We start from the raw sequence: 71,262 nt of genomic DNA, 5'->3' as shown, positions 1-71,262 counted from the left end.
TTTGAGAGACGTTTCGAAGACAAGGATCAATCTTTCAAGGGGTGAGATTGTTTTAGATCATGTGTGTGAATAGGGAAGAAAAATAGGGGTCTACGTGAAATATTTTGTTTCAAATAAGAAGATGGGAGACAAGACTATTGTTATAGGGGGGTGTCATAAGCAGCCCAAGCCATGAAGTATTGCGTTGGAATTTGGTTCACATTCAAAGGTACGTCTATAGTTTGGCCGGGAGATATAACATTTAACTACCTGTAAATGTTTTTACGTAACTACCATTTGACCCAACAATGATTAAATTATGGTTGTTATTCTAAAGAAGGAGATTTATTTGTTGCATCATTGAGTTTATTATACAAAGTAGATATTAAAGTTTTCCTTAACCAATTGAAAAACAAACAGGTATTAATGAACAAAATGTACAAATTCTCAGTCCCAAGTATCATATATATAAACTTTATATTGGTTTTATTTTCCTAAAAAACAACATTGTCGAGAGCAAGGGTTAGTTTCCATTGGATAGTGGATTTTTCTAGAAGTAGGGGTTTAGTTTTTCACTTGGTTGGATAAATTTGATATAAGTTTCGGAGACAAGGATCGATCTTTTAAGGGATGAGATTATTTTAGATCATGTGTGTGAATAAGGAAAAAAAATGGGGGTTTGCGTGAAGGATTTTGTTTCAAATGAGAAGATGAGGGGCAAGACTATTGTTATAGGTGGTGTCATAAGCAGCCCAAGCCATGAAGTATTGCGTTGGAATTTGGTTCACATTCACGCGTACTTCTATAGTTTGACCGGGAGACATAACATTCTTACTACCTCTAAATGTTTTTACATAATTAGAACTTGATCCAGCAATGATTAAATTATGGTTGTTATTCGAAAGAAGGAGATTTGTTGCATCATTGAGTAGATTATGCAGAGTAGATATTATTGTTTTCCTTGACCAATTGAAAAACAAACGGGTATTAATGAACAAATTAAATTCTAAAAACTATCAGTCCAAATATCATATATATAAACTTCATATTGGTTTTATTTTCCTAAAAAAAAGTATTTTATTAATCAAACACTCTTTTATTCTTATGTCAATATTATGTTAACGAGAATTATTTGTTAGTCATGCGGCATACATAAATCTTAGACATGAACGATGTACTTTATGTCTATATTCCATTTTATTGTAAAATTTATCATACATTATTTTAATATTCGTTCAACGCACGGGCAAGAAAACTAGTCATGTAGCAATTGACGCATACATGCATGGAGTAAGCTCCAAGGACGACTCGCACCATACACAGACCCGTCTTCCTTTGTTCTTTGATTCGTTTCTTCCTCTCGCCTTTAGGTTAGTCCGGCTTCGACACAAATTTAAGGTATAAATTCTTAACAATCTCCACCTTGACTTGAATTATACAAACATGAAACATACCAAAGAAGGGCTAACCAAATAAGCTTCAACTGATGAGTCGATTATTAAGTCACTATTTGTCTCGATAGTCTCCACCCTGACTCGAACATAACTCTCAAAATGGACAAATGTGACCAATATACGAAGTAACAAATGTAGCAAGCTGCAACTACCAAACGTACTAAGTACCCAACATATCATCATATCAAGAGGAAGGCCAAACGTAGCAACACTCCGAAGAGGACAAAAGTTACCAAATACCAGCACAAATATATGAGATACCAAACGTCATTAATGATGGAACGGTGTACCAAAAATAACACACACAAGATTTCAAAACAAAATCTCCTCCAAACATACATCATGACCAAATGTACCGTCATACGAAATTGTCCTAAAAGGGCGCAAACGCCGTGAACAAAACAGATGTCTCACCTTGGTAAAAAATATCACCAACTCCTTCCCTTCTGGCTCCTCCTGTGGACTGTTTTCAATGGGCCTTTTTCGCTGTTTTTCCAGCCCGGGGGCAGATCGAATCAGAGTTTCCTACTTACTCTCCTATTAGATCGGTAAGGTAAAATCACCGCCGGTCGAAAGGACCTCTACTCTAGATAGATAGTTCTTGAGGCAACATAGAGAAAGAGGCATCCAACAGGTGGGCCTTTCGATACAATAAAATAGAAAGCTCCAGGGGGGAAGAAGCACCTGTCGCAGCATTTGCTGGCTCACCAAAAGATAGTGTCACGAACACCACCAACATGCCTACACCAAGGCAACAACAACCCAAGTCGAAACCAAAGACAACATTCTAAGCGAGCACAAATCACCCCCATCAAAGGTGCAAATGTTAGACTAGATTGTCCAACCCAAAAGCTCCATAGAATAAACTTCCATCGAAGTTTCAAATGACCCCTTACGAGATCCCAACGGCTCTTTTTCAAGAACATAAATAGCTTCACCTAGAGCCCATACTGCCTCACTGAGACGCAAAAAACGGATGTAAGTTTGTCTTGAGGATCCATTAGCTTGACGTGTATAGTAGCAAACTCCACCACTAGTACACAAAATGACATTAGGCAACAAGAAAAGGCTACTTGGTCAAAAATAAAATAACCGTAGCTTTATTAGAAAAAAGCATTGTTGTTGGCCTCAACCGTAGCCAAATATATAGAAGAAAAAAAGCGCTACTTTCACTTAAAACCGTAGCCAAAAAAGATTTTTATAAAAGAATCGGTTCTTTATGGACCGTAGCCATTTATCAAAATGAATTGGCGCAAAATTAAAGCATGTGAATTTTTGGACTCCGCGCTTACAACTCATCAATATATTTCTTTAAAAAAAAAACTCGGTAACTCCACTCCCAACCCATACCTAATTTTTAGCCTCCCCTCTTTCACAACAGCAAGCACCCTCGCCATCATCCCATCACCACCGACGACGCAAGGCCAACCCCAACCTCCTGATGCTCACGACGCCACCATCTGCATCACGACATCAAGTCGCCTTCATCACCACCGCCAACCCTAATTCTGGGCAATAAATTCTGGTATTTTTCCTGGGTAATCAATTCTTTGATATATTTATTTAATTTTTGCTTAATTTGATTTAGGGTAAGCTTAATTTGGGTTATATGTAATCGATTTAGGTTTCTCTTTTGGATTTTGATGGGGTATATGCAATCGATCGATCTTTAGTGTTATTCTTTTGGATTTAGGGTAAGCATATTTCGATGTGTATTGTCAGTATATTCCGGTGTTATACTGAAAATTATTATAATTTAGTTTTTTTTTAAATCGTGTTGAGGATCAGAGTTGGGGTTTTTTTAACAATATTCGGATACTTGTTGTCGAATTTGGTGTCGTATTTTTTATTTGATTTCGCTCGGACAATGTCTTCATTATATAGGGAGCTTAGTATAGTATTGGTTCAGTTTCATTGCGAATTTCTGTGCAATTGTTTGTTCACTTTGTTGCAACCACTGTTATGCGCATTGAGATATCGATTAAATTGCTGCGTAGTTTGCACTAGTAGTGTAAGGCTACATCAAGTGATAGGAAATATCATGCATAAGTCAGATTGTGCGATTGTGTATAATGTTGGATGGGCAAATGGGCAATTATTCGCTGTTGAGCATGGCAAATATATGCTAGAAAATGTTGCAGTTTGGTTTTGTGTATAATCTTTTTGCTAGCATTATTCACTTCTTAATTTTACAAATGTCACGTTCCATATAAACCGGTTAAGCTAATATACTAATTATTCGAGTCTCAAATGGGTTCATTTTAATTATTGTATGTCAATTTGTTTCTTAAGGTCCGTCATACACTCAAATGCTAACTTCAGACGTCTCACAACCTCTTTTCATTTTCACTTTTATTATAATTCATTATAAAAGTCGTTTGAAATTAAAATCGTCTTAAAAAGAATGGTTGGTAATTCTGTGTATCATTGTGAATTACTGGTAAGACTAAACCAATGCTTTGAATGATACAATGTATGGGTTTGAAAAGCAAAGAGGCTTTAGAAGTTGTGCAGTATACATTGCATGCAGGCATGATTTGCATTCTTACGACTTTTATCTGTTATTAATTCCGACACATTCTTTCTTTTCTTAAGGCATATCATAATAATTCACCTTATTATCCACCCGAATGTTTGACTTGTGCTGCCACATTTTATCTCAATTGCATTCCGTAAGAGCATGTCTAATGAATAAGAAGCACAATATGATTGAATTGATGATTGCTTTTAATCATAATGAATTTATTTTATACACAAGCTACTAGATTTCTACCATACAAATTCTAAATTATTTTTATGATATATAAAGGTTAAGATAAGAAAATATTCCTTTTTTGACTGTGCAACTGCGCAAAAATGGACTATCAAACAGAGAAGGAGTAATAATGTTGTAGACTAGATGTTAAATTTGCATTTTCCTATGATTGAACGACCATACTGAAGTAACCTGACAAAGCTATCATTTTTCTGTTTTTGTTTCTTTGTTGGACAGAAATCACTAGATGCTTACAATTATTTGTCCGTTGATTCATGAGACCTATTTTGTGATCCAAATTCTAATTTTCTTATCCTAAGACCTAAGTAGCGGGACTAAGTCATATCGACATCGGGTCTGGTATAGTAGCCTTAGTATAGGACCATCTTAGTTCGAAGGTTTATATATGTTGTTTCTGAATGTCAGACAAATTTTTTGTTCTTTAACTCTGGACTGGTGTCAAAGCAAGGAAGTTGATTCATATAGCCTTTACATGTATATTAGTGCTACTTATGACTGGATAATGGAGGGTCTTTCATGCAGTGAATATAGAGGATTCAATTACTAGCATTCAACCACCCTTTTTCAGTTCAACTTTAATTTTCTTTTATTATAGATTATTGGGGGATAAAGACTCCTGAGGAAATGCTTTCTATACTGCAGAGAGCTCTGGCATACACATGTACTTGCCTCAGCTAGGCGTGAAGCCAAGGAGAGGAGAAACTATATGCGTTTGAGGGTGGAACAAGATGCTGCTTATATGGCTACACTAGAAGCTGATCAGGTACTTGACGGGTTTCCCTTCTCGTTCTGTATGGCCTAAGTGAGCTTGGTTGGGTTCCTATGTACTACTGTATGAACACATAGGCTAATTTAAGCAGACATTTTGTAGTGGTATTTGTGTATCTATATAAATATTGCCTCATTTTTTGTAGTCTTATTCATTTGTATGTTGAGCATGCCACAGTACAGCATTACAAATGTAACTTTAGAAGTAAACTGTCACAACTCAATGCTGAATTTTCTTGGAGAGAAGTACAACAACTGGCTTAAGACTGAAATAGGGCATCATGACGTGAATTTTTTTTTCTGCCTGACTTATCCATTCCTATTTCTTTATTGCTCGGGCCAGGGAGAGGCAGAGCCACATAGGAGAGAAGAGCGGGAGAGGAAGAAGAAGCTCGTGAAAGAGACCATGCGAGAGCATATGTATTTTGACACAGAACCCAAACACAACCACCTCGGTTAAATTTCAGGTGAGATGCTGAGTCTGTGTGTATGTGTTTGATTACTAAGTGTTGTGAGTGAATGGATAAAGAAGCATAACATTTACTGATATCACTTGCTGGGTATCCTGCTTTGTATTTCTTAAAGTTTCAGGCGGTAGTTCTAACATCGTGTTTACCTCTTCAATTGGAAGGTTATTAACTCCTCCGGAGCCCCCTCTTTTTTCATCATTGGATGACAAGCCAGCCGCTGCCTTTGTCCTCTTTATTGCGTTCGCTGAACGCTGATTGGATGATGGTTGTCATTAATTTGAACTATCGTCTATCGAAATCAATTTAACACGGTTTAATTAATGACATTTTTTGTATTTGGTTGGTTTAGAATATTTTCTTTTGTTCATCTGGAAGCTAATTTTTGGTGTGTTTGTCACACACGTGCTGGCTGTTGCATTAGAATGTTGATGCAGGTTCGTTGTAACTGGCTTAAGACTGAAATAGGGTCATCATGTTACATGAAATTGTTTTTCTGCCTGACTTATCCATTCCCATTTCTTTGTTGCTCAGGGGAGGGAGAGGCAGCGGCAGAGGACAGAAGAGCGGGAGAGGATTGAAAGAGAACATGCAGAGGAAGAGAGAAAATGCAAAGAGGAGAAGAAGCTCGGGAAAGAGAAGCACAAGAAGGAAGCTGCTTAGTTGTGAGGTAGAATATTATGAGAACTTGATACTGATGTTGATTTGTAATGGTAGTTATATGTTAAACATTGGTATTGTAATTAATTATTATTATCTTAATTAAAGAATTTACATTTATAATAAATCATATTTTTGTAAATAATTTTTTTTTAAAATTTTAATTGAGAATCGGCTACGGTTGTTAACAGAGAACCGTAGCCTAAAGTGACTTATGGCTACGGTTTAATCTTAATAACCGTAGCCATAAGTCACTTTAGGCTACGGTTCCTATTAATAACCGTAGCCATAAGTCACTTTTGGCTACGGTTCTTAACCGTAGCCATAACTACTTGAACTAAGGCAACGCCCCGATTTACTACGGTCGAGGAACCGTAGCCAAATGTCATTTTTAACCGTAGCCAAAAGCCATTTCTGTACTAGTGCACCTTACCGTCAACACTAACATCCTTGCAAAAGCTCACCAAACCCAAAAGTATGTCAACTTTCAACCAAACTCAAAAGTATGTCAACTTTCAATATATTCGCTGCCAACATCTTTTCAACCATAATACAACAATTTTAAATAACACCTAAAATACAACTAACACGGAAGCAGATCCCAAATCAGAACCTTAGCTCTGGTACCAATTGTTGTGCAGAAGAGTAAGAAATGCTTAAAGGTCATGTTCAATACTTTCAATCAAATTCTAGCTCCGCTACTCGAATGTACTCGAAGAGATGAGCGCGTCCGACCTGTGACTCATCAATATACTTTAGTCATATTCCCTCAGATTCTTTTTAAAATGTTTTGTTTACTTTTTGCAGAAAGATTAAAATTGTAAGGGTGGTGGTGAATCTGACCCATACAACAAAGTGATTTTACTAACAAAAATATATAATCAAAATGGAAATAAGACAATGGAAATTCTATACATAAGCCGAATATGGAAAACGGGTAATTCTTACGAATTAAGAGGAGCTAGCAGCCTAGCAATCATCTTAATTGCTATAATAAAAAGTTGAAACTTCCAATATTGAGACAATATGCTTAGCAACATCAACGAAGTTGGCTCATTTCAATAAGCATAGCATTCTGTCCTGATGCTTCCCCTGTACTTGGATTGTTATCACTTGAGTAAATGGGATAAAGATCCTGATGGCCGAGTAGGCTCGTTGAATCGTCGTAGCTCTGACCCGCCCATGGATGATTTATTCGATTCTTCAAACCCTCTAATCGAGCGGCCACTTCGCTCATACAAGGCCTGTCTTCGCCTTTGAGACTAAGACAATGCTTCACCAGCTTAGCTACATCAAAGAGCTGTTCTTCATCACTTGCCTCGCTCACTAACTGAGGATCGAGGACTTCCAACAACCGATCCTCTTTCATTGCTTGGAGAAAATACGCGGCCAAATTTCTCTCTTCGATTTTTCTCTCTAGGCTCAAAGGCAGTTGTTTGGTAAGTAGCTCAGCCAGAAGAACTCCAAAGCTATAGACATCACTCTTTTCTGTTAGCACACTTGTCTGAAAGTACTCTGGATCCAAGTAGCCTCGTGTCCCTAGCACCAATGTTGTTACTTCAGTTTGCTCAATGGATATTAATCTTGAGGCCCCAAAATCAGATATCTTAGCTTTGAAGCTATCATCGATCAAAATGTTGGACGACTTGACATCTCTGTGTATAATTGGAGGCGATGCTGCTGAGTGTAGGTAAGATAGAGCATTAGCTGCCTCCATGGCGAGCCTTATGCAATTTCTCCAGGTAAGCCAATAAGCGCCCCCTTTTCTATGGATATGCTCGAACAATGTTCCATTGGAGATGTACTCGTAGACTAGGACCGGAACTTCAGTCTCCAAGCAGCATCCTTTGAGCCTCACCACATTTCGATGGTTGATCTGAGTGAGAATAGCGACTTCGTTGATAAATTGCTCAATTTGAGTTTGATCAACGAATTTTGACATTTTCACTGCAACTACACTACCATCCTTTAAAATGCCTTTGTATACAATTCCGTAACCTCCCTTGCCTAAAATACGAGCTTCACTATAATTATCGGTTATTGATCTTAGTTCATCTGAGGAGTATATTTTGAATGACCCGTTGCTCTTGTCCTTCCCTTCGTAAGGAGCAAGTTGTTGTTTCAATAACATTCCTCCATTATTCTCGAAGAATTTCTCTCTCATTTTGATAAGCTTTTTCCTCCTAATGGAAAAATATATCAAGGCGATAAATGACATGCAGATTAAGAATCCAAAGCTCATTCCTGCAAACAGTAATTTCCGGCACAAAGTTAGTCCCAATGAGCAACACTCAGTTATATGAAATGCTAATGCAATTGCCACACTGTGAGAAACTGCATGTAACTCACCCATGCTGAATCTCATAACAAATTGCGTATTGGTTCTAATACAACCGCTTCCGGGTCTCATAGCATCACCCTGATATCCTTTAGGACAGGAGCAACTGAAACTTCCTCCATTGTTGGAACATATATTCGAGCAGTTGTTCAGTTCTGGATTCGCACATTCATCAATATCTGCAGAAGCTACCTCAGTCAGGTCCAACATCAAGCAGTAATCTTAAAACACACGTAAAACTCGAAGTTTGAAGAATTAGTGACAAATATACGAACCTGTGCATCCAGCAGGGCCAAGATATGGATTACCGTGATAACCAGGGAGGCAACTACAAAGGTATCCTTTTGAACTGCCACTCACAAAGTCACTGCAATTAGTATTAGCTTGACAGGCATAACTAGACTTGTTACTCTGAGCTACTGCGCATGTCTGTCCTTCACCAATGTACCATTCGAGGACAACCGGGACACTGTCCCGAGTTCTATTTTTAAACCCGATGTCGTTTAGATCCGTAACATTGAAGATGAATGTCTTATACTCGGCTAAAAAGCCATAACTACAAGGATTATAGTTGAAAACATCAGTATCATTAGATAGCTCAGCTATGCTAATTCTATAACTTTTGACACCCTTAGGAATATCGGTTTGGCAGCAACCAATACCTGAGCATGACCCGTCATTCACCACGTCGGCCAAGTCGGAGCAGGTTGCAACGCATACGCTTGTGAAGTTCTGGCCTCTTGTACCGTCGATTAAAGCCAAAGTGTTACATCCAACGCCTGTAAACTTGTTCTCAATATCAGAGAATACAATCGGGTAGCTCTGAAGGTCGATCCCTGTGTTTCCGAATACGTACAGTGCACTATTGTTGCACCTTTGGTCCACCCAGTTCTTAATTCGCATTTTGGTGTCAATTATATCGGTTATCTCAAGGTCGCCGGTACCAATGAAGGGCTTTGCTGGGCTAAATGTTGTGTTGCACCTGACGTTGTAGTAACTCGCAAGGGCACACAGTGACCCGTCTTGCCCAACCCCAATGCCAAATGGGTAGGGAACAGTCACGTTCCCACATTTGGTTTCACAACCCGGTTTTGAAATAGGCGGGTCACTGGAAAGCGTGGTTTTCGCCACGCTAAAGCATAAGAGGAGAAGAAGCAAGTCATGGAGCTTGCACATATTTGATCAATGTGGTATGTAATTAAGCTAATTTGTTTTTGCGTAAATACAAGACGAAATTTACACATTTAAGGACTTCAGTCAAGTTGTAGTCGACGTTGACGTCTCAAGTTGTGAAGCTTTTGCACCATAAAACGATCTTGATGCGGTCATTTAAACATTGATAATGATACAAGGCCTAAATACCATGTGCAAATTTATTTCATGCAAGAGTAGTACGAAGTGTTCATTAATGGTCTTCACTACTCTTTGTTAAGAATAATTCCAAGTCTATATGCATGCTGAAAAGGTCAATGATTGAATGAATAAATGCAAGGACAGTTTTGTTAATGAGTTTGAGAAAATTCAATGTTAAAAACATGAACACGAAAGTTACACCAAAGCATGTTAGAGGACGAATGTGAACCAAGTTTTGCTAACGAGGTTATATGTGCTCAGAATTTTCTAATCTTAATAAAAAAAAAAATCTGATTATCTTTACGGTCGTTGGTACTAAATACACAATGAAAATAAAAATTGGAACAAAGAAAAACATAATCGCATACATTTGTTGCTAAAGCATAGCAGGAGAAGAAGTAAGTCATGGAGCTTGCACATATTAGCATGGAGCATGTTAGTATGTGACTCGTATGTCGCTTACAGAGATATGTCGGAGTAAGATTAAAGATGGGAAATAAACTAAGTAAGGTAAAGAGCCGAAAGACGGACGAGTAACTCTTGTTAATCTACGGATCGCAGGCGTCTCTGGAATATGGCGTTGCATGACCGAATGCTACAGGAATTTGGTTTTTGGAATTAGGAAAGTTGGTGGACCCCATTCACACTTTCTAATTCTTTGGCCAACGTCACTTTTGATGTTTTGGTTAGTCTTTGCGCAAGACTTTAGGTCTTAGTTTATTTACGTATTTTTGTCTTTTTTTTTTTTTTTTAATTAGAATAATCTTTATTAGGGTAGCTTAATATATAAACTCTACCCTAATTTAGTTATTCTTTAAGGACAGATTTGTGAGGCAAACACATTGAGAGTTTTAAGGGGCAGATCTAGAAAAACTCTGTGCTCATCTTTTGTAATCTGTAATTCTCCCGACATAGTGAATTATTCTCCCTCGCCCTGGTGGATGTAGCTATCGCATTGATAGTGAACCACGTTAAATCTTTGTGTCTTTTATTTTTTGCATCTACTCCGTATCGCTTCCGCACAACATAGCATAATCGTTAGTATTGACAAATTTGACTTGACCGGACTAACTGGACTGACCCGCCACCCCGCCCGAAACCCGATCGGACAGCAACTGGAAAACTAACAACCCATAATAGAACCGACCTGTTTTTAACCCGAAACGACCAGATGATATGTGACCTGAATCTAAACCCGCCTCAATATGAATCCCGGCCAATATTTACCCGATTGGATTGATGACTTCATAATTTGTTATTGATCAAAATGAAAGCGATATACGCCGTAGTATTTAGTTTGATAAGCTTAAGTTAATACTCCCTCTGTTTTTTTTAATTGTCATTCTCACTTTTCGAGACACTCACTTCTCTCTTCAATATCTCTCAAAATATATGACTAAATATGTTGAAATGTATACTCATATTAAAGCTCTATTCGTAAGGAATTTTATGGTGTAATTTTTATAATTTTCCGACCAATATATTTTTGTATAAATTGAATTTAAAGGCTCACCTCGTAAACTGAACGGAGGAAGTAATAAAGTAACTAAACCAAAAAAATGATCAAAAACTAAACTTAATGGAAAAAATTGGAGTAATAAAGTAAGGTAACATGGAATGCATTGCTCAAATAATAGTTTGTTGAAATCATTAAATTAGTTGAAGGTACCATTCTAAACTAAAGTAGGATTATGTTGGTAAAATGACCATTATACCTAAATGAAATGTTGAAATTGTTTTTACCTTGCCATGTAAGAATTGATTGTGGACCAATGTCGTTCGTTTTGCTTAAATTTCAATTATAGGTAGCCTTGATTAAGCTGACCAGGCTCAAATGACTCCGACCGAGACCCAGAAGTGATTTGAAACCCAAATAGACCCAACTCATCTCAAACCCGAACAAAGCCTTGTCTGACCTAATGTTAACCCGACCTGAGGTGGCCTGTCCCAAAATCCGAATAAAGCGTCTTGCTTGTGACGGGCTAATCCCGTCACAAGCTGAAGACCTCTCACAAAATGGGAGAGGGGACAAGGTGGGGTACCCACATGTGCTCCCCACTCACCTCTCATGGGTATTTTGTGAGAGGAAATGGTATCCGTCACAAGCTTGTGACGGATATCGCCGTCTTCAATGAGATTTTGTGAAATCTGAATAGGCCTAACTGATAGATGAACCATCTCAACCAAAATCTTAAGGTGATGGTTGAGACCCAACTATTATAAATATTCCTATTACGCTCCCTCACTCAAATGCCCGTTGGGCTTGAAGAGTGGTTAGTTGTGCACCGGCTCCCCCGTACCGTGTGCTGGGTTTCCACTTTGAAGAGTGGTTAGTTGTGCACCGGCTCCCCCGTACCGTGTGCTGGGTTTCCACTTCGAGTTTTTGAGGAGTTTTGAGGTTGCCAGGATTTGAACCCGTGACCTTCAGTCACACTGGCTCTGATACCATTATAGAAAAGGGTATTAGCTTAACCATCACCTTAAGGTTTTGGTTGAGATGGTTCATCTATCATGGTATCAGAGCCAGTGTGACCGAAGGTCACGGGTTCAAATCCTGACAACCTCAAAACTCCTCAAAACTCGAGTGGAAACCCAAAGACACTGTATGGGGAGCCGTGCAGACAACTAACCACTCTTCAAGCCCAACGGGCATTTGAGTGAGGGAGCGTAATAGGAATATTTATAATAGTTGGGCCTCAACTATAACCTTAAGGTTTTGGTTGAGATGGTCCATCTATCACTAACTGCCATGGCCAAATTTATTTTATGCAAGTGTATGGCTTGAGTGTGTATCAATTATCAGTAGTCTTTGTCAAGAACAGTACTCCGTACATAATATACTAAGGGCAATAACAATGCTTATAGTTTCATACTATATTTTTTCATTGACACATCAAAATAAATTTTTAATTATAGAACTTCTTATTTTTCCTCAATGGTAAAAGTTTCATACTTTTTATGTGGTCCCCCTTTTTTCTCACCTTTTTCTAACATGAAACCGGTTTCCTAGTTTAGAAACCGGTTTCATATAAGGAGCTCCTTATTTTGTAGCTCAATGGTTAAAGAGCTCCTTTTATGGTATGAAACTCATTATAATTCCTCATTGCTATTGCCTAGGATATTCAAGCATCAAACTGGCAGTGAAGGGATACAGAAATACAATAAGTTGTTTTTATATAGCACTGTTGGGTTTGTGCCTTGATTTTGTTAACCGCCGCTTCGAACGACTATGCGGGGGTCTCGCTAAGCCTCTACCTAGCAGTCATACCGTCTGAATCTTTAATCTGAAAACTCCTCACATATCAATAAAACTCTCTCCCTTCTGCCATGTGGACGTAGCTAACACACCGTTAGTGAACCACGTAAATCTGTGCGTTTGTCTCTTTATTATTCTTTTATCAGTTTTTTCTTGCTTCTGTTATAACAAGCACAAAAATAATGTTCATCCCACTGGTTTGAAACTCATGTAATTATTTATATCACTTGTCAAATTGAATAACAAGAAAATTCTAATATGAGTAAATGAAATGCTTAGAGGTCATGTGTTGCATACGTTTTATCAAATTCTAGCTCCGCTAGTAGAATGTAGACTTCTACACGATGAGCAGGAACGAGAAGATCGTGGTGTGGTGCGAGCAGATGAGGGTGGTCCACCTCTGATTCATCAATGTCCTCTAGTCAGATCATATAGTGGTAGCTATCAATCCAATTACTATAGTAAAGTAATTTTTATTCTTGAGACACATAGCTAAGTGACATCAACGAGGTTGGCTCATTTCAATGAGCATTGATTTCTGTTCTGAAGCTTCCCCTGTATTTGGATTGTAATCACTTGAGCAATTGGGATAAAGATCCTCATGGCCGAGTAGGCTCGTTGAATCATCGTAGCTCTGGCCCGCCCATGGATGATTTATTCGATTCTTCAAACCCTCTAAACGAGCGGCCACTTCGCTCATACTAGGCCTGTCTTCGCCTTTGACACTAAGACAATTCTTCACCAGCTTAGCCACATCAAAGAGCTGCTCTTCATCACTTGCTTCGCTCACTAACTGAGGATCGAGGACTTGTAACAATCGATCCTCTCTTATTGCCTTGAGAAAATACCCGGCCAAATTTCTCTCTTCGACTTTTCTCTCTAGGCATAGAGGCAGTTGTTTGGTTAGTAGCTCAGCCAAAAGAACCCCAAAGCTATAGACATCACTCTTTTCTGTTAGCACGCTTGTCTGAAAGTACTCTGGATCCAAGTAGCCTCGTGTACCTAGCACCAATGTTGTTACTTCAGTTTGATCAATGGATATTAATCTCGAGGCCCCAAAATCAGATATCTTAGCTTTGAAGCTATCATCGATCAAAATGTTGGACGACTTCACATCTCTGTGTATAATTGGAGGCGATGCTGCTGAGTGTAGATAAGATAGAGCATTAGCTGCCTCCATGGCGAGCCTTATGCAATTTCTCCAGGTAAGCCAATAAGCGCCTCCTTTTCTATGGATATGCTCGAACAATGTTCCATTAGAGATGTACTCATAGACTAGGACCGGAACTTCAGTCTCCAAGCAACATCCTTTGAGCCTCACCACATTCCGATGGTTGATCTGAGTGAGAATAGTGACCTCGTTGATGAATTGCTCAATTTGAGTCTTTTCAACGAATTTTGACATTTTGACTGCAACTGCACTACCATCTTTTAAAATGCCTTTGTATACAATGCCGTAACCTCCCCTGCCTAAAATACGAGCTTCACTATAATTATCAGTTATTGATCTTAGTTCGTGTGAGGAGTATATTTTGAATGACCCGTTGCTCTTCTCCCTCCCTTCGTAAGGAGCAAGTTGTTGTTTCAATAACATTCCTCCATTATTCTCGAAGAATTTCTCTCTCAGTTTGATAAGCTTCTTCTTCCTGATGGAAAAATATGTCAAGGCCATAAATGACATGCAGATTAAGACTCCGAAGCTCATTCCTGTAAGCAATAATTTCCGGCTCAAAGTTAGTTCAATGAGAAATACTCAGTTATACTCCGTATATGAAATGCAAATACTCATGGTAATGCTAATGGATGGGTCAGAAAATGCAATTGCCACGTAACGGATGGCAAGTACTCACCGAGGCTGAATTTGATAGCAAATTGGGAATTGTTACGAGAATCTGTTAGCATTCTGCAACCACTTCCTTTGGTCATACCATCGCCAGAATATCCTTTAGGGCAGGAGCAATTGAAACCTCCACCGGTATTAAGACAAATATTTGAGCAGTTGTTCAATTTTGGATTCGCAGCACATTCATCAATATCTGCAAAAGCTACCACACTCAGGTCTAACATCAAGCTGTAAATCTGTAATCTAAAGTTACGCAATACATTAGCAGTACATCGACTCATCAGTTAGATGATTTATGGACCTCGAACTAATCTCTGCATTCTGCAGGGCCCAGATGGGAATTTTTTTCTAAAATGGAGTTTAATCTCACATGTATTCTTAGTTGAAGGGGTCCCACTCATTTCATGTGAGAGGTGGCGCCCAAATTGAGTGCCACCCGGTGACGTCCTTTTATTTTCCTTAAGGTAATGGGGGTGGATTTGAAAGTATTTATCAAAAATAGGTCAATGTCATCAGATGAACAATATTTTTTCTTCCTTTCCCAAAATACCCTTATTAAAAAACTCTCCATTTAAAAATAAAACTCAAAGATCATTTCTTAGTTTATCCAAACTAACGATCCCAATATAAATTAGTTGTGAAAATCTCACAAGACCCCTCTACTAAAATTAGCTAGGATATGACGTGAACAACCCTCCTCCCTCGTAAGGAACTCGAAACTGAACACGAATGGCACTCAACCTCGCAAAATTGACTCACACTCAAATCTCTCCCTCGCAAGAAAGAAATAAAAAACTTATAATAAGACTCGATTTAGGGAAGTAAACAGTTCGTCACAGTTCATCAACCATCTGCTAGCATGATAGAAGAACCATCTAAACCAAAACCTTAAGGTGATGGTCGAGGTCCAATTATTATATTTATTCCTATTAGCTCTCACACCTCCTCAAAATGAAGGTGGGGCCACCTATTCCACCATTTGCTCGGTGGAGCGACCACCAGGAACCTCTCCACAGAGCAAAAAATCCGGCTGATTTCACTACCTCTTCCTCCGAGCAGCACCGATGCAACCACAAATGTCAGTCATCAGTTGTTATACCTTCATTTGACTCGGTGGCGAACCCAACACCTTAACAAATTGGCACAACATTGAGGCGCTCATCACTATCAGCAAGCCACCATGGCTCGATGCTGCCCTAATCTCATAGCCACTAATGCGCCGTACCACCACTCGTTAATGAATGAATTGTGAGATACAGGCCAGGGATTGATTAATAATTCCAGTTGGGATATAAAGCTCATCTTAATGGAACGAACATGGATGCTTTTGACTTTGATTAATATCAGGGGGTATATAATTATGGTGATACAAGTACAACTACTTAGATGACATAAATATGGAGAATGAATCAGTCTAGAATAAACGAAATATGATTGGGTTCTCTAATTATCCTTATCAGCCAAGATCCTATTTTTTTTTTTTTTTTTTTTTTAATGGAGGAGGATGAAGAGGGTTGGAGATACTAGGAGAACTAACTACAGAGGGCGGAGACTGGAGAGGGTAGGGGTATTTTAGGGAAGAAAGTCAAAATGTTGCTCATATGATGATATGGACCCATTTTTGATAAATACTTTCAAATTCGGGAAAGTGGTGATTTAGCCCCATAACTTTTTAAAATTGTGAAATTAAGTCCCATAACTCTCAATTGGAGTAATTTAGCTCCAATACTTATACATAAAATGAAATTTGGCCCCAATTTAAATTGTATCTAATATCTCCCTTGAAATCAATATCTCGTCAATTTCTCCTTAAAATAATAATAAAAAAAAATTTACTCTCCATATACGTATTACATTTTCGCATTTTCCGTACATAGTTGTTTCTTCATAAACGATATACATTCTTCAAACTTCTGTAACAAAAAAAAAATCAAAGCAGTAGCAGCAATAAGCAAACACTCCCATATCTGACATGTCTATATATTGAACAACCATATAATACAGCAACACAAATTCTCACTTTAGACAGACACTTTCCGTCTAAAGCTGTAGACAGATAGTGTCCCACTTGCCCTCTCACTTGTATTTTGTGTCCGCCTACAATGAGACAGATTGATATACCAACTAATGAACATAAATATTTCTCTAATTAATCTAATTTAGTAACAAAATAAGACGATTTAAATGATAATAACAAGAATATATTACCTTTTGAGTAAGGTAAGATTAGATTGAGGTAAAATTTGAGGTTTAGCTGTTGAGATTTTGGGGAGAATTTGAATTGGGGTCAAATTGCACTTTTTGTATAAGTAATGTGGCTAAATTACTCTAATTGAGAGTTATGGGGCTTAATTTCACAATTGTAAAGAGTTATGGGGCTAAATCACCACTTCTCCCCTTTCCAATCAATATATCTATCCATCTATATTAATCAAGTAAGCTTTTTTCGAGCGATTACAGAGTCTCCAACTTTCGTGAACTACCTAACATTATTTAAATTTTAATTAAGATAGATTATACAATTTAGGGTAAATTGATAACTTATACCAAGTATAACACTCTTTTTCAAATCTTATACCCAAGATAATTTTTTTTCAAAGCTTATACCGAAAATCCTATTTTTTTCCAAACTTAATACCAAATCACAATAAAAGACACAAACTGACGATTTTGCCCTTACTAATTACCTTATCACCACCATTTTCCCTCAAAATTAATCATTAACCTCTCTTATACATAAATCCATCACAAACATCCCACCATTATCAGCCGTACAACCCAACTCCTTCCCCTTTCGACACCCATCATCGGTGTCGGGCTGCCACAATAAGTGCCCTCTTGTCGGTGGGCCCTCCTATTCACCGTCACTGGAATGGTATATGAAGAAAACGAAAGATAAAACAAGAAATTCCCCAGATCTATCTAACAAAGGAGAGATTGAAGACGTTTGAGCTAGTTGAGAAAGCTACTAACCGATCGAGAACATTTCAAGGGAGTATACAAGATACGCTCGGACTCGTTAAAATACAACGCCTATGGTGAAAAACTCAATCAAATCTCGCTGAACTCTTTTTCTCAAACACCTATTAGTGGGCACTCTCACAATGCTTTAGTGGCATATAATTGCAGTCCCACATCTGACCAAACTTTTGTTGAAATTGATTTAGATATATGAGTTCAATGGGAAGAATTAAAAATGGTGAATTTTTCCACTTGGCTGAAAGAAGGTGAGAAATGGTTGTGATAGGCTGGGAGTGGCGCTAGGAGAGTAGGAGGGTTCGTCGATAGGAGGACAGTCGTGGGTAGGCGGCGTTGGCACCGATGGTTGTGCTGGTGGTTTGTGGTTGTGGTGGTTATGGTGGATGTTTGGTTGATGATTTTAATGGGGGTGGAAAGGGTGGTCATATTTTATTAATAAGGGCAAAACTGTCATTTTATGTGTTATATTGAGATTTGGTATTAAGTTTGGAAGAAAATAAGATTTTAGGTATAAGTTTTCAAAAAAAGTTATCTTAGGTATAAGATTTGAAAAAGAGTGTTATACTTGGTATAAATTATCAATTTACCCTACAATTTAAAACACTATCTTCTTATGAATGTATGTACGTTTCATATGTATTTGAGTTGTTCACAAACTAAATTTTGTGAGAATACCACCACTAATCAAACGCAATTACCTCTATGTTATTAGTGTATATATATAATTCCTTATGTTTATCAAAACATATGATTATAGAACAAGATGAAAGGAGTGATATGAGTATATTACGATATTACACATATACTCTTAACTAGTTTGAATGCCCGTGCGTTGCAACGGGGTAATTAACTTATTTATAATGAAAAAAAATGTTATAAGAGTTTAATGTTTATATTCTATGTCTAATGATTTGTTTACATATTATTAAAATATCTCTTTCAAAAAAAAATAAAAGATTAATATACGTGGGTTAACTCTTATTTATAATCATATAATCACCCCACCTTATACTAATCTTTCGATGTGGGACAATTCTACTATTTATAAGTAATATTTTCACCAAACTTGGATTATGTTTCTAATGTGGGACAATTCTACTATTTATACGTAGTATATATTCATCGAACCTCCATTGTTTTTCAATGTGAGACAAATAACATACTCAGAATTAGACCATCTTTTTTGCACTTAGTTCGACATCCAACCAGATCCCAAATACCGAATACGCACAATTGCTACTCATTATATATAATAGTTATATTTAAATTTAATAATATGATCAAGTACTCTCCATTAATATTTGTACGTTGTTTTTCTTCATTTTTTTTTATCATAATTGAGATATGGAAATGTCCCGTGGTACCCCTTAATTTTTTCAGATTTTCCATGTTACCCCTATTTTTAAGAATCTGCCTATGATACCCTTAAGGTTCCATTTTTTTGCCTATGGTACCCCTAATGTAAACGCTGTTAAATGGGCGTTAAGTTTGATGGCGTGGCAATAAAATAACAATTAAAGAATAATATCCCCTTTATTGTTCTATTGGTACATATATCTCTCTCTTTTAAATAAACATTTTATTAACTATATCATTATAATATTGGAAATTTCTCATGGTAACATTGAACTTTGATAGATTACACATGGTACCTCTAATTTTAAGTTTCTACAAATGGTACCCCTGTGTTCACCTTTTTCTTTCCCAGAATATCATTTGACAACTTTCGTCATTACTCCTATGACTTGTGACTCCTTTTTCTTTTGTTATCTATTACACAAACACTTCATCATCTAATTCCTAATTCCATATTTTATTTAATAAACTAACATCTAATACCTAAATAATAAAACACAAATAGCATGGCATGCTCAGTTACTCAGCTAGTTACTCATAGAAGTAACGACATTATGAAAAAATTAAACACAAGGGTATTATATGTAGAAACTTAAAATTAGGGGTATTATGTGTAATCTACCAAAATTCGAGGGTACAATGAAAAATTTCCGTTATAATATTTACCATTTTATCGCTATTTCTCCCACCTAAAAAAATGTTACAACTTTAAAAATTTAACATTGAATTCAAGATTATGTTTAAAGTCTCTTATATAATAAGTATACTTTGAGAGATTCAATAAATTTGGGGTGATACCTAAGTTCCAAGGATAAGTCCTATTTATAATCATGGGATTACCTCACCTTATGATAATCTTCTGATGTGGGACAATTCAACTATTTATACGTAGTATATATTTATCACACCTACATTATTTTTCAATGTGAGACGAATAACATATTTAAAAGTACACCATATTTTTTGAACCTAATTCGACATCCAACCCGATTTAATAATAAGCAAATACTATATTATCTATTAATATTCATACGTTTGTTTTCTATTTTTTTTTATCATAATTAAAATATATGCAAATGATATGAACCTATACTCTAATAATAGAATTTTTTTTAATCAATTCTAATTATATTATTGAAACGTAGTATATTTACCACACCTACATTATTTTTCAATGTGGGACATATAAAATCTATAGGTAGAAAATAATGATATAAACTTTTAAGAGCTCTCCAAGACAATACTTAACAGACCCAAAAGATTTTGGGTTATGACTTCTATTTATAATCATAAGATCACTATGCCTTATGGTAATCTTCCGATGTGAGACAATTCTAATATATATATACATAGTATATTCACCACACTTACATTACTTTTCAATGTAGGACAAATAACATACTAAGTACACCATTTTTTTTTCGCACCTACTTTGACATCAACTCGATTTAATAATGAGAAAATACAATAGAATCTACACTCTAATGATAGCATTTTTTTTGTCACCATCTAATTATATAATTTTCATACGATACTTTTTTGTCAAATGAAATATAAAGTTTTTATATCAAAATTATAAACATCACTTTAATATAATATAGAAAATGTATATATATGAGACAATTCTATTATTTATACATAATATATTCACCACACATACATTATTTTTCAATGTGGGACATATAACATACTAAAAAGTACATATCTTTTATATATAAATTTTTTGTGTTAATACCTAAGTTTCAAAGATGTCTCCTATTTAAATTTATAGAATCACCCTACTAAAAAGTACATATCTTTTATATACTATTCTTTCGATGTGAGATACATAATTTAATTATTTAGACGTAGTATGTTCATCATGCCTACATTATTTTTCAATGTGAAAGATATAACATACCAAAAAGTAATTGTCTCTTCTTAAAAAAACCATTATTGTATACGTATTATTTTTCTTTGAAGGTAAAACCACTTAGTCTCGATCGACGATCATTAGATAGAGATCTCTATATCGTACATATAACGAAACATTAACGCTCTATTAGTGTATTCAGGAGACAATCATTAGTAAAATCTTTAGTTTTGTACTGTGTTAGGAGACAACCATTAGTAAAACTCTTTGTTTTGTATTGTGCTTTAACTTTGTGTATGTTGTAATGTTGTTCATTATAGGTTGCCTATGTGACACCAATATTATTAAGTGATTTTTGCTTCTCTTATTCATGTTCTTAACTTTGTGTATGTTGTAATGTTGTTCATTATAGTTTGAATGCCCGTGCGTTGCAACGGGGTAATTAACTTATTTATAATGCAAAAAAAAAACATAAGGGTTTAATGTTTACATTCTATGTCTAATGATTTGTTTACATATATTATTAAAATATCTCTTTCAAAAAAAAAAAATTAATATATACGTGGGTTAACTCTTATTTATAATCATATAATCCCCCCCCCCCCCCACTTTATACTAATCTTTCGATGTGGGACAATTCTACTATTTATAAGTAATATATTCACCAAACTTGGATTATTTTTCTGATGTGGGACAATTCTACTATTTATAAGTAGTATATCATCAAACTTGCATTGTTTTTCAATGTGGGACAAATAACATGCTCAGAATTACACCATCTTTTTTCCACTTAGTTTGACATTCAACCAGATCCCGAATACCGAATACGGTTAATTGTTACTCATTATATCTAATAGTTATATTTAAATTTAATAATATGATCAAGTACTCTCCATTAATATTTGTAGTTGTTTTTCTTCATTTTTTTTTTATCATAATTGAGATACGGAAATTTCCTATGGTACCCCTTAATTTTGTCAAATTTTCCATGTTACCCCTACTTTTACGAATCTGGCTATAGTATCCTTCAGGTTCCATTTTTTTGCCCATGGTACCCCCTAATATAAAGGCTGTTAAATGGACGTTAAGTTTGATGGCGTGACAATAAAATAACAATTAAAAAATAATATCCCCTTTATTGTTTTATTGGTACGGATATCTCTCTCTTTTAAATAAAAATTTAATTAACTATATCATTATAATATTAGAAATTTCTCATGGTAACCTTGAACTTTGATAGATTACACATGGTACCCCTAATTTTAAGTTTTTACAAATGTTACCCCCTGTGTTCACCTTTTCTTTCCCAGAATACCATTTGACATCTTCCGTCATAATGTCATTATTCCTATGACTTTTGACGCCTTTTTCTTTTGTTATCGCCTATTACACAAACACTTCATCATCTAATTCTTAAATTCATATTTTATTTAATACACTAACATTTAATACCTAAATAACAAAACACAAATAGCATGGCATGCTCAATTACTCATCTAGTTACTCATAGGAGTAACGGCGTTATGAAAAAGTAAACACAAGGGTATTATATGTACAAACTTAAAATTAAGGGTATTATGTGTGATCTAACAACATTCGAGAGTAACATAAAAAATTTCAGTTATAATATTAACCATTTTATCGATCTTTCTCCCACTTAAAAAAATGTTACAACTTTAAAATTTAACATTTAATTCAAGATTATGTTTAAGGTCTCTTATATAATAAGTATACTTTGAGAGATTCAATATATTTGGGGTGATACCTAATTTCCAAGGATAAATCCTATTTATAATCATGGGATCACCCCACCTTATGATAATCTTATGATGTGGGACAATTCAACTATTTATACGTAGTATATATATACACCTAAATTATTTTTCAATGTGAAATGAAATAACATATTTAAAAGTACACCATATTTTTTAAACCTAATTCGACATTCACCCCAATTTAATAATAAGCAAATACAATATTATCTATTAATATTCATACGTTTGTTTTTTTATTTTTTTTTATCATAATTAAAATATGTGCAAATGATATGAACATTACTTAAACGTAGTATATTTACCGCAGTTACATTATTATTTTTAACACAATTCTAATTATATTATTTAAACGTAATATATTTACCACACCAACATTATTTTTTTTTAACACAATTATAATTATATTATTTAAACGTAGTATATTTACCACACATATATTATTTTTTAATGTGGGACATATAAAATATCTATAGGTATAAAATATAATAATATGAACTTTTAAGAGTTCTCCAAGACAGTACTTAAGAGACTCAAAATTTTTTGGGTTGATACATAAGTTCCAAGTATGCCTCCTATTTATAATCATAGGATCACACTACCTTATACTAATCTTTCGATGTGGGACAATTCTACTATTTATATGTAATATATTCACCACACCTACTTATTTTCCAATGTGGGACAAAACATACTAAAAAGTACACAATTTTACAAATTAAGAAGTACACCATCTTTAATATGTGCAAATAATATGAAATTTATACTCTAATGATAGCATTTTTTTACCACAAAGCTAATTATATTATTTTCATAATTTTTTTAACGATATTTTTTTTGACTAATAAAATGTAAAAGTTTGATATAAAAATTGGAAATATCACTTGAATATAATTTAGGAAATATACATATTTTAATAATCAAAAGATTTTCCACTTTATTTTTTACATCAAAAAATATACTTTCCTAAATTTATTTTTGATGATGTGGACGCTCTCAGATCGCTCGAAAAAACTCTCTTTTATATATATATATATAGATTATAGCTGTTCATGGGTCATCCCGCCCATTAGGCCCGCCCGTCCAGTCCGCTTATTATGTGGGCTTGGACAAGTATTTTTTACCCGAAAAATTAACAGGGCGGGCCAAGCCCAGCCCACCAAGTTAAATGGGCGGGTATGGACAACGAGAAAATCCCGTGGGCCGGCCCATTAGGCCCGTTTATTATTTAAATCATTTACTTTTACTCTTAAAAAAAGGCATTTTCAAAGAAAATTGTATCAATTTTATATGGATGTGGAACGCTAAAATAATAGGTAAACTATAACGGTTAAAATATAACGAAAATATTTATATATTGGGTAGCCTTATATATTTTAATTAATAAAACATCTAAATTGAAGTTTCGTGGTACGACCCATTAGCCCATGGGCCGCCCGACTTTTGACTAAAGGGCGGGCAAGAATAATTGGCCCATAATTAAGGCCCGACCCGCCCACTAAGGTCTTAAGGGCAACTTTTTCCTTCATAGTCCGGCCCATATCCGACCCAAGCCCGCATTTGAACAGCTCTACTCTTAATACAGCAGTGGTGGTAGTAAGGCACTAAGGCCAACTGAGCATGACAGGTTTTGAATTTGTGATTTGTGATGCTTATGTAAATTGAGTTAGCAATTAACTTTTTAATTTCCTTATAATTAAAATGGGGTGATTCCCTACATAATATTTAATAAATATCCAAAAAAATGTTTATGTTGGTCAACAAAATGGGTTTTAAGGGCATCCACAATAGATAAACCTCTTTTGTTTATTGACACATCACCAAATCGACAAACCTCTCGACAAACATTTTCAAAGTTCATGTTATAATCAACAATAGAGGTTTGACAACAAAAATTTGTGTACTTTTTAGAGGTTTGTTGACAAACCTCTCTATTGTTGAGAATGTGGGTTGAGGTTCATAGATGAGAATGGTTACAATTTTGTATACAAGTTTGTGTTTTTGGTTGTGAGTGATAGTGGACCCCATGTAGTATACTTTTATGAGGTTTGTCTTTTGTGATATTTAAGAGGTTTGTCTATTGTTGTATTGAGGTTTGCTGTTAGAGAGGTTTGTGTGTGGAGTGATGTGACATTAGACAAAGTGGATGGAAGTTAAGTGGGAAGTCCTTAACTGTAAAGTTTGAAAGATTAAGTCCTTAATGGAAAAAAAATATAAAGTTCGAGTCCTTGTCTAATACTTAACTCCAAAAAAAACACCTACTTGAGTTATTTAAAAAGTAATTTGATTGAGGATTGAATATCTACAATTATTCGAACATCTGATAGAAATTTGTAGTGTAAGTCCTACCTATGTATATAGGAATTTTTTAGGGTACGTCTAACGTCATATCTATGTATTCCCTTCGTCTCAATGAAATGTTTACATATGTTTTATATACAAAGACCAGGTACAAAGAGAGAGGAATTATTTTTAATGTTATTAAGAGATTAAAGTAGGTAAATAGATATTAATATTACAAATTTGCTTAACCACATATATGATATATGATGATGAGTTGTATATGAAAAGTCAGGGTATATTTATTTTTATTGAGGTCATACAAAAGACAATTTTTCGTAAAATTGTTCATCTTTATTTTGAGCTAGCACTTTGAAGAAAAGTTGGACGATACGATGTTGCTTTCGGCATGTGCATGGCATTGTGTAGACACTAAAGAAAAACCAAGTTAGAGCTCCAAATACAATAAAATAGTTTTATTGTGTATAAGATAATACACTTTAGTTGTGTTATACTTGATATTATAAGTGCGTCATCAAATCCGTATCACTTTAGATATGTTTATTTAATAATAATAAAAATAGCTACTAAATGGTTTTTTTACAAGAACTGTACGTACATAATAGATTTTAACATTTTATAATTATTACGTAAAACAAGAAAGAATACTACAAACAGGCCCGTGCATCGCACGAGCATTAAATCTAGTAATAATAATAATCTATCTATCTATATTAATAAAGGAAGCTTTTTTCGAGCGATTATAGAGACTCCAACCTATGTTAAAAACTTTCGACCAATAAGAATAATTAGTATAAAGATAAAATTTACAATTAGTGGATAAAATTTAGAATTAGTGTGAAAGTATAGAATATGTTACAATAGGAAGTTGATCAATTGTAGAAATCTTCTAAGCATACTTGTGATAGGCAATTATTCAAACGAATAAGACTCCTAACTTAATTGTAATTGTATTATGAAACACTATAAAAGCAATTAATTCATATTTTGTTAATCATAATCTTGCTTAGGTACTCCCACCACCATTTGTTATTGATAATATTGTACGGATTATATTGTATTTGTGCAAAATTCATAGTTTTTATATGATACCTCTATTCATGGTTAACTTATACGGAGTATATTGTACACTTTGTGAATGACAATGTTTATTCTAATTTCGATTTTTCTCTCTTTGCAGAGCAATTTTATACTTTAGCGAATGACGTCTACGTAAGAAAATATGGACAAGTTAATGATCATGTGGAAAGATCAACAAGCAAGCATAAATGCTCAACACGTAATAAAAGGTGTTAAAAATACCAATGTCTATTTATCATCTTAGCCTTGATCATCCTTATTTTGTTCTTCCTTTGTTTCTCCATCAATGTATTAGTACTCCATTATGAAAGAATATGTAATTCACGGTGCTTCTAAGAGATTGTACCGGGTATAAGAGCATTGTACGGTTTTCTACTCATCTCTGTTTATTCCTTTTTTTTTAGAACGAAGGAACGCTTTCATTAATAAGCCGCAAGCCGGGAACATATGAAAATTCTTAGATTACAAATTTTTTGTATACATCATTGTTTTACATCTTTAAAAAGAGTAAAGAGTACGGAGTAGTAATGCATATTTTTTTAGACAGCATTAGAATATTAAAGAACTACATAAAGAATATACAAAGAGGTAGTACTTCTTTTTACTTTTTAGGTAGAAAGCAGGGACGTAGCCAGGATAGAATAAGAGGTGGGGCCGAATTTTAAAAATGTTAAAACAGGGATATAGCCACTATACTATGACTACAGATCATCTTCTATAGTACTAAAATTTCTAATATTTCCTACCCGGGAACGGCCTATTTTGGCCATAACTTAGCTACGTCAATGGTAGAAAGTTTTTTTTTAGACCGCATTAGAGTATTAAAGAACTACATACAAAATATACAAAGAGGTAGTACTTCTTTTCACTTTTTATGTAGAAAAGTTTTTTTTTTTTTTTAAAATTTCGTTGTTGTTTAGTTTGATATTCGTTTTACACAGTTTTATTCATCCCTAGCTATGTTCATGCGGAGTTTGTTAAGTAAATAACTGAATGAAAATGCTACATATGTTAAAGCCAATTTATTAGAATTTGGAATTTGAATTTGTAACACAAATAAATGTTTGTAAGCTACGAGTCTAGGATCAGAATTTCAAAGATGACATTCCTACATTAAAATACAAAAAGAAAAGTAAAATATTTTTTCTTTATGCCTAATAGATTATGATATTTATTCCGTTATAATGTTAAGACTAATATCTCCGTTTTAAGGGAGACTAACAGTAATCAGAGACTCGAAAAATGATTTAGATATAACAAAAATAGTTACATACACCCCGATTTCTTTGTTTGTTCCACTTAGGAACCGTAGGACCAAATACTTATCAAGAAATTAAAATCTAATATACAATAGGAAATTTGATATCCTTAGTAAGTATATGCTATCACAAATTCTACAATTCCAGTCATCTCCACGTCCATCTACGCTAACACAAATAGGAGAATTTGGTCTATACAATAAAATTTTAATTTGTGTGAGTAATCAAATTTACCAAAAAAAATAAAAAAGTACACCGCATCTAATAAGTTTTGAAAAAATAAAAATAAAAATATGGAAGAGTTTTCTTCTTCGGGCAACTTCGAAAACCATTACCGCTACGTTTTGCAAGTACCAGAGGATAACGATTTTAATAGACTGTAGAAAATCATAATAGGTCGATTAAACATAGTACAAACGTTATGTAGTTCTAAGTTCTAACCGCTGAACCTATAGAGTGTTATTGTTGTTATCCCTTTTTTTTTTGATAGTTGATATCTTTTCTTTGTTTACTTATATTTTAGCTATTTGACTCTTACTATCACGAGCACTTAGAATGTAATTCATTGTTCTTATTTGTTTCTTTCCAATTTTAGTTGGTTTTAAGATTTTAAGAGACACCTAATCTGAGTAGTCTTACGAGTCGAGACTACATATAGGCCCGTGCATCGCACGGGCATTAAATCTAGTAAATATATATTTGAGGCTTTTTTCGAGCGACGTGGTAGTATCCAACTTTTTTAAAACACTTAATTAAATTTTAAAATTAATTACTTACAATTTTTCTATTAGAATTAGGAAATCATTAATCATTTACAATTTTCCTATTAGAATTAGAAAATTATTTTTTAATATTTGTGCACTTATTATTTATATATATGAAAAATTCGATATACTATAGAAAAAAATAGATATATTCATAATCTCCAATTTTATACGCATTACTCAATATGATAATTCAAACCATAAAACGTTTGTAAGCTCAATTTTTTTTAAACACTTAAAATAAAATTAAAAATTAACATAAAGAATAATATCGAAATAATGTTTAATAAAAATTAACTTATATATAAAATAATATAGAGTTCAATTACTATCCTTGATTAAAGCTTGGGTTAAAATCCAAATCACTCCCCTCATTCCTTCTCCTTTCCAAGAGCTTTTTCGTGCCTCGAATGTATAGTTTTGGTTTACTATAAGTTTTCCCTATACATAGTTATTCTTTTGATACTTTAGTGGTCACTACTTGTAAGAAACTCATCTCTTTTTATTCCCCCTTGAGGATGAATATAAAAGAAGAATCTTCTTGCAAAGAAATAATAATATAGAAATAGAGTTTAATACTGTAATAATCTAATCATCATTACTTTAAATATTATATCAATAACTTAATAATAGTTTCAAGTCTTTGTAATTAATCCAAGTGACTTAATTTTGTTTATTACTATCTACGTACTCTCGAAAATGCAAATGAACTCCATAGAAATTCTATCATTCTAAAAAATTTGTTAAATGACCTGATTGCTTCCTATGACAAGCTGAAATTAAACATTATATGATCAATTCATTGTGTATTTTATGATTATCAGTGTAACACTACGGATTTTCCTTGGTGACTACTCGACCGAGTAGAGCCTACTCGGCCGAGTAGTGCTGAGGTTGTTTGTTGTTTTGGTTCTGCCGAGTAACACTCGGCCGAGTAAAGTGAACACTCGACCGAGTATGGGACACTCGGCCGAGTATACACTTACTCGACCGAGTGTCCGGTTTGGCGGAGTGTTATTTCGACGGTTTGATTAGGGAATGTTTAAGGTATTTTATATTTCCGCGTCAGTTTCTAATATCATTTGAAAGCTTTATCATTTCTACGATCTCTCCCTAATCATCCTCTAATCTCGTTGTGTGTGCAAATCGTCGTGATCCTTGCGTGTAGTTTCTTATTCTACTGTTGGTAAGTTTCATTCCCTTGTCATTTGTATTCTTTTGGGGTTACTGTATATATGGAATTGGGGAAAATGGGATTGTGCAAAGTGTAATTGTATTATGTGATTATTGTTGTAGGTGACAATATGATATTCGTTATGCATTTGTATGGTTGATTGCAGCGTAAGCGGATTGCGAAAAGGTAGGGTTTCCTACTCAGTTCTTGTGTAATTGATTTGAGATATTTGTTGTGTTGTGTATGATTGTTGTCTGCTGATCATCGGAGTGTTGGTGTTGTGGTGACGGTGGTGATGTGCTTGTGTTGTGACGGAAGTGGTGTTGTGACAAATGTGTGATCTTTGTGGTATGTATGATTGTGGTGGAGTCACTTGCGGGAGTGGCTTCACACCCTAGTTCGCCCTCCGTGGAACCCGTCACGGGAGGGGATGTGCACATTAAGGGACAGGGATTGTTAGTCGCTCGTTGATGAGTGGACTAGGTGGGGATGGGCTGCGGTCACCCATCGGCGGCGAGGATTACCTGTTGCGATGGGTAATGCAGCGGGGCTACACACTTAGGTGTGTAGTCGGTTAATGTGTGAAATCGGGAGAATGGTGATGGAGGATGATCACCTTACATTACTTGTTTGTCTTATTTGAATTATGCGTAATCGACCCCGTGTTGTTGTTTTGTAAAACTGCGGTGATCCATTCGGGGGATGGTGAGCAGATTGTGACAGTAATGCGGATGTTTAGCTAAGGGACAAATCATGGGGAGTCACCACGTCAAGTCTAGCTTCCGTTGTTATGAGTTTAGATGTCTTGGATTTCATTTGTATTGAAACCTTGTACGTTTATTTTGAGTTGGTCTGAGATAATGTAATCTTTAACTTATATACTTTGATAAATGTTGTTTGGAAATTGTAACTTTGATATACTAACCTCGGGAAACCGAGATGGTAACAGCCTTTCATGCTAGGGTAGTCCTTGGTAAGGTACCTTGGTATGAGGGGGTGTTACAAAGTGGTATCAGAGCCGACGATTCCGGCACCTAAAACTAATGAACTCAATGAACTTAGGGAGTCTAAATAAAATGAACCCGGAGAGAGTTGTTTGGAGCTACCGCAAAGACTTGGGAGACGTCCCGGAGTCGCACTAAGGCCCTTACGATCTCAAGCCGGTCACATGGGGGGGAAACTGTTGTATGTTTGAGTTATGTGTGTTTGATATCTCTAGTTTGAATCTTGTGCATGGTTGGATTAAATGAGGAAAGAAGTGGAATATGATAGTAGTTGAAAGATGTATCGACGACTTGTTGATGTTGAAACTTTGAGCATGGAATATGTTGCCATGTTAAGTGTTGGAACATGTTAAAAGATGAAAAGTGAATTGTGAAATGGTATCTGGTTGATATTGAGCATGAAGAATGTGATCATGTTACCTGTTTAATACAATGTTGAGCATGAAGTATGGTAGTGGTACATGTGCATATGAATATGATGATTTTAATGCTTGATTGTTGGTAGAAGCATGTGATTAAGGTCATGCGTCTGTATATGTAAATGTGGTGTTTAATTTTAATGTGAATATGATAAATGTTCAACTATGTACTGGTTTTTAGAAGCATTGGGTCGTTATTGTTTGTTTTATGCATGTTAAAGTTGTTTTGAAAAGAAATTTTGATTTGTATACAAACCGATTTTGGAAGGGTTGTCTTAAAACTGTCATAAGTCGAGTTCTAGAAAAGATGTTGCTGTGATTCCAAGTTGAGGTGATAGTTTGTCCTCTTACGATTCTAACGATAGGTCACACGCCCAGATTGACCAAGTAACGAGTGAGATATGACTGTTTTACGAAAACTGGACGTCTTGCTGAGAATCGCGCCTATACTCGACCGAGTAGTCCCTACTCGGCCGAGTGTCTTTTATACTCGACCGAGTATTCCATATTCGGCCGAGTAATCTTTCTGTGATAATACTGTTTAGCGTCTGGAGTCGTGAACTCGGCCGAGTAGTCTTATACTCGACCGAGTAAGGTCTACTCGGCCGAGTATTCCCAATACTCGACCGAGTAATCCTTCTGCGGCAATTGAGTTGCTTCTGGAGTCGAAAACTCGACCGAGTAATATAGTTACTCGACCGAGTACCTTGTACTTGACCTAGTATGTTATGTACTCGACCGAGTACCTCGTTGGGCGGCCACTTTGAGTCGGTGGCTATGTTCTTACTTTTGTTTTGAGCCGGTGGCTATGTTTTTCATTGTTTTAAGTCATAGGGTATATACACATGTATGTTTCGAGTCTTAACGCATTCTTTTATATGAGAGACGGTCTTGATACGTAAGTTACCGGAAGGTATGACAGGGAGAATGCCGGGTTATGAGAGATAAGTGTTGGATAAGGAAGACATGTGTTAATGTGGTTGTGAGAGATAGTGAAAAAAAAAAGGAAAGGGAAGAATGATGAGCTAATCGAGGTAAAGAGCATGTTTTGTGAGATATGATGAGTGAAATAGTCGTGTATTGAGTAGTATAAAAGTAAGTTTATATGGGCAAGGGTGATGTAAGTGTAAAGAAGCATGAGAATGAAAGATTGAGATGAGAGATACGAATAGTGACATTTCGGGATGTGTAGGGGCTTATAGAGGGAGACGGTTAGCATTGTGTTGCTTAAGGATATATGTAATGAAAGGTTGCCTTAGAGGGATGGAGAAGAGAGGTATATAGTGAACTTAGATAGAGTTATGTCGCGACGTGGATTTGTAGATGGTGACCAAGTTTGGGAATTTGGAATTTTCACGATGTGAGCCTAGTGAGTAATTCTTTGGGCAGCTAACGTTATGAGATGAATTTTGGTTTCCTAGTGATGTAAAAAGGGAGATGCAATTGTTTGAACTTTAAACGTTGATTTTATGGATAGATTAGTGACAATTGGGAGTTATAGTATAATGAGAGAAGACCCATGGTAAGAAAGAGTGAGATGATATCGACATAAAATAATGGGAATTGAGTTTGGAGCAATGTAAAGGTAACCGGAGCACTACAGAGTTAGACAGAAATAATGAAGAGTTGAATCATTAAGGGAGTTTGTCGAGGGTAAAAGAAAAGAATAAGGGGAGTAAAACTAGGAACATGTTCACTGAGGATATGTGATATAAAAGTAAGGAATCGTAGAGATGTATGATACTATCATGAGGATTTGAGTTACCGTTATATAGAAGTTCCAGGACAACATGATAATCATGAGTTTCGAGGAATTAAAGAAAGCAAAAGTTGGGTAAAGAATTTGCACGATATGAGATTTTGGTGGTGAGTCGAGTGACGATACAATTACGGATGAAATTGGAAATAGTGTTGAGGTGATTTTTGTTGATATATTTGATGTTTGGTGTTTGGGATGAGAACCAAAGGGAGGAAAAGGATTGTTATATTAAGAAGTGATAGTAAGAGAGTAGTCACATGAAAAATATTGGTGTCATAGTATTGTCACTAGTGGTTGAGGATGATGTTATTTTGGGGAAGTTAGTTGTTCTAATGAGGTTGATTTTGTGAAGGTGATTAATGTTTGGTTATGAGGGATTTTAAGGTATGGATATATGAGGTATTCGCTGGTAATTGGGTACGGATGATATGACTATGTTCGTCGGGTGGTGATAATTGAGTGTATGAGAGAGAGTATGTTATGAAAGGCACCTGAGTTAAGTCCGGATAAGAGGTATTCATTGTCAAGTGGTAACTTACGTGATCAGGATTGACTAGTTGGATGTGATTACGGGTCTATGATATGTGTAAATGTTGGTGTGAGGTTCTGACCTCACAAGAAGTGGTATGGTGTGATAATTATAAAGTTGTTATATGAATGTTTTGTAATTTATGTTGGGTACGGTATACTTATGGAATGAGGTTCAAAAGGTAATAATTTGATTGATCTGGCATGGATAGTTAAAATTGTATGTGAATTGATGATACATGTTTATTCCGTGAAATGGTAAGGATGATGTTCACGAGATTCTTGTCAGTTTATTCCGTATAATATGTTGTGTTATAATCTTGTAAAACGGTTTTGAATGAGTTTTCTTGCTCGAAATGTCATACTGAGTCAGTGTTTATGGGAATTATATGTGATTGAGATGTTTATCGATGTGGTTGTTGTGCCCCGAGTGGTGATCCGGGCATGGTACTTCATGTTGTGATGCAGGCATTTTCGCGCTGCGGTGCGGCTGTTGGTGGCGGTGTTGCGATGCCGTCACCGGTTGTGGTGGAGTATACGGGGTGGTAACGATTTGAGTTTCGAAAGTACAGACCAGTTATGCACAGATTGTTGTTTTGTTGTTGTTGTTTCTTGTGAGTTTCGATTAGACACATAAAGACTGTTGTTTTTGTTTGTTGATGTTTCTTACCGGTTTCAGTTTGGGAATGAGGGTAGAATATGATATGAAAGAGAGTTGTATATGTTTTCGTTGTTATCATGGTATAGTGATATTCTGTTGATGGGACACAGTTGTGAGAAGTTGTTACCTTAATCTTGATCTTGTTTTAAGATAAGACATCGATAGTCATAGTCATCATGGCAAGTGAGTCGTAGAACATGTGTGGTAATGATCTGATATATGCAGGTGGTTCATAATCCTTTGTTGAGACAGTGAGTGTAGGGTGTTGGGTAATTAGTGTCGTGTTAAGTTATGTATGAGCCTTGTGGTATGAAAGAAAGGAACTTGAGGATCTAGTGTGAGTGTACGTAACAAGTGTGGATCGTAAGTTATGCTTTTGGCGATAAGAGTTTTATATAGTTTATATAGAGAGGTATGTCGTGTTACGGTAATGTGGAAGAGTAGAAGTTTTGGGTTAAGTTAAGGATTTTGAGGTTTAGGTTAGGGGGTGTGACGAGTGAATTGAAGGATGAGAGTTGTTTAAGTAAGAGAACCTAAGATATATGCATGGCGACTGTTCAGTTTATAAGTGGTTATCTTTGACATGCGGTGGTGATGGGGATAAGGAGAATATATAGCTAGGATTTAGTAATAGCGAGTTACGAGGACGTAACATTTATCTTAAGAGGAGTAGGAGGCGATAAAAGAGATTTTGATGGTTGTGCATATGGTAGTATAATTGGAAGTAGAGTGTTGGTGTAGCATAAAGGACGGATATTTGTGTTGATTTTAATAAGGTCATGATCGTGCTGTAGTAGTCCGATGTTAAGGAATGAGAGAATATTTCAATAGTGTTGACAGTTGAATGATTACGATTATGAGTCCAATAGTTTTGACAGTCGGAAGATGATGTTTATGTGTTTGAGTAAACTTCGAGGACGAAGTTCGTTTTAAGGATGATAGAATGTAACATTCCGTTTTGATGATTGATCTTCTTTTGTGGATTGAGTGCTATTGAGTGTTATGGAAGTGATACAAGGTTGGCAACATTATTTTGTGGTTATTGGGTAATGTTATGGAGCCAGTATTGGGAGCCTATGCTATAGTTGAGACGATATCGAGAGCCATGTTGTTTGTGGAGTTGGTGTTAAGTGTCCATGTTTTATAGGTTGGGTTAGAACTTCGCGGTCGTGTTTTGTTTTGTTCGATGTTTGCTTTGAGTCGGGATAATGATTTTTGTGGTGATTTGTATAGTTCCTTGGTGTTGTTATATGTGGTTGGTATAGTCTTGTGGCGTAGTGTTGTGCTTTGTTTTATAGTAGAGTGTGAACTTCGGGACGAAGTTCTTTTTAAGGGGGGAAGATTGTAACACTACGGATTTTCCTTGGTGACTACTCGACCGAGTAGAGCCTACTCGGCCGAGTAGTGCTGAGGTTGTTTGTTGTTTTGGTTCTGCCGAGTAACACTCGGCCGAGTAAAGTGAACACTCGACCGAGTATGGGACACTCGGCCGAGTATACACTTACTCGACCGAGTGTCCGGTTTGGCGGAGTGTTATTTCGACGGTTTGATTAGGGAATGTTTAAGGTATTTTATATTTCCGCGTCAGTTTCTAATATCATTTGAAAGCTTTATCATTTCTACGATCTCTCCCTAATCATCCTCTAATCTCGTTGTGTGTGCAAATCGTCGTGATCCTTGCGTGTAGTTTCTTATTCTACTGTTGGTAAGTTTCATTCCCTTGTCATTTGTATTCTTTTGGGGTTACTGTATATATGGAATTGGGGAAAATGGGATTGTGCAAAGTGTAATTGTATTATGTGATTATTGTTGTAGGTGACAATATGATATTCGTTATGCATTTGTATGGTTGATTGCAGCGTAAGCGGATTGCGAAAAGGTAGGGTTTCCTACTCAGTTCTTGTGTAATTGATTTGAGATATTTGTTGTGTTGTGTATGATTGTTGTCTGCTGATCATCGGAGTGTTGGTGTTGTGGTGACGGTGGTGATGTGCTTGTGTTGTGACGGAAGTGGTGTTGTGACAGCTGTGATGCTGTGGTATGTATGATTGTGGTGGAGTCACTTGCGGGAGTGGCTTCACACCCTAGTTCGCCCTCCGTGGAACCCGTCACGGGAGGGGATGTGCACATTAAGGGACATGGATTGTTAGTCGCTCGTTGATGAGCCGGACTAGGTGGGGATGGGTGCGGTCACCCATCGGCGGCGAGGATTACCTGTTGCGATGGGTAATGCTGGCGGGGCTACACACTTAGGTGTGTAGTCGGTTAATGTGTGAAATCGGGAGAATGGTGATGGAGGATGATCACCACACATTACTTGTTTGTCTTATTTGAATTATGCGGTAACTGACCCCGTGTTGTTGTTTTGTAAAACCCGCGGTGATCCATTCGGGGATGGTGAGCAGATTGTGACAGGTAATGCGGATGTTTAGCTAAGGGACAGTCATGGGGAGTCACCACGTCAAGTCTAGCTTCCGTTGTTATGAGTTTAGATGTCTTGGATTTCATTTGTATTGAGACCTTGTACGTTTATTTTGAGTTGGTCTGAGATAATGTAATCTTTAACTTATATACTTTGATAAATGTTGTTTGGAAATTGTAACTTTGATATACTAACCTCGGGAAACCGAGATGGTAACAGCCTTTCATGCTAGGGTAGTCCTTGGTAAGGTACCTTGGTATGAGGGGGTGTTACAATCAGAGCAAGCATGCCCATTTATTTCATCATAATAATTTCTCGACCCTCGATGAAATTTTGCTATAATTGTTTTTTTGCCTATATAATTATAACATCTAGATTTGCACAAATTTCTTGGGATATCCAATCTTTAACACACGTAGTAAAAACAACCGTTTTTCTAAGGAAGTTTGCTTCAAAGGTACACGATAAGTTAGCTTAGAAAAAAAAAGTTTTGACATTCCTCACGTCCCATCATTTATTTCTCCTTATAATTTCTATGAGAAATATATTAATGAAATGTAAAAAAAATGATTGGGACAGAGATAGACCTGACAAACTAGCCAATCGGGTTAGGACAATTCAGGTTTTCAAGAATTTGGTTCGAAATGGGTCGGATTGGGTAAGTGGTAGAGTTAGCTTAGGGGGGGCTAGCATGGGCGAGGGCGGTCGGAAATTTCATTGTTTTAGTTAACATTTTCCAACTTTTTTCGAGTTTACCTTAAACCATTACCCGTTCGCCCCTTACTGAGATTTTTCGCCCCCGCAGGGGTTAATATCTGGCTCCGCCACTGGGTCGGGTTGTTTCAGGTTCAAGTCATTTTCGGATAGGTTATCATCACACTATTTAGGGATAGCAGTCAGTTTCAACAATAAACATTACAACCCCCGTTTTTCCTCATATTGATTAGTCACCATGCTTATATTTACCTAATAATAAAAATTAAGTTATTTTACTAAATATTTTATTACTAATTGATTAATATGTAGATAAAAAAAACATTTGAAAGAAGGAGTGCACACACATAAAAAAAATATTTGGCGAAAGATTGGTGTGAATTGATTTTATTACCCTGGAAAAACCAAATGAGGTCTTTACCTCAAGTTGTTGCCTTTTTATTACTGTGAATTGATTTCTTCTAATTTGACAAAATTCATTAGGTTTCGATTCAAATTGGCCCATCATGGCCACTTGGACGGATGATGCTCTTAGAATGATGGTGACACATGCTAAAGAAGGCGAAACAGGCAACCCTCGAGAGGAGAGACTAACGTTATGTGGGAGTATACCCCCACCAAGCAAGCTACAAGAAAAGAAAATTACGATGCTTGGTACATGTGGAACATAATCATTTAAGGTTGGCCATGAAAAGAAGGGTAAGGTGAGGGTAAGAGCACTCTTTAGAATAAGAGAAGCCTAAGGAGAAACTTTTAAAATAGCACCGAGAGTTGATATAACAGTCACAATAGGGTTAAAAAGAAATTGAGTAACAAGAATATTTTGATGATGAAAAAAGAGCACATTAAACTCATTGTCAGAAACGTTTCAAGAGAACACATGGTTGAGGTGGGAAGGATAGGTAAAAAAAAAAGCGATCTAAGAGGCTTAAGGGTATAATGGATGACTGCGTCTATATTAGTTGTTTATCATACTTTAAATTCAAAGATCAAAAGAGAGGAGGCGTGTACATGTCGCATGTAACACATGCAATGTTAAACGAATTAAAATACAAATGGATTGGCATCTTTTGTTCTGTTTTACCAATTAAACCTCTCCAAACTACTATCAAATAGGAAAAAATGTGTTATCCAAAATGTCGATTAGTTTAGCATTAACTACAATCTAAGCAATATTTGTTGTTAATTAAATATGTTAGCATTAAAATTGGTCTATAGTACCCTTTACACAATAAAGGCTAAAATATCCTTACGCATTTTTTATTTATTTAGCCAATTATTTTAGAATCCGTGCAACGCACGGGCATCACACTAATATGGAGTATTTTAGCAACATATCGATTCAACGAAAAACGTAAACCTGTTACAAATTAAAGATTTTGGACGTGATACGCACCTGTGCATCCAGCAGGGCTCAGATAAGGGTTACCCTGATAACCAAGGAGGCAACTACAACGGTATCCTTTTGAACTGCCACTCACAAACTCACTGCAATTAGTATTAGCTTGACAGGCATAACTAGACTTGTTACTTTTAGCTTCCTTACAAGTCTGACCTTCCCCAATGTACCAGTCAAGCACAACCGGGACATTGTTTCCAGTTTTATTGAGGAATCCAATGTCATCTAGATCCATGCCATTGAAGTTGAATGTCGTATACTCCCCTAAAAAGCCATAACTACAAGGACTATTGTTGAAAAGATCAGTGCCATTAATTATTAGTTCACCTAACATGATTTGATAACTTTTGACACCCTTAGGAATATCGGCTTGGCAGCAACCAATCCCTGAGCATGACCCGTCAATCACCACGTCGGCCAAGTCGGAGCAGGTTGCAATGCATCCTCTTGTGAAGTTCTGGCCTCTGAGGCCGGCGATTGCAGCAATAGTGTCACATCCAATGGCTGTAAACTTGTTTTCAGAATCAGAGAATACAACCGGGTAATTCTCAAGGTCCATCCCCGTGGTTCCGGCTACGTACAATGCACCACTATTGTTGCACATTCGGCCCACCGCGTTCTTAATTCGCATTTTGGTGTCCATTATTTCAGTTATCTCAAGGTCGCTTGTGTTAATATGAATGAAGGGTTTTGCCGGGCTAAGTGCAGTGTTGCACGTAACAACGTAGTAACTGGAAAGGGCACATGGTAACCCATCATGCCCGTTCCCTATGCCAAATGGATAGGGCACAGTCACGTTCCCACATTTGGGCTCGCAACCCGGCTTTGAAATAGGTGGGTCAGTGGAAAGCGCAACCTTCGTCATGCTAAAGCATACGAGGAGAAGAAGAAGCAAGTCATGGAGCTTGCACATATTTGATCTAATGAATTAAGCTAGATTATTTTTCGAGTCGGGTTATTTTGGGTAAATGATAAGACCAAATGTACACATTTAAATAGTTAATAAAAAATGAAAATTATGACGACGACCTTTGAAAAGTTGTAGTCAACGTTAGTTGACGTTTCAAGTCTTGCACTACAAGTTCCTTCTGAAAATTATGAAGCTTGTATGTATGTATCGATTGTTTTTTTTGTCGTGACGACGGACAATTCAAATGCAACATTATATGGCAGAAAGCTTATAAGATGAATTTTCTAATGCAAACATTCATCCAATCGATATCACGAAAACGTGTTATGACGAAGTTTTTCTAATGAGTTTTAGAAAGTTCAATTCATACTACATGCGCATGAAAGTTAAACCACGGCTCTTCGATGTTAGAAGATTCGCGTGTGTGAACTAAAAGTTTTTCTAGACGAGGTTTTGAAAGTTATGTATGTGCTCCGAATTCTTCATTCTTGAAAACTATCGGATATGTTTGGAACTAAAACACGGTGAAAAAATCGAAACACACAACATAATCGCTTACATTTCATAACTACATAAGCAATTGCAAGAAATACATTACCGAAGCATTTCTAGAAGGCAGCCGATTACATGACATACATTACCTAAACATTTCTCGGATATCAACGATTACATGACATACGTAGGGTTCAAATGACAACATGACGATTTTATTAGTAAATCTTGAGATTTACCAAATTATAACGGTGACTAATTTAGAGCATATCGATCTTATTGTGTTATTTCTACTTGGTCGAGCCCAGGATTCATTCGATTCCTCAGTTCCTCCAACTCGACGGCTACTTCCGTCATAGAAGGCCGGTCTTCACCTCTTACATTCAAACAGTTCTTCACAAGTTTAGCCATATCGAAGAGCTGTTGGAAATGAATACAAAGATGATGCATGAAACGCATATTAAGACTTCGAAGCTCATCGCTGCAAGCATTTATGTTATTGTGTCTGATAGAATAAGTCAACTAGTAAATAATGTAATTATTTTGTTGTTATTCTGTTACCTAGTTTAGTGCTATTAGCTTCCTAGTTTAGGGTATACGGTTCCTTGATTAAAGGATCTCTCTTGTATTTATACCTAACATCATTGTCAATAATACTCACCAATTAAACTCTCAATCTCTTTTATGGTATCAGTTTATTAGGTCGATCTCATTCTTCTCGCTTCCGCTCCTAATTTTTTTCTTCTTCCTCTTCCAGACCTCACGTCTGACACAATGACCGGCGACTCTAAGTCGACTTTCCACCCGGCGTTAGCCGTCAACAACATCTCTAATCATATCCCTGTCAAACTTGGCATGGATAATGATCAATATCCCTTATGGGTTGCGTTGTTTACAAATCACGCCAAGTCGAATAGGGTTCTTCACCATATCATCAAGCCAAAGGTCGCCCCTAAAGCTCCTTCCACGGCTGATGAGCAAGAAATGTGGGAGACCCTTGATGCGACGGTCCTTCAAAGGGATTTACTCCACAATCTCCACCGATCTCTTGAAACCATCATAGAGGCCGAATCGACGACCATGGAGGCACGGGAACGGCTCGCGGATATTTTCCAAGACAATAAGAACTCTCGGCGGTGACGCTTGAACAAGAGTTCTCTCATGTCGAGATGGCGAGACTTCTCGTCCGTCTCCGCATATTGCCCGGCGACTTAAATCGTTGGCGGATCAATTGAAAAACGTCGGCTCTCCTGTCTCAAATAGCCGACTTGTTCTTCAGTTGGTCTCCGGGCTCTCCACTCCGTATCAGGGTGTTGGTACAATAATTCGTCAAAACGACCCGTTGCCTTCATTTTATCGGGCTCGTTCCATGCTAACTCTAGAGGAAGGCAGCCTTGCTAAACAGTGCGCAAATGGTTCCTACGAGGCTCTCTACTCTCGTGGTAGTGTAGAGAATGACAATGGAGGGAATTCTTCTAAGTCCAGCACTGCTAACATCGGAAAAGGAGGGCGTGGAAATGGAAAAAAGAAGGGCAATAAGGGTGGCAAGGGCAATCAGAATACTGGTAAGGGACAGAGCACCTCCACTGCTCCTGCTCAGTCTCCACAACCCACAGTACCACAACCCACACCTCTCTCGTGGTCTGGAGGCTATGGGCCGTGGCAGTGGCCCTCCTCGCCATGGGGATACCCGCCCTGTCCTTATCCGTCGAATCCTTGGATGATGAGGCCGTCTTATCCACGGCAGCAGCAAGGAATTTTGGGCCCTCGGCCCCAACAGGCATATGTTGCTGATGCTAATGCTCCGTCTCAGACTGACATAGAAGCGGCTATGTATACGCTTGGCTTGACTCCTCCTGAGCCGTGGGTGATGGACACGGGTGCTACATCTCATATGACATCGAATCAAGGTACGCTCTCGTCTTTTGTTAATAAGAGTTTTAATAATGGTATAATTGTCGGAAACGGTGAGTCCATTCCAATTAATGGCTACGGACACACTACCCTTTCTACACCAGTACCTCGAAATCATTCACCCTTAGTATTAAAAAATGTCCTTTTTGCCCCAAAACTAGTCAAAAACCTTATTTCCGTTAGAAAATTCACTACCGATAACAAGGTCTCTGTTGAATTTGACCCTTTTGGTTTTTGTGTGAAGGATTTGCGGACGGGGACTCGTCTAATGAGGTGTGATAGTCGGGGTGCTCTTTATCCCATTACTCCCACAACAACATCAGCCGTACCATCTACTTTTGCTGCCTTAGCTCCATCCGTTTGGCATGATCGGTTAGGCCATCCGGGTGATCCCGTCTTTTCTATTATTAGGCAAAATAAATTCATTGATTGTACTTCGTACTCTAAAAAGTCGTTTTGTCAATCATGTCCTCTAGGAAAACATGTTCGGTTACCTTTTGCTGCATCTATTTCTCGTACTTGTATGCCATTTGATATTCTTCATTGTGATCTATGGACGTCACCTGTTTTAAGTTCCATTGGTCACAAATATTATTTAGTTATTTTGGATGATTTTTCAAACTTTTTATGGACGTTTCCTGTTGACAAGAAAAATCAAGTTGGCCCCATATTAACTAAATTCCATGCTTTCGTCCAAACTCAATTTGAACGGAAAATAAAATCGTTACAATGTGATAATGGGACCGAATTTATTAATCGCTTATTTCGTGATTTTTGTGAGAATAATGGCCTAGTTTTTCGACTTTCCTGCCCTCACACATCTTCCCAAAACGGAAAAGCGGAACGTAAAATTCGCTCTATTAATAACATTGTTCGGACTTTACTTTTTCATGCTTCAATCCCTGTTAATCTTTGGCATCATGCTCTTTCTTTAGCCACTTATTTACTGAACATCATACCTAGTAAATCCATTGCCTATAATATCCCTCTCCGTATTTTGTATAATCGTAATCCGGTTTATACTCATCTCCGTATTTTTGGTTGCTTGTGTTTTCCATTAATACCTTCTACCACTATACACAAATTACAGCCTCGTTCTACTCCGTGTGTGTTTCTTGGTTATCCTAAAGATCATCGTGGGTATAAATGTTTAGACATGTCTACACGTAAGATTATTATTTGTCGTCATGTCTTGTTTGACGAAAGCACTTTTCCTTTTGCCAAATTACATAAACCCGATGCTCACACCTATGATTTTTTGGATGATGGAGTCTCCCCGTATGTCCTTCGACACATGACCATGCCTCCCTCTTCACTGACCCAAACACACCCACTGAACACCACGCCTGTCGTGCCCGAGCCTGTACCCGAGCCTACTGACCCTTCCCCTACGCCATTGTCACCCGAGCCCCGGTCCCCAGTCCCACGGTCAGCCACTAGGACCACGACATCCCCCCTCATCACCTACTCTCGCCGTGCCCCCGTAAGCCGAGTTACTTTACCTTCCTCCAAACCCACAACGCGAGCCGATCATGGCATCGTAAAACCAAACCCCAAATACATTAAGCCATCCAATGAACAAAATTTGTCTCACTCTGTAGCCATTTCACCGATTCCAAAAAATCCCGTGTTGGCTCTCCGTGACACTAATTGGAAACTCGCCATGGATGACGAGTATACTGCTCTTATTAATAATAAGACTTGGGTCTTGGTTCCTCGTCCTACGAATGTTAATGTTATTCGCTCAATGTGGATTTTTCGTCATAAATATAATTCTGACGGTTCGTTTGAAAGGTATAAGGCTCGTCTTGTAGGTGATGGGAAAACGCAACAAGTTGGTATCGATTGTGGAGAAACCTTTAGCCCGGTGGTAAAGCCCTCTACAATTCGAACGGTACTATGTCTTGCTCTTTCAAAATCATGGTCCATTCATCAACTTGATGTTAAAAATGCCTTTTTACATGGCACACTTAACGAAACGGTCTATATGTATCAACCCATCGGCTATAGGGACAAATCACGACCTGATCATGTTTGTCTCCTAAAGAAATCGCTATACGGGCTCAAGCAAGCACCTCGTGCTTGGTATAAACGGTTTGCTGACTATCTTTCTCATATTGGTTTTACTCACAGCAAAGTGGATCACTCTTTATTCATTTTTCGACAAGGTACACATATTGCATATTTACTGTTATATGTCGATGATATTATATTGACGTGTTCCTCGGATGCTCTACGGACTACTATTATGAGTAAGCTTCAGACGGAGTTTGCTATGAAGGATCTCGGCCCTCTAAGTTATTTTTTGGGCATTTCCGTCAAGCGTTGCTCTAAGGGCTTATTTTTGTCTCAAACCAAATATGCTACTGAAATTATTGAGCGTGCTGGTATGATATCTTGTAAACCCGCTGCGACCCCTGTTGATACAAAACCGAAATTGAGTGCGGCTCCCTCGGTTCCGTGTGATAATCCCACACTTTATCGTAGTCTTGCCGGTGCCCTACAATATCTCACTTTTACTAGGCCCGACATTTCTTATGCCGTCCAGCAAATCTGCCTCTTTATGCACAATCCTATGACCGAACACATGGCCGCCCTTAAGCGCATTGTTCGCTATGTTCAGGGTACTTCTGAACGTGGTTTATGGCTCTATCCATCTGCTCCTTCCCTTCTTCGTGCTTACACGGACGCTGACTGGGGAGGGTGTCCTGATACTAGACGGTCTACTTCTGGTTATTGTGTATTTTTGGGTGCTAATTTAATCTCATGGGCTTCCAAGCGACAACCCACACTATCCCGATCCAGTGCCGAGTCCGAATACCGTGGTGTGGCCAATGTTGTCGCGGAGTCGTGTTGGCTCCGCAATTTACTAGTGGAGTTGCACGTCCCTATGCCTAAAGCTACCCTTGTTTACTGTGATAACGTGAGCGCTATTTATCTCTCGGGTAACCCGGTTCAACACCAACGTACTAAACATATCGAAATGGACATTCATTTTGTCCGGGAAAAGGTTGAACGCGGTGAAGTTCGTGTACTTCATATCTCCTCTCGTTATCAAATCGCGGATATCTTTACCAAAGGCCTCCCTCTAGTTCTTTTTGATGATTTCCGTGACAGTTTACACGTTCGTTTACCTCCCGTATCAACTGCGGGGGTGTGATAGAATAAGTCAACTAGTAAATAATGTAATTATTTTGTTGTTATTCTGTTACCTAGTTTAGTGCTATTAGCTTCCTAGTTTAGGGTATACGGTTCCTTGATTAAAGGATCTCTCTTGTATTTATACCTAACATCATTGTCAATAATACTCACCAATTAAACTCTCAATCTCTTTTAGTGTCAATAAACATAAACAGATTGATCCTCATTTGACATGATCTTATTAAAACTTAAAAGTGAGTTAAACTCATTTACAAAGTACCGATTTATAAATGAGATTAAAAGGTTGTATTTTGCTTCACCTTCATAAAGTTATACTAAGCTAACTTTTTACTTAAACGAAACCTAGACTAAGAGATTAAAAGGTTGTATTACCTAGACTGAATTCCACAGCAAATCGCCTAATGTTGCTTCTTACAGAGATCATACAACCAGTCCCGTTCTTGAAGCCATCACCGGTCCGACCTTTGTGACGAGCATTTTTAACTGCCATCAGTGTTTGTACAAATATTCGAGCAAGGATTGAACGAACTTGAGCATTCGTCAATATCTGCAACAATATGCATATGACCGATATGATCAGTATAGCATATATAACAAAATAAACTTAAATTATTGTGAATTGGAAAGATTAACAAACCTGAGCATCCAAGATGTGGATTGCCCTCGTAACCAGGGAGGCAATTGCAAGTGTATCCCCTTGAGTCACCTCTCTCAAAGTCGATACATTCAGCATTGACTTTACAGCCGTAACTTGGCTTGTTCCTTTTAGCTTCATCACATGTTGTCCCATTTTCACCAATGTACCATTCAAGCACGACTGGAACACTAACACTGAAAGTGAATCGGTGTTCCTCGGCTAAAAATGCATAACTACACGGACTAAACTTGATCTCACTGGTGTCAGAAGAAAATAACACTATGATGGGTTTGAAATTATTCAATCCCTTGGGAATAGCGGCTTGACAACAACCCGTATCTTCAGACCTGGAATTTCCATTAATCGCGTCTGATGACGCAGACGCCGGAAAGCAAGATGTCGCACAACTGCTTGGGAAATTGGTTTCCATAGTATCCTCAATTATAGCTGTAGTATCACAACCTACGACTGTAAGATTGTTTCTCGTGTCCGAAAACACTGCCGGGTAGCCCCAAAGATCAATTTTCTTATCTTCGTCCGACTCCTCTTCAGAGTCATGACACTTTCTTTCAACAACGTTCATAATTCGCATCAGAGTCCCGTTTATTTCGATTATCTCAGTGTCGGAAATGTATAACTTGGGCGGCCGAAAAGTGTAGTTGCAAGTTAGGACGTACAAAGGGTTAAGAGAGCACGCCCTGTCAAACCCAATGCCAAACGGGTAGGGAACATTTACGTTCCCGCATTTGGAACTACATCCTGGCTTGGAGATGGAATTTTTTGGCAAATTGGTGTTTATTAGCAAAATAAGTAGGGAGTTGGGGTTGGTTTGAAACTATTTTGACTTATGGTGTCCACGTCATCAGTTTCATTTTTTTTCCAATTTTTAGGCAAAGCCGCTAAGTTTCTTAGCGGCTTTGTCTCTTTGTCATTTTTTAGATAATAAATGTCATAAGCTTATGAAAAATAGAGAAATAGGGAAGCCGCTAACTTTCTTAGCGGCTTTGGTGGTTATTCATTTCTAGAATAGGCTGTCATCAGTGTTAGAAGGTGACGGTTTTTGAAAAAAAAAATGAATAGTAAAGCCGCTAGGTTTCTTAGCGGCTTTACTAAAAATTTAAAAAAAAAAAAATAGTAAGCCGCTAAGAAACTTAGCGGCTTACCATAAAAACTGGAAAAAAAATAAAAACTGATGACGTAGACACCATGGGTCAAAATAGTTTCAAACCAACCCCAACTCCCTAATTATTTTGCTAATAAACACCAATTTGCCATAAAATTCTTGGAGATGGGTAAGTTCTTCGTCGAGACCATGCCCGTTATCATCAGCCAAAGACTGAAGACGATAACAATTAATTGAAGAAAATTGCACATATTTGATTTTTAGCAACTCGTTTTCCTTCACAAAGGAGACCGTGAACGTCTTCGGTTGTTGGCCTTCTTAAACATTCACGCAATAATTGAGAAATAATTCCTTCAACAAGATGTTAAAGATAATTTCGTGATGTGTTAGTGCCGGTCCAACTTAACAAAGAACAAAGTACAGATCATAGACTCATAGTCGCCATCAAACCAGCAGATGGGCATGGTCATTTTACCTGGGTGAATAATCAAGGCCATAACGCTTTGTAAAATCAGGGCCATACTGCCTCGTAAATTGTTCTAGTTCCCCTCACTTTCAGAAAATGCAATTAATCGGTTTATCTTACTCAAGCAAAAATATAATAAGTGGTACCGTATATTTCTGAGTGTTGTTATGATTATCCTTAATTTGTATTATAATACTCTCTATGTCCCGGTCATTTGTTGTGATATTCCATTTTGGGATGTCTAGGTCAATTGTTGTCTTTTCTATTTCAAGAATATACTTGATGAACAATTTGATCATTCACAATTAATTTGGTCCACTTGTCATTTAGTGATTTGATCAATATTACTTGAGTTATTTGATCAATATTACTTGAGTTTGATCAATGGTATTAGTCTCGAGGCACCAAAATCCGATATCTTTGCTTTGAGGCTATCATTGATCAATATGTTGGAGGACTACTTGATATCTCTATGAATAACTGGTGGTGAGGTTGTCGAATGTAGAGCATTAGCTGTTTCCAAGGCGAGCCTTATGCAAATTCTCCAGGTAAGCCAATATGCTCGAACAACTAACGTTCCATTGGCGATGTACTCATGGACTAGGACTAGGACTAGGACTAGGACTGGAACTTTAGTCTCTAGACAACATCCTTTGAGTCTCACCACACTTCGATGGAGTGTGTATCAATTATGAGTGGTGGTGAATTGTGATAAAGTTGACCCAACCCGATAAGGCTGACTCGAGACCCAAAAATAACCCAAAATTGCATGACCCGAAACCCGAATAAACCCAACCTGACCAAGCCTTGATTGACCCAATGTTGACAAGACCCCAATCCCGAATAGGCCTGAAAGCCATGTGCAAATTTATTAAATGCAGAGTACGGAGTGTTTATCAATTATTCGTACTCTTTATTATTGTCTATATTGTTTTTTTCTGGTGATGGACCATTCAACATGCTTTAAGCTAAAATTAAAAGTCCGAATTCTCCCATTTTGAAAAACAATCTGATTATTTATACAACCCTTGGGACTAAGTACATCCTGATCGATGATAGCATACATTTCGGAATAGCGTGCTTTTTGTAGTGTGAACAAAAAAATCAGTCGTGTCGGAGCGTGTTTTTAACAGTGAAAAAAAAAAATCAAAACACAAAAAAAAATAGCATACATTTCGTAACTGCATTACGTCTAATGGAATGCCTTAACATTTCTAGGACATAAATGATTATAATACATAGCGATCCTATTGTATTATTTCTGCTTGGTCTCGAGCCCATGATTCATTCGATTCCTCATATCCTCCAACTTAACAGCTACTTCCTTCATAGAAGGCCGGTCTTCACCTTTTACATTCAAACAATTCTTCACAAGCTTAGCCATATCGAAGAGCTGTTCTTCAGTTGCTTCATTCGCCAGCTCAGCATCAATAATTTCCAACAATCGATCCTCTTTCATAGCCTTGAGAAAGTAGGCAGCCAAGTTCCTTTCTTCCGGTTTCCTTAACAAGGAAACCGCTGGTAGTTTGGTCAGTAGCTCTGCTAGGAGAACTCCAAAGCCGTAGACATCGCTTTTCTCTGTTAATTGGCTCGTTTGGAGGTACTCTGGATCAAAATACCCGTGTGTCCCTTGGACCGCTGTTATAACCCGACTCTGATCAATGGGTACCAATATTGACGCCCCAAAGTCAGATATTTTCACGGCATAATTATCATCTATCAAGATATTGGACGATTTTACATCTCTATGAATTATGGGAGGAGACGCGGCAGAGTGAAGGTAGGAAAGGGCATCAGCCGTCTCCAAGGCGAGCCTTATGCAATTTTGCCAAGTAAGCCAACGAGTTCCTCCAACTCTATGAATATGCTCGAAGAGCGTGCCATTGGAGATGAACTCATAAACCAACACAGGAACTTCAGTCTCAAGACAGCACCCTACGAGTCTCACCACATTTCGGTGGTTGATTTGAGTGAGGATAACGACTTCATTAATGAATTGCTCGATTTGAGTTTGATCGACAACTTTTGACGTTTTCACAGCGACTTGAGTATCATCCTTTAAGATGCCCTTGTATACAATGCCACAACCGCCTTGGCCTAACACGCGTTTTTTACTGTAGTTATCAGTAATTGCTCTTAATTCAGTTGAGGTGTATATTTTGAAGGACTTATCGTTGCCTTGATAATGAGAGAGTTGTTGTTCCAACATTAAACCGCCATTCTGCTCGAAGAATTTCTCCCTTAGCTTCATAATCTTCCTCCTCCTCTTTACAAACACTGTCAAGGTGATACATGTGATGCATACTAACAATCCGAAGCTCATCGCTGCAAGCATTTTCCATCATTGTGTCAATAACTAAAATTAAATAGACGGATTTGGGTGACCTCAGCATTTCGCCTCTCCTAAACAAAATTTAAAAAAGTTGTATTACCTAGACTAATTTCCACAGCAAATCGCGTAATGTTGCTTATTTCAGGGATCGTACAACCAGTTCCATTCTTGAGGCCATCGCCAATCCGACCTTTGTGACAAGGGCATTTGTAACTGCCATCGGTGTTAATACAAGTATTCAAGCAAGGATTGATTGAACTTGCGCATTCGTTAATATCTGCAACAATATCATCGATATGACCGATATAAAGTATTAGCATACCAAATATTGTGAATTGCAAATTAAAGATAAACAAACCTGAGCATCCAAGATATGGATTGCCCTCGTAACCAGGAAGGCAACTGCAAGTGTATCCCCACGAGTCAACTCTCTCAAAGTCAATACATTCGGCATTGGCCTTACAACCGTAACTAGGCTTGTTCCTTTTAGCTTCATCACATGTTGTCCCATTTTCACCAATGAACCATTCAATCACAACCGGAACACTGGTTTCCGTTCTAGATATGAAGTTTGGGTTGATCAGATCTCTGACATTGAAGATGAATCGGTGTTCTTCAGCAAAAAATGCGTAACTACAGAGATTATTCTTGATTATACTGGTGTGATTCAATAAAAATATGTCGACTTCAAAACTATTCAATCCCTTGGGAACAGGGGTTTGGCAGCAACCGATACCCGAACATAACCCGTTAGTCACATCCAATGGTGCAGAGCAAGTAGCTATACAGCTTCTTGAGAATTTATTGTTTCCCCAGGTACGCGATATTAGAGCTACAGTATTACAACCTACGACTGTAATCTTGTTTCGCGTGTCTGAATACACTGCTGGGTAGTTCAGCAGATCCAATCCCATATATCCGCTGCCCGACCCATTGTAACACTTACTTTTCACGATGTTTGTAACCCGCATCAGGGTTCCATTTATTCCGAGTATCTCAGCGTTAGAAATGTATAACTTGGGCGGACTAAAAGTAGTGTTGCAAGTTACGGCGTACAGAGAGTTAAGAAAACATGCCCTGTCAAGCCCAATGCCAAACGGGTAGGGAACAGTTACATTTCCGCAAGTGGAACGACACCCCGGCTTGGAGATGGGTAAGTTTGTCGTCGAGACCATGCCCAATATCGGCAACCAAAGGTGGAAGACAATAATAATTAATTGACGAAACTTGAACATGTTGTTTAGCTAGTCTATAAGGTTAGCTTTTGGTTACTTATTTCTGAATATACGGAGTATTTGTATGTTCTCTTAAATTCAGTAATGGGTGTGGGCCACACCCAAACGGAGGAAAAAGAGTATACAACACAGGCTTAAGAGGGTTCACTCTAAAATAAATTGATAATAGAGGGAGTAGCTGCTTGTCTTATACTCCCTCCAATTCTGCCTATAGTTCCCTCTTTCCTTTTTGATGATAGTCACGTTTTGTTCCCTCTTTCCTTATTTGGTAATCTTTGTGTTGTCCAAATTCATTTTCATGTGGGGTATGGTGTTTTGTGTGGTCCATATTCATTTTCTTATTTTTGTGTCAAAAAGAAAGGGGAACTATAGGCAGAATTGGAGGGAGTACAAAGTGGTAATTCTTCTCCTCTTTTTAACTTGGGACTTTGGGTTTTTAACACTCCCCCTCACATGTGAGACACACTTTTAAATTAGACAGGAGCCATCAATGGATGGACTTTTTCTCCGACTGCAAACCGAGAGTCAAGAGCACATGCATTGTCATCCTCAATGCCAAACGGGTAGGGAACGGTTAGGTTCCCACATGTGTCACGACACCCCGGCTTGGACACGGGTAAGTTTGTCGATAAAACCATCTCCAGTATCGTCAACCCAAAGTGGATGACGATAATAATTAATGGATGGAACTTGAACATTTTTTATTTTCAATTGGTCTCCCTTGTGACGGGTTACCATTTGTGACGGATATTTTGTGAGATAAAATGGTAACAAAATGGGTTAGTGGAGAAAGGGGACCACATGAATAGTGTTGCAGAGAGAGAAAAAGTGGGTACATTGTGAGGTAAAATGGTATCCGTCTTCAGCTTGTGACGGATATGTCATGTCTTCAATGAGAATTTGTGTTTTATTTTTAGCAAGTCTACAAGCTTAAATTTTGGTTAATGATTTCGGAAATATAATTCGTATGATAACAAAGCCAAGCTATTAGATAGCTGATGTAAAGCCAAGCTATTAGATAGCTGATGTTCCCTAACGTCGTCGTCTTCTGAACACAATCAAGTATTGTGCTAACAGTACTATGCAAAGTACCAATAATTGTATGATTGACTAAATTCATACAATTATTGACTAAATTCATGATTCCAACCATGGAAAATTTAATTGTATGTTGATCTATCGTTGTCCATCGAAAGACTATATTTACTGCTGATGTAGACTAAAGCTTATACGAGAAATCATTATTCCCAAAGACACTTGTATCACTAAACAGCGATATGGTACAGAATGTGTAGGGAGTGGAGCAAATTAAGTTTAGAGAATTTTTTTAGTATTCGTCTTTTTAGGACTTTTCACCCACAACTGCAAGCACTCCATGAAAAACAGGTTTTCATATTGTTTTCTTTCAAAGTTATGTTTATGAAAGGAATATGAGATGGTGACACTGGTGTACTCCCGGGTAAAATGATGGTAAATTATTCAAGTATTTTGAATTTCCTCCCTTGATTTTTAAATTTTAAACAAACTAATGGCAAAGGGTATTTTAGGCACTCCAAATATACAATTAGTTACAACAAAATTAAAATGTTTGATTTAAAGATTTAGCTGAAATATTTCCAGTTATTATCCACGCAATTTTGTAGGTAAAGATAGAACTCCGCATTTTTTTTGGAGGAGAGTCTATTGTTACCCATTACTAGCATGAGTACGCCATTATTAATGGATGTTTTATTAAGAAGAAAGCAAATCTGAGATCAAAGTTCATCCCTTCCCATATGAATTATGCGTGTTTGTGCCATTATTCTGAAATCGTAACAAATAAATGATTTTTTAAATCTCCAGCACTTTATCTTTCCAAAAAAAAAAAAATAACAAACTACACACATAAACATCTATCGAAATTTATAAACAAACTGCATATACATACATTCATATATGGTAAATTAAAATGTCCCATTATTCCGAAATGAATGTTTTAAGTAGTTTTTTTTATTGAGGTATCATATTAAATTTTCTTCTAATGAAAAATTTGTTACGGAGTAATAATGTAGTATGTTGGGTTAATATTTAGATACAGACTACATTTTTGTAAGATAGATAGATTTAGCTTTTGATTGTAATTCTATTATAATTTAATGGATAATAAATTACATACATACCCCTAAGTTTTTGGCGCAAAATAAAAAGCTAACTTCACTTTTTTCTATTTTTTCTATTTTTTAATTAGGGTGTTACTGAGTTTCAGTAATACCGGGTGTCGCCCTAGCACTTTAACGTATGGACATGATGATTTTTTTTCCTATTCGCTTAATAAAAATTTGTAACAAGGTAACTAAACATTCAAATGTATAGCATATAGGGCATGATGAAACACAGCCTAATTGCGTACAATTTGTAACAAGGTACCTAGACATTTCTTGAACATAAACGATTACAAGACATGCATTACCTAAGCATATCTAGAACATAGACTATTACAAGGCATACATTACCTGAGCATTTCTAGAACATAAACGAGTACAAGACATACGTAAGGTTCAAGTGATAGCGTGACAGCGTGATTATTTAATCTTGAAATTCATAAATATAGGGGTGGCTAATTTTAAAAAACATATCGATCGATCCTATTGTATTATTTCTGCTTGGTCCGACCCATGATCCATTCGATTCCTCAGTTCTTCCAGCGCAATGGCTACTTCCTTCATAGTAGGCCGGTCTTCGCCTTTTACATTCAAACAGTTCTTCACAAGCTTAGCCATATCGAGGAGCTGTTCTTCAGTTGCTTCATTCGCCAGCTCAGCATCAATAATTTCCAACAATCGATCCTCTTTCATAGCCTTGAGAAAGTAGGCAGCCAAGTTCCTTTCTTCCGGTTTCCTTAACAAGGAAACCGGTGGTAGTTTGGTCAGTAGCTCCGCTAGGAGAACTCCAAAGCTATAGACATCGCTTTTCTCTGTTAGTTGGCTTGTCTGGAGGTACTCTGGATCTAGATACCCATGTGTTCCTTGGACCGCTGTTATAACTCGAGTCTCATTGATGGGTATCAATCTTGAAGCACCAAAGTCAGCTATTTTCACGGCATAACTGTCATCTATCAAGATATTGGACGATTTAACATCTCTATGAAATATCGGAGGACACACGGCTGAGTGAAGGTACGAGAGGGCATCAACCGCCTCAAAGGCAAGCCTTATGCAATTTTGCCAAGTAAGCCAACGAGTTTCTCCAACTCTATGAATATGCTCGAAAAGTGTTCCATTGGAGATGTACTCGTAAACCAACACAGGAACTTTAGTCTCTAAACAACACCCTAGGAGGCTTACCACATTTTGATGACAGATTTGAGTGAGGATAACGACTTCGTTGATGAATTGCTCGATTTGAGTTTGATCGACAACTTTGGACGTTTTCACAGCAACTCGTGTATCATCCTTTAAGATGCCCTTGTATACAATGCCACAACCTCCTTGGCCTATAATGCGGTTTTGATTATAGTTATCAGTTATGGCTTTTAATTCCCTTGAGGTGTATATTTTGAAGAACTTGTCATTGCCTTCATGTAGGGAAAGCTGTTGTTTCAACATTGTACCGCCATTCTGCTCAAAGAATTGCTCTCTTCGCTTCTTAATCTTCCTCCTCCTCTTGGAAATGATTGTAAAGGTGATGCATGAGACGCATATTAAGACTCCGAAGCTCATTGCTACAAGCATTTTTCCGTTATTGTGTCAATATAATAAATATAAATAAATAGATGGATCAAATGTATAAAATGTCATTTTAGGCTAACTTTATCCACCGGTGGCAGAATCGTTTTAGCGACCTGGCTCAAGTTAAAAAGTTTGGATTTCTGTCGAGCTCAGCCTTTGGCGTATCTTAAAACTACCTATTCTACAGAAAGCAATGAAAAAGTTGTATTACCTAGACTGAATTCCACAGCTAATCGCCTAATGTTGAGTCTTATAGAGATCATACAACGAGTTCCATTCTTCAAGCCGTCACCATCTTGACCTTTGGGACAAGAGCATTTGTAACTGCCATCGGTGTTTTTACAAGTATTTGAGCAAGGGTTGAACGAACTTGAGCATTCGTCAATATCTGCAACAATATGCATATTAATAGGAATAATTATACGGAGTAATAGTTAGGCCTCAAGCATAACCTTGGTTTTGGTTGAGTTGGTTCATCTATCATGGTATCAGAGTCAAAGGTCAGGGGTTCGAATCCAGGCAACCTCAAAACTCCTCAAAAACTCTCGTTATTGAATTCCAGCACACGGTACGGGGGAGCCGGTGCATAACTAACCACTCTTCTTCAAGCCCAATGAGCATTTGAGTGAGGGAGCGTAATAGGAATAATTATAATACTTAAAAATCCAACAGTGGATAAATGTATTGAATAGGAAAGAAAACGAACCTGAGCATCCAAGATATGGATTGCCCTCGTAGCCAGGGAGGCAACTGCAAGTGTATCCCCTTGAGTAACCGCTCTCAAAGTCGATACATTCGGCATTGGTTTTACAGCCATAACTAGGCTGGTTCTTGGCTTGATCACATGATGCCCCATTTTCATCAACGTACCATTCAAGAACAACCGGAACACTGACTTCCGTTCTATTTTTGAAGTCTGGATCTCTGAGATCTCCGACATTGAAGGTAAATTGGAGCTCCTCGGCCAAAAATGCATAGCTACAATGATAAAACTTGATCGCATCGGTGTCATTAGAAAATAAAGCTATGTTGGGTTTGAAATTATTCAAGCCCTTGGGTATAGCAACTTGACAGCAACCGGTACCCGAACATGACCCGTAATTGTGGGCGTACGACCGTGCAGACTCCGGGGAGCAAGATGTTATACAACCGCTTGTGAAGTTGGTTTCCATGGAGTCATCGATTATAGCTGCAGCATCACAACCTACCGCTGTAAAATTGTTTCTCGTGTCCGAAAACACTACAGGGTAGGCCCGAAAATCAAATCTCATATCTCCCTCCGACCCCACATCGGAGTCATAGCACTCTCTTTTCACAAAGTTCTTAATTCGCATCAGAGTCCCATTTATTTCGATTATCTCATTGTCGGAAACATATAACTTGGGGGGACTAACACTAGTGTTGCAAGTTAGGGCGTAACGAAAGTCAAGATAACACGCCCTGTCATCCCCAATGCCAAACGGGTAGGGAACGGTTACATCCCCACAAGTGGAACGACACCCCGGCTTGGTGACGGGTAAGCTTGTCGTTAAAACCATCCCCATTATCGTCAACCAAAAGTGGAAGACGATAATAATTAATTGACAAAACTTGAACATATTTGATGTTGTTTAGCAACTCTACAAGCTTAGGTTTAGGTTACTGACTTCAGAAATATATATATACAGCTGATGTTCCCCTAACGTCGTCGTTGTCTTCTGAACACAATCAAGTATTTTAACAGTACTATGCACGTGTTTTTTTTTTTTTTTGTAATCAATCAATCATTGTGCTAACAATCAAGCATATGAATGTGTAAATAGAATGTACTAGACTTATACACGTTTGACTAAATTCATGATTCCAACCATGGACAATTTAATTCATTAATTGTATGTTCGTTCTATCGTTATCCTTGGAAAGAATATGTTGGCCGCTGATGTAAACTAAAGCCTGTAGGAGAAATCATTATTCCCGAACACCCTCTTATAAAAGGTTGTATCATCAAACAACCATATGGTAAAGGATGTATAAGTAGAAGCGGAGCAAATTATATTCAGGAATTTTGTCCGAAACAGAGTATATATTCTACCGTACTCGGTTTTTATAGATTTGTATTCCATCCGATTCAACCCGACGATTGACCCGGCCTGAAAGCTAACCCATACTTAACCCGAAAGTTGACCCGATGCGAAAGACAACACGAGATTAACTCGAAATATATAACCTTGACATAAACGAAAACTCAAGGCGATACAGACTAAAATAAACCGACATTATAATATGAACGACTTTTATAAAGTATTTCAAATTAATTAACCTTCTAACTTTGCTAATTATTGATCATAACTTAACTCAAACTAGTAAATTAATCGAAAAAAATCGACCGGATAATAAAAAATTGATGAGCCAAACCAAACAAAACCCGAACCTAACCTGACTAGAACCGACAAATTATCATAATATCCCGGCCTGACAAGGATCCAACCCATAAAAATGAGCCTAATAATGACTCAACCCGGCTCGATCAACACCCGATCCAATCCCGACAGATCTATCTAAATGACCCGACCCGGCCCTAACCGAAGCTAAGAATTAACCCGACTCGTGACCAAATTGAACGAACCCGACTCGGTCGTAGTCATGACCCAACATAACCCAACCCGACCCAAGCGAACCGATTGCCACCTCTAATTGCATGTATCATCTTCTTGCTAATGTGAAAAAACATCATAAATATTTAAAAATGGAGAAGATATAACTCAGCCGAATCCGAGCCAGAACCTGATACATCCCGAATAACACGTTGACAAAATTTTCAATCAACGAGCTAGAAGAAAGCCGTTGTTCCTTTCTGGAGTATTGTTGGCTGATACATCCCTAACCTGATACATGAATATTACATTTTTTTTCCGTTTTACCTTTTGCATTTCCCCCCAGTTAATGTATTATACAACTGGTTGTGTATATAAAACTTATTTAATGTAGTTGAGCTTTGTTACAAAGTTGTCGAGCTTTATTAACAAAATTATCGAGTTATGGTACAAAGTTATTGAGCTTAACAGAATAATTATTAAATTCAATAACTTTGTAAAATAGCTCAATAACTTGTAAAATAGCTCTACAGCTTCGTGTAAGAACTCAACAACTTCCACCACCCCTTCTGCCACCTGACTTCACCTCTTTGACCCTGACGGAGAACGACGGCCGTCGCCGGCAGCAAGCCTGTCCCTCTCCCCTCCCCCTTCCCACGAAACTACCCCTTTCTTTCTCCCCTCACAAGAGAACCCACGACCACTGGTTTCTGCCGGCCACTCCTTACACCGCCTTACCCAGCGGCGCCTCCGCCTGTCGTACCCTAAGCCACCTGTTCACCACCACCGCTGCCACCAACCAATCTTCCTATAACAATAGTTCAACAAAAACTAACCCCAAATATAACTATTTTTTTAAAAGAATAAAGGTCAATTTGATTTATAAGTATGCAATTAACAAATTAAATATATGATTTACATTCAAATTATTGTTAATAGTTGAAGAATTTGATTAATTTCAAATGTTGTGCAGTAAAAAATCGAGAGGATTAAGGTTTGTCATAATTTTAGGCAAGGGCATGCAAAGGGAAAGACTCGCGCAAAATGTACTAAAATGAGTAAAATTTATACTATGAAAATAAATTGCATATTAAATCTTCCAAGTGGCTCTAATTAGAAAAAGTTAATAATCTTTTCACAAAATATTGTAAAAAATATTACAGAGTATATATTGTAGTATATTGTTAAGTTGAATTTTAAGCCTCTCGTATTATATATATCAGTCATCCCTCAAAATATCGAATACAAAGATGGCTGAAGATTTCAGTTAACAAAACAATAGATTTAATCTAATATCTCTCAAATACAGAAATGGCAGAAGTTGTTTACTTCGCCACTCAACACATATCATCCAAAATTAACGAAGGTTCAAACGCGATAACCATAGTAAAATCCGAGGTCAATGCCCTTCTGTCGGAGCTGAACAATGTCAATAAACTGCTTGTTGAGGCCGAAGGAAGGACGGGTTTGAGCACGAGCCATGAGATTCAGAGCTGTATCGCAGAGCTGAAAAAGATAGCCTGCGAAGCTGAAGATGCGGTGGATACATTGGAGTCCGATTCCACTACTTTACGACTCATTTATTTCGGTCTCTGTCCTGGTCGAGCATCCAGGAAATTGAAGGAGATCAGAGAGCGGACCAGAGAGGTGAAAACCTTGCTGAACCAGCATGCTGAGGGGTCCACCAACGAGGCGATTTCACCTGCCAGAAGGTCCCAGAGTCCTAAGAGTCATCTCCCTGCTGATGACGACTTTGTCATCGGCATTGACCGTGACATCACGATGGTCGTTGACCAGTTAACCGGAGAATCTTACAAAAAGCTGGCTATTGTTGGCATGGGAGGGTGTGGAAAAACCACCCTAGCTCGGAGCTTATACAATAGCAAAGCGGTCATGAAGCAGTTTGACTTTCAGGCTTGGGTCTCGGTGTCTCAAGGGTTGGAGACGTCGACTATGTTGGCTGACATCCTCACACAAGTTGAAAGCCAGAGAAGTCGGTTTTCTTGGCGCAAAAAGGATGAAGAACATGAAACTGAGCCTAACACGTTGCTGTCTCGGCTAAACTACGTCTTGTATGGAAGGAAATGTCTATTAGTCTTGGATGATGTGTGGGACTTGCAATCCCTACACAAGTTCATCGCTTTAATCCAAGGAGACGATCCGAGTCATGATTATGGTTATGATTATGATTACCGCGCATATAAGATATTAATCACAAGTCGTCAAAGCCCATTAAATCGGAAAAGTTGGTACATCCATAAACCACAATGCCTAACCTATGAAAATAGTTGGAACCTATTTAATTTGGTAGCCAGTAACAATTCACCAAAGGGCTTAAGCGCCGAGTACCGTCCCTTGGCTATGGAGATGCTAAAAAAATGTCAAGGCTTGCCATTAGCAATAGTAGCATTGGGTAGGTTGCTTAAGACAAAGGACACTATGCGCGAATGGCAAAAGGTGTTATCTCAGGTAACGGGCTCACAAGCGACATCAATGTACGGTCCAGTGAACGAAATCCTAGGGTTAAGCTATGATCAATTGCCTTATTATCTAAAGCCATGTTTTCTATACTTGGGTTTGTTCCCAGAAGGTCCGGCCATCTCTGCCGGTACATTGATCAGGATGTGGATCGCTGAAGGATTCGTTGAATGTGAAAATGAGGAAACAATAGAAGTTGCAGGAAGAAGGTACCTGCAGGAACTAATTGATCACACCATGGTTCATGTTGTCACGAAAACGTATACTGGGAAGGCTAAGTTGATCCGGATTCATGATATAATGAGGGATTATTGTGTGTTGAAAGCCAGAGAGCTAGACTTTCTTGCAGTGTCTTCGTTTGGGAACGAAGCCATTGGGAAGTCATCTCGTCGAGCTGCAATCAACCTTAGGTATGAAATTATTTTTTCTGATTTTATTTGGTACGACATGATTATGTTTGCTTTAAAGCCTGCTAAGTACAATATTTTTGCTACTGGTAATCTGGTATATGTTGAGATATTTAGGCTAACTCCGTGTCAAAGAGCAAATATTTCAAGGTTCAAATTTATCATAGAACCCTCGCCATCCTGATGAACTAACTCTTTAACTACACTCGTCCACACTACGTAAAACCTATGGCATCGCCTCAGATGTTCGGGTGGCACGCTGCTTACGAGCGATGGCCAAGCACCCCCAAATAATTTTCTCTACGTCGTAGTCTTACTAAGATACAGTATACCCTTACCTATTTGACACCGTCCTTGCAAGACAAGGTGATATGTAAGCAGGGCCGGCCCTAGGGGGTATTTAAGGGGGCAAATGACAAGGGTCCAAGTCTAGAAGGGACCCATAAGGGGGGATTAGGAGTCCGCTAAATTGGCTATAGTTCGAGACCTTTATCAAATAAGTTTTATTACATATATTTATCAAAATAAGAGAAGTAGCCTAGTGGTTATATATTGTACCAATTGGCAGGAGGTCTTGTGTTATATTCTTCTTGGCTACATTCTATTTTTTTGTTTGTCGAATTGTATTAGATAGTGATACATGAATTACTTGAAAAGAACTTTTTAAAGAGTCGGGGCCTTCATTTTACAATTTTGCCTAGGTCCCCGGAATGTTCAGGACTGGCCTGGTATGTAAGTAATGTCACTTTCGACGACCTAATATTCTGTGTATATTTTACAGTACCAAACTTGTATAGCACGTCGCATGACATGTTGAGAATGTCCTGACAATTGATCAATTTAATTTATTATGAGAAATTGTCACTTTCATGACATGCCTTGGAAAAATTCTAAGGAAGAAAAGAATTCGAGGAATTATTTGCTTAGTTGTAGACTCGTAGGCATTATTTTCTTGCTGACATTGTAATCTTTGTAGGAATAATTTTACGAAAACTGTTTTTAAAAGTTCCCATCAAAATAATACGGAGTAACTGGTCTTTGCTAATAGGACAAACAAGTTTTAGTGTCCGATTAAGTCCGAGAAATAATTTTCTCTAAATAACTTGATAATAACAGGTTGAAATCAGAAAACAACCCAATCCGAAATAGCCAAAAACCAACTCGATTTACTAAGGCCGTGTTCATTTGGACTTCAAGTTCTTTGAATCAACTTATAAGCAATTGAACCGAATCGAATCAACTTATAGAATCGAATCGAACTTATAGGAGCTAAACCGAACTTATAAGAGCCGAATCAATCGAATGGATTTATAGAAGTTTAATCGATCAACTTATAAGAGCTGAACTAAACTTATATGAGCTTAACTTATAGAAGTCGAACTGAACTTATAAAAATTTTGCGTTTTATATAAGTTGTTTTTTTTTATACAAGTACTACAATACATTACAGTAAAAAATAAATTACATATTACATTTTTTTTAAACATCTATTTCCATATTATCATCCTCCTCGTCACTTTCATCTTCATCTTCATTTTCACTATTATCATTGAATCCATTGTCTCACCAAATGTCTTTTACTATGTTATTTCCTACCTTGTACATAGTTTCCTTACGCTTTGTTTCATACATGTCTCAATCTGTTGAGATTAATGAGGTATAGATGAAATAAGGGTAAAAATATTAATGAGATAGGTGGACTTGTGAATCGGTAATGAGTAGGCGGTTTAGCATAAGCAAATTATAAGGGTCATTTTTTTATGTATTTAAGAATAATGTGTATTTGGTAATTTTAATATTGGATTCTTTTTTTGCATTAATTTAAATGAAAAGCGTACTATTTTTTTTTTCAATTTGTCAATATTAGAAAACGAGTATGAATTTGTAGTTAATACAAGTTGTATGAACTTATCTAAACTGAGCTTATAGGAGCTAAACCGAACTTACAGGAATTGGACTGAACTGAACTTATAGGAACTGAACTGAACTGAACTGAACTTAACTTTATAAGAGCTGAACTGAACTGAACTTATAAAAACTGAACTGAACTTAGAACTAAAATGAACTTAAAAGGGCAAATAAAAGTCTAAAAGAACAGGGCCTAACACCCTCTCGAGTTTGGCAATAGTCTGCGACCCTAATCGGAGTAGTTGGCAAGAATGGCAACTAACATGATCTAAACAGACCCAGTCAACTTTCTAAGCATTGAACGAAAAACCCGGAAATCCTTGGTCCGTCCAGCGGGTCATCTCATTTTCCCCTTAGATTATTCACTGTTGCTAAAATATACATGTGCTTTCCGCCATTACTTCATTTTAATTCAAGTCAATTCGAGGAAGATATGTCACATGTAGTCAGTCATATTCCTTGATTCCTTCTCCTTCCTTGCACTCAAAATTAACTTACGGAGGAGCTTGACAAAGTCGTACCATTATGTCACGGTGTATTATAATACGAGTACCCCTTAATCACACTGATTGACTTAAGTATTTAGCTTTCGATATGTGATTAGAACTTGAGAGGCCGGATGTAGACTTTCTCACATCCTAATTAACTCATAGAATGGTTAATAATTTCGCTTGATGATTATGACTAGTATATTGGACTTAGTTTCAGTTTAATTCAGTTCAATTCAATTAAGTTTTGTTTTTATAAGCTCAATTCAGTTTGGTTCTGTTGAATTTAGTTCGAATATCTTCAGTACAAAGTATTAGGTCTAACGCTCCTTAAATTATGTGAGGTGAAATTTTTACGTGTTTCATCATCCCGAATTAGAAAGTCGTATTTGTAAGCTAATAATTTGGTGATTTTCATCTATCATAATCCATGGCAGCAAGAGCATCGTTCTTCCTACAAATAATTCTCATCTTAGATCTCTCGCGTTATTTGGGGAATCGAGTACTGAAGCAATACCAAGACGATACCTAAACTTGGACACGACCGTGTGTCAAATGTATAAATTGCTACGAGTCTTGGACATTTTAGGAATCACATCACCGGATGGAACATTGCCAAAGGAGATTGGGAATTTAATTCACTTGACGTATCTAAGGATTCGATCCACCAATATACGAAAACTCCCCAAGTCCATCGGTAAGTTGAAGAATTTACTAACACTTGATTATTGGGATGTTTTCGCTGAAACTGAGGTACAAGTGCCTAATGTGTTGTGGAAGTTAGAGAAGCTTAGGCATTTGTACCTCCCTAATGAAATGGGTGGCTCGATCGAGGCTTTGAAGTTGCACACACTCAAGGATTTAATCTCCTTGTGGGGTGTGGGTGGAGGAGATTGGACGCGAAAGGAAATGGGTCGATTGAGCTCTACGCTTAGCAAGTTATATGTTCATCGGATATCTTCCAAGGATCAACTTAAGGCGGTCCTTGATTGTCCTTCTATGACGGAAAATGGTTGTATGTATGCATTGGCCTTGGAATGGTATGGCTTCAAGATGAAACTAGATGCATTGAGCTCGAAACAAGGTTTGCGGAAGCTGAGACTGATCGGACAAGCTCCAGATACGTCATACAATCATGACCAACTACTCTTTCCATCGAACCTTGCCAAGTTGGAATTGTACTACACGAAACTTGAAAGACCGGAGACATTGTCACAGTTAGGGAAACTCGTTTCCCTAAAGGTCTTGAAATTATCCAAGGACGCGTACATAGGGACAAAATGGTGTTGCAGAAAGGAAGAATTTCCAGCACTCGAGGAGCTGAAATTGACTAGTTTACCACAATTAGAGGATTGGGATATTGAAGATGGAGCGATGCCATGTCTCAAGAAACTGTCAATAGTCTCTTGCATTAAGCTAAAGCGGATGCCGGAGGGGTTGATGTTCGTACACGGCCTTGAGAAGTTGCACATTGAAAATATGCCAACTAGTTTCAGTACTAGACATCAAAAGATAAAGGAGTACTCGGATGAAGCATCAAGCGAAGGGGAGGATTACCACATTACTGAGCACATTCCGGAGGTAATAATTCAGGATTATTCTTGCGCTTCGTTCCGCTAATCAAACCGGAGATACTCCATGGGAGGGCAAAAACTACCTGTTTATATAATCCCTCTATTTTAGTCAATAAGTCACATTTTACATTTTAATACAAAGGTAACTCGAAAATGGGACTTATTGACTGAAACAGACGGAATACCAATTTTGTACAAAATCGCTTAAGTTTGTTATATGAGTCTCGATTGTGAAACAGACCAGATTATCCCAATTACCGGTAAAATAAATGTATAATTACCTTGGCGGAGATATATCTGTTTTACAATAGTGACTCATACCGCGTTCTTGTGAAACATCAATTAATTTCACTTGTTTTCCTTTTGTTGTTTGGGGGACCTCATGTAGAAAAGTGTTAATGTTTATATGAGAATTTGCTTTATTTCAGCGATGATATTCATGAAAATTTATTTTGGTTTGAAAAATAGTCACAAGACGTCACAAGTTTGTGACGCGTGACAAATAAGAATTTGTGTTGTATAAATAGATTTCCAAGTAGAATAAAAGTAAAATTAAAGGATAATTAGAGCCGAAGTGGAGTTCAGGTCTCAGTGGACAAGGGTGGTGTTTGGATCATTGTACTCGTAGATGAGTGGTAGATATGGGTGGTCTTTGACTCTTTGGGTGGTTGTGGTGGGTCAATAGGGTGGTTGACAAGGTAGTGAGTGTTGTGGTAGTAAGCTGACACAGGAGAAGGGAGAGGATTCGGAGAGGGTGTGTCATACGAGTTCGATTCATTTCCTAAGGCATTGTTTGGATAGAAAAAAAGGAGGGAAAGGAAGGGGAGGGAGAAGGAGGGAAGAGAAAGGAAGGGAAGGGGAGGGGAGGGAGAATGGAGGAGATGATTTTCCCTCCAAATCTTGCCTATGTTGGTGGGGAAATAATTTGCCTTATAGGAAGGAAATGGAGGGATCCATTTTCTCTCCCTTCCAAATCCCTCTACCTTCATTTTGCTAACCAAACAATGGATTTCTCATCCTTCCAATTCCCTCCTCTCCCTTTCTTCTCAAATCCCTCAATCCAAACACACCCTAAACGTTTATTTTTCGTTACATTTTTTTTTTTTTTGAAAACCCCAAAACGGGATTTAAGATTGCATATATGAAAATTCAGAACTACACGGAATTCTACCTTCCCACGTCTTCCTGCCTATAACAGAATTCGAAAGATGAGCTAAATCGTGAGCGACCCTAGTATCCTTACGACTTACATAGCGCCAATAGTTTTAGCTAATCGATTTATCGTTTTTATCTTCGTCAATAGTTGCCAATTTTCAATTTTGGCAATTACTGCGTAGTAATTTATTTCTCGAAGATAATAAAAGTGGAATGATGGAAAACCATTACACATACATGCTGGACGCAAATCCTTTTGTATGATCGTCGTGTGTGAGATGAGAAAAATGTGATCATTTTTAGGTCAATAGTGACCATTTTCTATGAATAAAAAATGACCATTTTTTAAAAAAAAATGATTATTATTTACCATAAAGTAGTCACTTTTTATCAAAAATACAGAAAAGACTGTCGTAATCGTAAGACGTAAGTGAATTAGTCATAGATGTGAATGGCAAGCAATCATTCCTCCTGAGATAATCATGCTGCCATAACTCACCAAGCAATAATGAGCATTATTGACTATAATCATGTACATATATCTAATATTTCTATTTGCTATTTTTTTTTAATTATTAGTAATGTTGAGCATTGTAACAAAGAAACAGTCGTGCCAACGACTTGTTTTTTGGATATGAGAAATGAGAAATTAATGTATAATAATGTGATCCCAAAAATAAAAGAATAAATTTAGTAATTTTGAATTGAAATTATCACTAAACTAAACTGAAAAATATTAATGAACAGAACTGCACTGAAATTAGATATATACTTGATTTATCATAAATATTTTTATAAGTTAGTTTTTATTGAAGGTATTTATGTGAAATTTTGTGTAATTACTCCAAATATTCAATTTAGTGCTTTCACAACGAGTACTATCAGTAAAAATTAATATCTTTACACTATGATTTTAAATAAAGTCATAATTTTGCACGTCTTAAAACTACAAGCATGATTTTAGTTTGCACGTCTTAAAATTACCAAAAATATTCTCCTAGTCTCAAGTCAAACCAATATTGATATGGCCATATGCCTGATGGGTCCCTTGCACAATGGTTGATTTTTTTATTTTTATTTTTATAAGGAAAGAATCTACCACCGCTATCTTCAATGTAAACTGGTAAACTCTCATGTATATATGATAGTCTGCAAACCAGGTAAATCACCTGAGAGTTACAGACTCGGAATATAGAAGACATAAATTCAGGTCATAAATACTCCACAAAATTGCTATTAAGGATGCTTGAACCTGAACCCCAATTTCACCCAAATTTTAATCATTAGATTAACTTTCCGACAATCATTGGTTCTTCTCTTCATTTTTGTCCTTCTCCCAATTCATGATAAGAAGAAAATTAGAGCATGTGCATCAGTGTAGCCTTTTATTAGGAGCTCTATGAATGTTCTTAGAGCATCCGCAAAGGTGAGGCTCCCCATATTTTCTCTTTCCTTTTCTTATTTGTCCACCTTATTTTCCACTAAATTTTCCATTTAACCTCCCCATTTCATAACTACATCTATGCAACAATGAGTTTCCCCAATTCACACACAAAAAATTGGGAACCTCCCCAAAAGTAACACAAATTGCCTTACTTTTCTTTTGGGGATCTTCCCTAAAAACAGTGGAGCCCCAAATGTTGGGGAGGTTGGTGCAACAATGAGGAGCCTCATATGAGGAAAGAGAGTGTATATGGGGAGCTTGATTTCCACCTTTGCGGATGCTCTTACTGTTCCAATAAAAGGGAATTTCCAGTATATTGGGTAAGTTTTCAAAAGACAAAAGCAATGTGAACAACGTATTTTAATTATCGAATATAGTAGTCGAAAAATTTTGATGGGCCATAAAAAGGTAGAAAAATGGTTTTGGGGAACCCCATTGATGTAGGGAGTAATTGTGAAATGGGGAGGTGATAGTGTCAAATTGTGACGAGTCAATAGGTTAATGTTATCACAATAAACATGCTTGATACCGGGTTTTAGTTGGACTTGTTGTAATATACCGGTTTGCACTTTTGGTTGTAATTTTAGACTCTTAGCTTATAACTTACCAAGGCAAAGAAGGAGAGCAAAAGGAAAGCCAAGGGAATAAGTGCAAAATCAAGAGAAGCAAGCAAAAGGAAGAATTGAAGCCTTGACATGCACAAACAAGAGCCAAAATGAAGAATTGAAAACTCGGTTTCACAAGGGTCAACTTCAAACGAGTATATCTCGAGTTCTAGACCTCGTATCGACGCAAGGCCAATTGGAGGTGAAAGCTTGTGATCTTAGCTTTCCAACGGTAGGTCACACGCCTCGTTTGTCCAAGAAACGACAGAGATATGGCCTTCGCAAGATGCTGCTGTCAGTCTGAGTGCGCAGCCTGCGCATAATTGTGCGCAGCCTGCGCTTCTACGCGCTGCTCTGGATTTCGCAATTCTTGTTCCGTGTTTTGGGCTTTCTTAAGGGACTTAACCTAGATTCTCGTGTCTCCCTATATATATCTAGAATTTTGAGATCTAAAAGGGGGGACTCCTATTCTCATCATAGAACATCATATCTATCTAATTAGCAAATAATTTCTAGTAACTTGGAGAAGAAGAACAATTTATTTGGGTTGAAAGTTGTAATATTTTAGCATTGGATGTTAATCTTTCCTCATTTCTTGGGTTTTTCTAAGGATATGGAAGGCTAATCTTCCTTTTACTTGGTGTAATTCATCCAAAGTTTCCAACTTTGGTTTTGTAAGACTTTCTTAATCTCCTCTATTGTATCTATTGATCTTTCCTTATGCTTAATTCTTATGTTGAGTAGGTGAATGTTAGAATTGATCACTCTTGCATCTTATTTACCCAACTATTGCAAATTCTAGAGAAATGGTTTAATCTATCTAGGATTGTTGAAGCAAGCTTGTTGTATGTTGATTTGGTTTAAAGGATTCATGCAATAAGTAGGAAATTTCATGTCTTTTCTCATTTGTATGGTTTAATCTTGTGAGAATTGGTCCTAGCTCCTAACCTTGGCACAACCCTTAATGCTCTTGTTTGATTTATGTTCATGGTTTAATGAATTGTTGATTGAACTTGAAGAATATACATGGATGGTTTAATTTGTGTATGTTGACATCTTGGTTAGGAAGTATTGGGTAGATAATAAGAGGAGAATTATTAAAAGAGTCTAACTTTACCATTGTTGGTTGCTAAGGAAGGATTGCACCAAGTCCATCTAAATATTGAACTTTCTTGCTCATCAAGTGCTTGTGTTATTGCTTGTTAGACAAAAATTGCATTTTGCTTTGTTTCATGTTACCAATCAACTCAAAACCCTCCTTTTGTCTATGTTTATCGATTGTTGGTTATTGTGAATACCCATTGTTTGTCTTTACACTTGTCATTAGTACTCAATAGTTTACAATTCAAGTATTTAGCTTAAAAGACCTTCTCTTGGGACCGACCCTTACTTACACTATATTACTTTATCATTTAGAATAGTCTAGAGTATAGTTTGGCTTATAAATTGTTAATTTGGTAGCTTAAATCTAGTATTTTACGACAACTAGTTTTGTCGCTACCAAATTTTGGCGCCGTTGCCGGGGAAGGGCAACATAGCTAAAGCTTGTTTTTAACTATTGGTATTTAATTAGTGGGGTTAGTCTTTGTAAATACTAGGACTCATTTATTTGTCATAGATTATTTACTTGTTTGATTAAATGGTTCATATCTACTTTCCACAAGATGAGGGTGAATTGTTTTGCAATTACTTTGATAGAGTTGAGCAATATGTCTTGCAATGCAACTATTCTTATGAATTATGGGAGCTTGTCCATTTGGTCTATTATGGTTTAAATGAGGAGTGTAAGTTTCATGTGCATTGCTTGAGTAATGGAAAATTCCGTGAAGGGAATTATGAGGATCAATGGGAACTTTTTCAATATTTTGCCCATGACACTAGAGAACGGGAGTTGCAAAACTCTTCAATAGAAATCCAAGAATTGCTTCAAGCTATTATCAAGGGTCAAAAGGAAATGAATCGAAATTTTGATGAACAAATAGAGCCCAACACGTTGGAAATGGACATCTTCAATAACCAAATGAACCAAATTCGTGGTGATATTGATGGAAATAAAATCGATGAAGAGGTTCTTCACACTTTAGACAATGAGTGTTTTGATGATGGTTCCTTTGATAAAGAGAATGAATGTGAGGTTGAAGACCCTTGTCCCTTTAATCTTGATACGAGCTACTCTTATAAAGAGTATTGTTTTTGGGATGATGAGAAGGATGCTTATGTTTTCACCACACTTCCATGTCATTCCCCCGTTGTGCTATCTACCGACACCTTATGCACTAGGGATGATGGTTCCTCGAGTAATAGTCATGTGGATGAGGACAACTCATCGGTCCTTAGTGGCCTTGGAGAGGAGTTGTCGTGTGAGGAGTCATTGGGTCAAATTGTTAAAAAAGATGAACATGAGGGAAGTAAGGTTGAGGAAGAGGTTGTTTACACCTTTGACAACTCTTATTTTGAGGGTCTATTTGATGAGGGAGATGATATGTGTGACTTGAAACCTTCTTTGGCCTTACCATCCATTGAGATCCATATTCACATCCCTTGTACCGAAGTTGATACCTCACATCTTGATAACAACTCCTTGGTTTGTAGAAACTCTTGTCCGGAATTGACCCTTGAGGAATCAAGGAGTAAGGTGTTTGAGAAGAATGAGGAAGGACCAATGATTTGTGAGGTGGTTGTGATAGAAAAAGAGAAGGTGGTAGCTCTTGAAGATGTTTGTGACCCTTCAAAGATTATGAAACTTACAAGTGTGGGGGTCAAGGAATATGCAAAAGAGGGAATGAAAAATGAGTTTGTAGAGGTATACCCCCTCAAGGAGGAACCACCTCAAATTTGTTTTGAAAAGCCATCAAGCTTATCACCCAAAGAAGCTCATGAATCCCATCATTCTTACTTGGTTTTCACCAAGTCCATCCCATCATTCAAAGAACCTTATCGTGACAAGAAACCGTTCCTTAGGCATGAAAAGTTGAAATATGTGTCTTGTGAACACTCGGTCCTTACTTATGCTTGCTATGTGGGTGATCTATACTATGGTCATGCTTCTTGTTTTTGGGCTAGTGTGTATGACAAGTTACTAAGGGCGTTGCGTTGTTCCGCTCTTGATTCTTGAAGAAGAAAAATGTTGAAAAGGCGTCGAGCAAACGACGAAAACCAAAAGCGCTTTACGGGAGGCAACCCGTACTCCTTTTACATTTCTTTCTTTCCCTTTGCATTTGTAGTACTCTTCTCCACATTGAGGACAATGTGGAAATTAAGTGTGGGGGAGGAGTTTGGTTGTAACATATGTAAGTTTTATTTCATGTTTTGATGCATATTTTTGAAAAAAAAAAAAAAATTTGAAAAAAAATTGAAAATTGGAAATTCCGGCTAGGTGAAAACCCACAAGGGTGGGCACCTAGGCAAGATTGGAAAAGGTGGCCGAGGACGGAATGAAAACCCGAAAGGGCATTCCGGGCAAAATGAAGAATCGAGTTGCGAGCCACCGATGAGAGGAAAGGAAAAAGCTAAGGTGAAAACCCGAAAGGGCACCTTAGGCAAAATGAGGGATTTTCAAGCAAAAAAAAAAGTCGAAAAATTGAAAATTGTAACACCAAAAAGATGGAGGGATAAGAAGGGAGTGATAAGGAGGGTCTTGGAAGGAGGTTAGGTCTAGAATTTAATTTATTTTGAGTCACAAGAACTTGTCCCAAATTGGTGGATTTTTGATTTGGCTACTTGTGTTGTTGATGCTTAATGGAGTTTGGCCGACCAAGTAGCACAATTTTCATATATGGAGTGATAAGGGGGTGTTATAAGTAGTGATGAGTTGTGATTGATTTTTGATGGGTCACTTTGCTATTGTCTTGGGATAAGACAAGAGTGACCATTACTACTTCTTTGGTGATATAAGAAGGGTGGAGTTGCGTGATGTGTCGGAGTTGGAGTTGTGTCGTGTCTTGTGTGAGGGATGGTATAAGGAGGGTGAGTGAGTGAAGAGTGTGTGCAAAAACTTTGAGTCTAGATTTTCTTTTTAATCGGTGGATTGTTCAAGAGGGAGACATAAGAAGGAAGAGGTAAGGGAAGAGTGATCGGATTCTCCTACACTCACTTGATGGACTTGTGTACCTCCCTACTTCGTCTTGAGTTTTACTCGGGACGAGTAAAGTCCAAGTGTGGGGGAATTTGATAGTGTCAAATTGTGATGAGTCAATAGGTTAATGTTATCCCAATAAACATGCTTGATACCGGGTTTTAGTTGGACTTGTTGTAATATACCGGTTTGCACTTTTGGTTGTAATTTTAGACTCTTAGCTTATAACTTACCAAGGCA

At 37.3% G+C, this 71,262-nt stretch overlaps 7 protein-coding genes and 1 long non-coding RNA gene across 9 annotated transcripts; 3 read left to right on the top strand and 5 right to left on the bottom strand.

Moving 5' to 3' along the window:
* Positions 1 to 2,731: 2,731 nt before the first annotated feature.
* On the top strand, positions 2,732 to 6,231 carry LOC141599178 (uncharacterized). Its single transcript, XR_012523754.1, has 4 exons — positions 2,732 to 2,958; positions 4,852 to 4,972; positions 5,321 to 5,444; positions 5,979 to 6,231. It is a non-coding gene; the product is annotated as an uncharacterized LOC141599178 (long non-coding RNA).
* A 712-nt stretch (positions 6,232 to 6,943) lies between these two features.
* On the bottom strand, positions 6,944 to 9,822 carry LOC141599180 (wall-associated receptor kinase 5-like). Its single transcript, XM_074419119.1, has 3 exons — positions 8,718 to 9,822; positions 8,454 to 8,621; positions 6,944 to 8,348 (listed from the first exon to the last, which is right to left on the bottom strand). The coding sequence occupies exons 1-3, from the start codon at positions 9,616 to 9,618 to the stop codon at positions 7,144 to 7,146; spliced, it is 2,274 nt and encodes a 757-aa protein (XP_074275220.1). The 5' UTR covers positions 9,619 to 9,822; the 3' UTR covers positions 6,944 to 7,143.
* Positions 9,823 to 13,251: 3,429 nt separating this feature from the next.
* On the bottom strand, positions 13,252 to 39,202 carry LOC141600612 (wall-associated receptor kinase 3-like). Its single transcript, XM_074420855.1, has 5 exons — positions 38,335 to 39,202; positions 16,897 to 16,991; positions 16,749 to 16,807; positions 14,902 to 15,137; positions 13,252 to 14,758 (listed from the first exon to the last, which is right to left on the bottom strand). The coding sequence occupies exons 1-5, from the start codon at positions 39,200 to 39,202 to the stop codon at positions 13,554 to 13,556; spliced, it is 2,463 nt and encodes an 820-aa protein (XP_074276956.1). The 3' UTR covers positions 13,252 to 13,553.
* Positions 39,203 to 39,620: 418 nt separating this feature from the next.
* LOC141602441 (uncharacterized) lies at positions 39,621 to 46,531 on the bottom strand. Of its 2 annotated transcripts, none has more exons than XM_074422723.1 (3): positions 45,453 to 46,531; positions 45,188 to 45,362; positions 39,621 to 40,159 (listed from the first exon to the last, which is right to left on the bottom strand). In XM_074422723.1, exons 1-3 carry the CDS (start codon positions 45,603 to 45,605, stop codon positions 40,143 to 40,145), a joined length of 345 nt encoding a protein of 114 aa, XP_074278824.1. In that variant the 5' UTR covers positions 45,606 to 46,531; the 3' UTR covers positions 39,621 to 40,142. The 2 variants fall into 2 exon arrangements, 1 of the variants encoding a protein (XP_074278824.1); XR_012524446.1 differs by lacking the exon at positions 39,621 to 40,159 and adding an exon at positions 40,160 to 40,220.
* Positions 46,532 to 48,036: 1,505 nt separating this feature from the next.
* LOC141602440 (wall-associated receptor kinase 5-like) lies at positions 48,037 to 50,767 on the bottom strand. The gene is made up of 3 exons (XM_074422722.1): positions 49,732 to 50,767; positions 49,474 to 49,650; positions 48,037 to 49,366 (listed from the first exon to the last, which is right to left on the bottom strand). The coding sequence occupies exons 1-3, from the start codon at positions 50,606 to 50,608 to the stop codon at positions 48,297 to 48,299; spliced, it is 2,124 nt and encodes a 707-aa protein (XP_074278823.1). The 5' UTR covers positions 50,609 to 50,767; the 3' UTR covers positions 48,037 to 48,296.
* Positions 50,768 to 52,989: 2,222 nt separating this feature from the next.
* Positions 52,990 to 55,965, bottom strand: LOC141599177 (wall-associated receptor kinase 5-like). The gene is made up of 3 exons (XM_074419117.1): positions 55,022 to 55,965; positions 54,527 to 54,703; positions 52,990 to 54,308 (listed from the first exon to the last, which is right to left on the bottom strand). Exons 1-3 carry the CDS (start codon positions 55,911 to 55,913, stop codon positions 53,233 to 53,235), a joined length of 2,145 nt encoding a protein of 714 aa, XP_074275218.1. The 5' UTR covers positions 55,914 to 55,965; the 3' UTR covers positions 52,990 to 53,232.
* A 2,234-nt stretch (positions 55,966 to 58,199) lies between these two features.
* On the top strand, positions 58,200 to 59,957 carry LOC141600610 (putative disease resistance protein RF45). The gene has a single exon (XM_074420854.1). The coding sequence runs from the start codon at positions 58,200 to 58,202 to the stop codon at positions 59,955 to 59,957; it is 1,758 nt and encodes a 585-aa protein (XP_074276955.1).
* Positions 59,958 to 62,724: 2,767 nt separating this feature from the next.
* LOC141600609 (disease resistance protein RPP8-like) lies at positions 62,725 to 63,789 on the top strand. The gene has a single exon (XM_074420853.1). It carries the CDS (start codon positions 62,725 to 62,727, stop codon positions 63,787 to 63,789), a length of 1,065 nt encoding a protein of 354 aa, XP_074276954.1.
* The last annotated feature ends 7,473 nt before the right edge of the window (positions 63,790 to 71,262 follow it).

Source organism: Silene latifolia, chromosome 9 (assembly GCF_048544455.1).
Source record: "Silene latifolia isolate original U9 population chromosome 9, ASM4854445v1, whole genome shotgun sequence".
NCBI lineage: Eukaryota > Viridiplantae > Streptophyta > Magnoliopsida > Caryophyllales > Caryophyllaceae > Silene > Silene latifolia.
This window is presented reverse-complemented; position numbering and strand designations above follow the sequence as displayed.

What these genes read in the sequence shown, in the direction of transcription:
- LOC141599180 (XM_074419119.1), bottom strand. Translation starts at nt 9,618, where the DNA reads ATGTGCAAGCTCCATGACTTGCTTCTTCTCCTCTTATGCTTTAGCGTG. An exon ending in TGGCCCTGCTGGATGCACAG is followed by an intron (nt 8,622 to 8,717) that starts GTTCGTATATTT and finishes TAGCTTCTGCAG; the next exon opens with ATATTGATGAATGTGCGAAT. An exon ending in TGTTATGAGATTCAGCATGG is followed by an intron (nt 8,349 to 8,453) that starts GTGAGTTACATG and finishes TACTGTTTGCAG; the next exon opens with GAATGAGCTTTGGATTCTTA.
- LOC141600612 (XM_074420855.1), bottom strand. Translation starts at nt 39,202, where the DNA reads ATGACGAAGGTTGCGCTTTCCACTGACCCACCTATTTCAAAGCCGGGT. An exon ending in GAGCCCTGCTGGATGCACAG is followed by an intron (nt 16,992 to 38,334) that starts GTGCGTATCACG and finishes GTCTCATTGTAG; the next exon opens with GCGGACACAAAATACAAGTG. An exon ending in TGTACGGAAAATGCGAAAAT is followed by an intron (nt 15,138 to 16,748) that starts GTAATACGTATA and finishes GCGTAACTTTAG; the next exon opens with ATTACAGATTTACAGCTTGA.
- LOC141602441 (XM_074422723.1), bottom strand. Translation starts at nt 45,605, where the DNA reads ATGGGACAACATGTGATGAAGCTAAAAGGAACAAGCCAAGTTACGGCT. An exon ending in TCCACATCTTGGATGCTCAG is followed by an intron (nt 45,363 to 45,452) that starts GTTTGTTAATCT and finishes ATATTGTTGCAG; the next exon opens with ATATTGACGAATGCTCAAGT.
- LOC141602440 (XM_074422722.1), bottom strand. Translation starts at nt 50,608, where the DNA reads ATGTTCAAGTTTCGTCAATTAATTATTATTGTCTTCCACCTTTGGTTG. An exon ending in TCCATATCTTGGATGCTCAG is followed by an intron (nt 49,651 to 49,731) that starts GTTTGTTTATCT and finishes ATATTGTTGCAG; the next exon opens with ATATTAACGAATGCGCAAGT. An exon ending in TGCTGTGGAAATTAGTCTAG is followed by an intron (nt 49,367 to 49,473) that starts GTAATACAACTT and finishes AAATGCTTGCAG; the next exon opens with CGATGAGCTTCGGATTGTTA.
- LOC141599177 (XM_074419117.1), bottom strand. Translation starts at nt 55,913, where the DNA reads ATGTTCAAGTTTTGTCAATTAATTATTATCGTCTTCCACTTTTGGTTG. An exon ending in TCCATATCTTGGATGCTCAG is followed by an intron (nt 54,704 to 55,021) that starts GTTCGTTTTCTT and finishes ATATTGTTGCAG; the next exon opens with ATATTGACGAATGCTCAAGT. An exon ending in AGCTGTGGAATTCAGTCTAG is followed by an intron (nt 54,309 to 54,526) that starts GTAATACAACTT and finishes AAATGCTTGTAG; the next exon opens with CAATGAGCTTCGGAGTCTTA.
- LOC141600610 (XM_074420854.1), top strand. Translation starts at nt 58,200, where the DNA reads ATGGCAGAAGTTGTTTACTTCGCCACTCAACACATATCATCCAAAATT.
- LOC141600609 (XM_074420853.1), top strand. Translation starts at nt 62,725, where the DNA reads ATGTATAAATTGCTACGAGTCTTGGACATTTTAGGAATCACATCACCG.